Here is a 72,089-nt window from a genome sequence, read left to right on the forward strand (position 1 = left end):
TCTACTCGTAGACATTGAACATTAATTTGACTATATATGCAGACACTCAAATCTGTTGCCATGCATAGACATGATAGCAATGTATCTGTAAAAATATGACTAATAGGAAAATTCCTATTATTGAAATTGCGGACGGGCGGCTGCGCAAACTTGAAAGGGTACATTATTAATTTTGCTCGGATAACTCTTCCGACAGTTTTCAAGATAAGAACTTTTGATTTTTGATAATTTATGACTAAAATACAAGTTGTTGAACGTAGTAATTTTAATGCAAAATATCTTCATAGGGTACATTGATAATTTCGTTTGGATGTCACCTCTTACAATTTTCAGACTAGAAAGTTATATTCTATGTGAGAATACAGTACTGTACCCGATTTGCTGTCACATTGACAGCTTTCCCCCTGTTTTAAGGTATAGTAAGTCATCTGTACATGGCATTTATATTTTTGCTATTAAAAGCATGAAAAATTTGTTGTATGACAAATATTTCAAATGTTCATACCTGCTTACCCCCTCTCTCTCTCTCTGACATAACTTGAACAATATTTTTCTCTGTTTTAGGACAAACCTCCTCCGTATCAGCCATCTCAAGGTTATCCTCCGCCTCAACAGGGTTATGGCCCACCCCCACAGGGTTACGGCCAACCCCCACAAGGATATGCCCCCGGACCACAAGGATATCCACCACCCCAACAGGGATATGCCCCGCCACCCCAGCAAGGATATGCCCCACCCCCACAACACTCCCATCACAGCAGCACGACAGTTGTGGTAGGGGGAGGAGCGCCGGCCCCTGTTGTAATACAGCAAGTGCCCGAAAGGTACATCTAGTGTTTCTAAGTTAAATGGTATTACGTCTCTTCTTTTGTAAATTGAAATTTGATCATTAAAAATAAAACAGGGACATAAAAGCGAATAAAATGCCACGGCTGGACAAATATGAAAGAAAAAATATTATTACGTAATCAATACATAACTGTTAGCGAAATTTTCTTCAATATTTCGTTTGTTTGCTGTAAAATTAAAATCTTATTACTACTGAAAATGTTCATCAGTAAAATACATGCACACACCAAAGTAAATTAAATTGACAATTTCAGTTACTATAAAACATTTTTTTTCCCATATGAATAGGTTTTTGCTCTATTTTACGGAAAACATAATTCTCTTCTCTGAGTGAAAAAATAATTTTTAGAACAATGAAAATCTGTAATGAGGACACTTGCACTGTCTTGTGAAAAGCACTCCCATTTTACTTGAAACTATTCGTCAAAGTCCAGTTATGCGAGGGTTATATCGCATATGGTTTAAAAACAGGTATTTAAAAAGAAGGGGTACCGGTCGTATAATGAGCGCAAAAGGCTCAATCCTTTTGGGGATAGTGAGCCCCCCTTTCCCCCCGACTTTATTTTTTTAAGCATATTCAGGACAAAAATCATCACATGATAGATAAAAAAAATGTAATATTAAGGCGTTTTATCGTTGGTATTGGGCTTTATGTTGAAAAGTGATTTAAAAAACTGTTTCCGGTTTCATATACTAGTAATAAACCTTCCCCCATTGTAAATCCTTCCTGGGAAGATTTACTGTATAGTAAACATTCACAAATGGTGCATGTATATATGTAGTATTTACATTGTAATATATCAGACCATTTTTAAGATGACAGTGTTTTATTAATTAGGCTATACCTATTATTACATTTCGATGAATTTTAAGTTCCTAATTATACATAATAAAATTCACATTTCCGGGGAATGACTTTACTAGAAGCTCTATTTATTGCGTATCTATTTCAGTGTTAAAGAAATTTCACTGCATGTATTCAAGATATACATATTTTTATGTTACATATTACTAATAACCATGGACATTTCTAGTTTTGTACTCATTCATACATGTACTTCACTTCAATTAATACATAAATTGTTATGAATTGTTTGTCTTAGTGGTTTGCAAAAGCGTTGCTTTCACTTAAGGAAAGTCGGAAACTGATATTTAAGAGTTTTATTTATCTATGTGCAAACTACTAACACATTTCCTTTTTCATATAAGATATAGAAGATATAGACAGTCTTTGTTATATATAGAAAACGCCATATGTTTTATACTACCTTAGTGCAGATGATGTTATTTTACTCGATGGGTCGAGTGTTTGAATGTATAGAACACATCGCTATAATAAATCATTTACTTGCTATGATAGTATATTTCTGTCCCTCACATGCAAGATAAATTATGTCAATATGCAAGATAATTATGTTTTCAGAGAGTCTGATTTTAATATTGATAAATTTACTTACTGATGCTAGTATATCTGACATTATTCATCCAAGATGCAAAATTATGTAGAAAAACAGTGATTACCGGGGTATATTGACATGCGACTTAATTTATGTCGACATGCAAGATAATATTGACATGCTAGTTTATATGTTGACATGCAACTTATTATCTTTTCATGTTCACATAAATAGGTCGCATATCAACATAATTATCTCGCATGCTGACATAAATATGTCAACATAAATATGTTGCATGTTTACTTAATTAACTCACATGTTGACATAGATAAGTAGCATGTCAACATAATTATATTGCATGTCAACATAAGTTGCATGTCTACAAAATTATATCCCATGTCAACAAAAAATATGTTGCATCTTGGGTGTATGATATCAGATACTAGCTTCAGTAAGTAAATTTACCCACACTAAAATCAGGTTCTCTAAAAAGATTGGTAACTTACATAATTATCTTGCATGTTGACATACTTTTCTTGCATGTTGACAAAGCTTATCTTGCATGTAGGGGACAGAAATATGCTACCATACCTTACTTAAGCAGACAGATAATAATTTTGTGATTATGAATTGTTGATTTCAGGTTTGCAGACAAGATCTGTTTGAACTTGGTGATCAGCCTCTTCTTCTGGCCCTGGCTTATTGTTTGGCTTTGTTTGGTAAGGACAGCAGTTGAAAGTGGCTTAGTAAATATGTAATTGATAAGTCAATCAATCAAGCTCCAAAATAAGATCCCCTATCTGTCTCAGGTCAATTGAGCTTTTTCCCATGACAGTCTATAGCACAAGGATTGAAATTTAAAAAAGAGATGATATAAAATGAAAATTTCCAGGCAAGCTGATGAAATACTAGACAGAGATTTTGTTTATGTGTATTTCCTCAAATATCAGATGACTTATGTAACTCGCTACTTTAAATTAGATTTATACCACGTGATTGATATTTTTGATTTATTTGGATTCTATTTAATTTATAATTAATTTTGTCCATATTGTATGGAAATTGCACGGAATAATATCTGTAACAAATTTCTTTTCAGTGTATCTTTGAGAAGTAGGAAAAAGGCTTTGATCAAAATGAGCATCCATGGCAGTCAAGAAGATCAAGCACATAATCCATACTGCAAGGAAAAAAAAAAGAACTGTTATGATCTCCATATCACTTGACAATTATAATCATAGACATTAATCATATCTTAGTTGGTAACTTCCGGTAGATCTTTATGATGTAAATCACTAATATTTTGTTTAATTTTCAAATCATTTTGTTTTGTTTCACAGAAAGACAACAAATAAATCATTTGTAATTATGCTACATGTATGTAAAAGTCTAATGTTTCATATAATTTTGTTATGATTAACAGGAGATTTTGTAATTATAAAAAAGTCTGACTTCAGTGTCAGAGCATATACATTTGTATCTTCTTTAAGGTACAGAACACGGGAGATTTTGTATTCTGAAGAATTTCTCCAATACTAATAATATGTTGGAGATATTGAATGTTTTGAGTATATTTTCAGTTTCCTTTAATTTTTACATCCTTATAATATTAATGGTTTTGAATCTAATATTTGGACAGCTACAAAGGTTCAGTTGTTCTCTAAGGTCAATATTTTTCTCATAAATATATTGTGTAGCTTATTTTCTTCTGTAATTATGTCCCCCCAAATGATGTCACAGGGATATATTGCTATGTTCCACCTAATTTTTAGCTCACCACAATAAAGTCATGTCAGATGAGCGTCGGCGTTTCCCAGTTATACTGGTTTAGGAGCAAAACATATTAATACCTATTAACCCTACCTGAACCAAACTTGGATGGATGATGCATCTATGGATGCACACTACCAGACTTGTTTCAGATGCTGGATCTGATCTATATTTTCTGGATAAGTAATCACATTAAAGTTTTTGGACCTGGTCCATTCCAAAGTAACTCAGAAAGCCCTTGGGTGACCAAAGTGTTTTGTTGTGTTTTTGTTGTTTAACTTGTTGTTTAACTTGTTCAACAGTTGTTTTGTTGTGTTTTTGTTGTTTAACTTTCTGCACAGAAGATAAAGGAGGCAGAGCAACATGTGAGAGTGTGCCAGCTCATTTTTTATGCATTTATATGCATGCATGTATATAGATGTACATGTAAATCATGTAAGCCCCATTGTTTTGACTTTTCCTACTCCCTCCATTTTTTTCTTTAAAAAACCACATGCACTGACTGAAGGAGTATTCAACAGTGGCCAACTGCAAAGAAAATATAATAGGAGCGTTCAACAGTGGTCAACTGCAAAGAAAAAAGAGGAGTGTTCAACAGTGGTCAACTGCAAAGGAAATAGAGAATCGAAAATTCAACAATGGTCAACTGCAAAGAAAATAGAGGTGTATTCAACAGTGGTCAACTGCAAAGAAAATAGAGGTGTATTCAACACTGGTCAACTGCAAAGGAAATAGAGGAGTATTCAACAATGGTCAACTGCAAAGAAAATAGAGGAACATTCAACAGTGGTCAACTATATGCAAATAAGTTGAACGCTCCCTCATTTGCATGTCAAAAGTTCAACTAATGGTCAATTGACGGTCAATTGATCATCAACAAACTGTCAATTAATTTCTCCGATTGAATTCAAATATTCTTTTTTCGTAAAGGGGTCCTATATCAGTACTCTGATTATCTTGCGTTCATGAGATTCACCAATTAAGTTTCTTGACGTTAGGTAACATGACAATCTTTTCCTTTTCAAAGTTTAAAAATATCTCAGTTCTACATATTTTCCATATCTTTTTCCCACTTAAAAATTGTATTACTTAGCAAGACTTGTTGCTTAGCCTTTTTTTATCATCGTGGCTCAGTTTTACCTTTGTTATGAATGCTGTTATCAATAGGAAATTTACATATTCCTTGACTTTTTGACTTCAGTGATAACTTCAGTGATAACAAATGGAGGTAGCATAATACTCAACGCCGTCAGCGATACAACATCTTGAAACTGGAATGTTTGGCCCTTATATCATATTATCATATTATTAAAATCTAACCGTGCTATTCGTCATTTATCTAAATATCTAACTTCAGAGTGAACTGAAAGTAGAAGAAACAGAAACAGGACAATGCCAGTTGGATAATGTCAAAGATAACAGTATCGTTCTGAGTATCAGCGAGATCTCATACACATTAAGGTAGTCCGATCCTCAGGTTCTGAAAATCAGCTTTTTAAGTAATTGAAAATACTCGCAAAAAAGTCTCCGATTTTACAGAGTAACATGAATTTACCCATGGTATTTCTTCAAAGTTCATCATTATATTTAATCATATTACATAGGGAAAATTATCAAATCTCAAATATATTTTCAGGAAATGTGGGGTAAAACCACCAGCTATGCATTTTCTAATCGAAAATTAATCAACAAATGTATTTTAGGATAAGAAAATATAGGTATCCAGGCATTTTGAGAAAATTGCATCTTTTTTATGCTTATACAGTATTTTACTTGACTGTTCTATTTACTTCAATTGTTATATAATACATAGTGTAAAAAGCTTGTGCTATCATTGCTAGACATCACAGATCACGTCTAATTTCATATCATGCTAATAAGCATTTGTATCTAATGCTAGATGAAAGGAAATTTGATTTCTCTAAAAATGAATTTATTTTTTTTTTCTTTTAAGGGGTACAAATGTAAACTTTTTACAAGACCGTTTCTTAGACTTCAAAGAACTTTGAATCATATTGAGATGATAAAATGAAAATTGTTGCACGAAAAGATTTCAATTTCAAGCTTCATTTTGAGACTTTAAAAAAATATATTAAAAAAATTAAGACTTATCATTCCTTCACTCCTGGCTGAGGATCGGATATTCTTAAGTAAACAGAAATTTGAAAACTTAATTAGTCTTTTTTTTTTTTTTTTTTTTTTTTTTTTTTTTTCCTACTGGTCAGGGACCACTCTTGCTTGTGCATTGGTAAGTATTTATATTTGAACTCCAAGGTAGCCTCCGTTTTTATACCTCCCTAAATACATTTGGTAGTCATACTTGAAGAACAAAAAAAATCTAAATTGCGAATTCGCTATGTATATTTTAACGAATTCGTTATACGGATATAACGAATTACAGATATTCGCAGGTCCCTAGTACTTCTCTATAACAAAGTTCTACTGTACTGATTATTCAAAGGTCTCCACCACTAAACTCTGTTACGACAAACTAGGGTAATTTTAGGACTATTATCTCTCTTAGCAGAGAGTGCCCCCCCCCCTTTTAAGATACATAATTCGATTTATCGCTTTTTGATTTCGACAAACGATGTTGGTCCAATTTCAAAATGTAGACTATATATACTAACTAAAGAAACATAACTCTGTGTATCAGTTTTTGATTTTGTCAAACGGTGTTGCCATGGTTACTAAAAAAAGACATTTCTTTGCAATTCTTTCAAAACCCCATTCTTCCTACAGTTTTGATCCATTTTCAATAAGACTTGGTACACAATGGACTTCAATAAGTTAGGTAATTCTATTTAACGGTTTTTGATTTCGACAAACGGTTCATTGATTGTTTGTATGTTGTTTAGCGTCACATTCAGATTTTCTTTCACTCATATAGGGCCATCTTTAAAAAAAAAAATGTTTGCTTGCCTTCTCCCGATTAAGGATAAAAAATTTGGTAAATAAATAGTGTGGATTTTTTTTTAAAATTCAGAAACACTTGTGAATGTTAAGTTAAAATATTTATTAATGGGATGAGAAAACTTCGAAATGAATTTAAAAAAAAAAACCTGTTTCCTAGAGGTTGAATATTTTTTTTTGAGTCGGTCCGTTTTAGTCAGTCGATCGGAAGAGGGCAAACAAACAATTTCTTAAAGATGGCCTAGAGGTGACACCTTATGCCAGTGAAGGGCTATACTCGGCACTCAGGTCCATTGAGCAGTGAGGGCTCTTTTTCGTGCCAATGCCTATTGTGATACGGGACCTCGATTTTTAAGGTCTCACCCGAAAGACCCGTGACTTTCACTTCTAATCACACGCGCCTGAAGTGTGGATCGATATCCCCCCCCCCCCCCCCCACACACACACGCTTTAATTTAAAAAAATGTAAATACTTATAATTTCTCAAAAATGTATAATTTCCCCGTCAATAACATCCATATGCATAGAAGAACATAGATGTCCTTCTATGCAAGAAGATTGTACTTTTTCTTATTTTCAGAGAATTGCCTTGTATACGGTATAATAAAAATACACAAGGTAAGAAACAAAATTTGTAAACAAACGGGGAGGGGGGTTCCATATTTCCAAGGTAATAACAGTGTTACCTGTCATAATTTTGCAAGTACTCTGTCAGGGAGATGTTCTTCTACTAATCTCTTTAATCTAAACCCCATCATTAGTGTTTTATATGCCGTAATCGGACGATTTTTTAATCGGATACATAAAATTTTCTCCACTGACTGCTTTGAAGGAGGTTTTGTATGGAGGGTAATCGTGTTCAAAATCCAGACTTGTAAGTTTGTAAATCCAAACTTGTAAGTTTGTAAATCCAAACTTGTAATCGTATCAGTCTCATAGTATACATATGTAAGTAGGTAATTCCGACATCCTAGCATGTAGTTCCGAACATACAACTGTGTTGACTTTGAGTTTATACTATGAATGTGTGTAATTTTGATGTTGTAAACTTTGTTTTCCGGAATATATATTTCCGCGCTCTGAATAAAACACAAAGACAATTAACAAGTCTACAAATGTAAAGTCTACATGATTGTCGAATTTTGATTATGAGAAACTATGGAGGGGCATCAGTGCCACATTTTTTCTCATTTTTTATTCTAACTTCTTTTACCAACTGAAATAAATTATTTAGATTTTATTTCTTTTTTATTCTAACTTCCAATTTTATATTAATATTTTCATTTGAATTTGTTATTTAATATTGATTCTAACTTTTTGTTTATATGTTCCAATTTTATTTTATCTTCTTAATTTTATTTGACGACGTGACATAAATCATTACCCGAGGCTTGCGCGGATCTAAGGGCTTCGGTTTTTAAGGTCTCAACCAAAAAATTATTAAATTTGACTTTCAATGCCGAAGGAATAGTCATTACCAACACGTATGTTAAACGTCTTACATTTTGCCGGCCGGCACTAGGAACTTAGGACAAGCGAACTCTTACCCTCCAATGGCCTACGAAGCTAGCGCCCAACCACTAGGCTACTGTGATCAGTGCCCCAGTTTATTAAGAACCAATGTAACTGCAATGATATCATATTAAAAAAAAACAACAACTACTCAGTAGATGAAGATCCGTATCAATGTTTATCGGGGGGGGGGGGGGGGGGGCTCCAAAAAAATTGACGATGAAAAAAAATAAATAAACTGCCCAAACTCCTCCTTCGTGGGAGGCGATGTTTAGGATATCTTTAACTTTTCAGTAACTTTTTTTTTCAACGCAAGAATTTGCCAGAGTTTAATGATACTGCAAAATAAGGGGGATGGGGGGGGCATACATCCTATAAATGAATTTTCATATTAAAACAGCTGCAAAATATTATTCTCCACACAAAAAAGTTGAGAGCCCAACCTTTCGATCCCTCCTACTTCGGACTTGAGATTTGTTAGTGAAAAAAATTTCTCTGTCCTACTTTAAAAAAATAATGTGATGACAATATCAATTTAAAGATACCTGATATTTGTGTACCATAAGCGGGCAATCAAAAATGGCGGTCATATTTATCATATTTCAAACATCTTGCACCAGGGCCATAAAACTTAGACGGGCTCATTTTTGATCAAAGTCTCACATTTACCAAAGGAATTAATAGTATGTAGAAAAGAGAGACTGGGATCAAAAGTGAGCTCATCTAAGTTTGATGGCCCCGAACCAGGTCCGTAGGTAGCAAGTGGGGTGAGGGTGCCAGTATTTACTATACCAATAAAAAAAAAGCAATTTCTGATTGTGCCCCCTCAATAATTTTGTCGGTAAATACATAAGAAAAGGAATAAGGCTAATTCATCGCTGTGCCCCCTCAACAGGAATGTTTCATTTGGGGGGGGGGCTTATCAAGGCGTTTTTGTTTTGTGCCCACTGCTCCACCCCAACCCAATGAAAATGCTTCCTACGGGCCTGAAAACGAGAGAAAACACGCAAGAATGATATATGGTTTTTAAAATGAAAGAAAAATATGCTCCATGGAAATGTTTCTACGTTTCGTAACTAGACTGTTCGCCAAGATCTCTGTGTACCTGTACATAAAAGGCCGTAGCGCCCCTTTTCGTTTAAATTTTATTCGGATTTCTTAGTGTAACTCTGTAACTTCTACTTTCTTAAATTCGATTTTGCTTATAGTTGTTACCAAAAAAATTTAAGTATTAAGTTAGGTGAAGTGAAGTCAAATTTAATAATAAATTCCGGAAAACAAAGTTTACAACATCAAAAATACACACATTCATAGTATAAACTCAAAGTCAACACAGTTGTATGTTCGGAACTACATGCTAGGATGTCGGAATTACCTACTTACATATGTATACTATGAAACTGATACGATTACAAGTTTGGATTTACAAACTTACAAGTTTGGATTTACAAACTTACAAGTCTGGATTTTTGAACACGATTACCCTCCATAGTTTTGGAGTTCGCAGATCTATTTCGCTTTATCTGATTGGTTAACAATTGTAATATTGGTGTACGTCAAGGAGAAAAGATATTGCCTCTCATGTTTACTATGTATATTAATGATTTAGAAGAATTCCTCACCAGCAAAAATGTACAAGGACTTTCATTTAATTCAGATATCCCATGTACTATAGGAAATCAGTTCTTACACATGTACTTCATATGAAGTTATTTATTTTGTTCTATGCAGACGATACAGTTTATATGTCTGAGTCTGCAGAAAGTTTGCAGCATGCTCTTAATGAGTTCCATGCCTACTGTATGCAATGGAAATTAAATGATAATGTATACGTAGTTAAAACAAAAATGCTATTTTTTTCAAAAGGTTCATCTGTTAAAATCTATTTTACTATATAATAATTTCGTTATTAAAAAATTGTGAAGGAATTTAAATACCTAGGTATGTTATTTTCCAGGTCAGGATCGTTTTGTAAGACTAAAAAATATTTATGTGAGCAAGCCCAGAAAGCTATGTATGGTATTATACGAAAAACTAGACAGTTTAATTTACCAGTAGATTATCAGCTTGATTTGTTTGATAAGGTTGTTATATCAGTACGTTTCTATGGATGTGAGATATGGGGCTTTGAAAATCTTGAAATAATTGAACGTTTTCATCTAAAATTTTTGAAATAGGACTACATTTTAAATCTGAAAAGTAGTATACCACAAGCTATATGGTTTATGGAGAAACAGGCCGCTTCCCTTTGTATGTAACAGTGTATTTAAGAATAATATCCTTATTGGGCAAAATTACTGGTAAGTCCTGAAAAAAAAGATTGTATGTGTTTTATATAAATACTTATTTGAGCAATTTCGTAGAAGAAGTCATAAGAACCCTTGGATTTCAGGTATTAAGAATATTCTTGATCTTTGTGGCCACTTAAACGTATGGAATGAACACGCTTTTGTAAATATTAAATGGTTAAAATTTATAATGAAGAACGTCTTAAAGATCAGTACATCCAGAAATGGCAAAGCGATATACGCGATTCGTCCAAAGTTCAGATATATGGTATTTTCAAAACAGAATTTGGATATGAAAAATATTTGAATATACTACCTAATTTTTTTTAAAATCAAATTCAGAACAACAAATCATCGTCTCCCAGTTGAGACTGGGAGATGGTGTGGGATTCCCCAAAATGATAGACTTTGTCATGTGTAAAAAGGGACAAATAGACGAGTATCACTATATTCTAGAATGTCATTTTTTTCAGAATATCGGAAAAAGTATCTTCCTAAAAATATTGTTATGGACCAAATTTTTACAAATTCTCAGAATTATTGTCAAATGCTGACTCCAGTGTATTAGTTAAATTGTTGCAATTACATATCTTAAGTATATGAACAAGTCTGTCTCCCATAATTACTTATGTTTTTTTTTAACTTGTATTTTTCCCACATTTGACGTGTATATTGTATATAATGTCTTTGTTTGTATATATTGTGTATAGAACCCATGTGCCATTGAGTGGTTTGAGTGAATAAATTAAACTTGAACTTGTCTGTCAACATAAGTGTTGCCATGGTTATAAAAAATTGAATTTCTTTTAATTCTTTCAAAACACTACTCCTCCTACAGTTTTGGTCCAACTTCAGTAAGCTTGGTACACAGACTCTACTTATATACATAATTCTGTTCATCGGTCTTTGATTTCGACAAATGGTGTTGCCATGGTTACTAAAATAGAAATTTCTGTGAAATTCTTTCAAAGCGCTACTCTTTCTACAGTTCTGGTCCAATTTCAATACGACTTGGCACACTAGTACACTATACTCTGGTCCAAAAAGTGCATGTAACAATTGTGTATTTTTGATTATTTTTAAATATTTTTTCCCTTGAGGTGAATAGCCACCAGGCCTATGATATAATGCTTTCCAATATCCGTTACAATGTTTGAAGTCCGTTATGTACCAACATTTGGTTGATACTTTTAATGTACAATATTACTTGCGCAAACCTATAAATTCATTATATACAAATACAGATTGCTAGAATTAGGCTTTCTGCTCATAATCAAAGCATCTCTGCTTCTCAGCAGGAACTGATGACTCTTAAAATAATTATTTAATCAAAAAAGTCTCAAAATGAAGCTTGAAATTGAAATCTTTTTGTGCAACAATTTTCATTTCATTCATCTCAATATGATTCAAGGTTCTTTGAAGTCTTAGAAACGGTCTCGTAAAATATTGACATTTGTACCTAATAAAAGTACAAAAATAAATACATTTTTTAAGAAATCAAATTTCCTTTAATCTAACTTTGGTTACAAATGTTTTAGCATGATATGAAATTAGAAGTGATCTGTAATGTCTTGCGATGATAGCACAAGCTTTGTGCACTATGTATTATATAACAATTACAGTAAATAGAAGAACAAAAGTACCGTATAACTAAAAAAAAAAAAAAAAATGCAATTCTCTCCAAATGTCTGGATAACAAAAGTATTTTTAATTCTAAAATATATTTGTGGAGCAATTTTCAATTAGAAAAGTTAAATGCATTGCAGGTGCTTTTTTTTGCATTTCTTGAAAATATATTTGAGATTTGATAATTTTCCCTATATATATAATATGATTAACTATAATGGTGAACTTTGAAGAAATACCATGGGTAAATACACATTACTTTGAGAATTCAGAGACATTTTTGTGAGCATTTTCGATTACTTACCTCCTGATTATAGAACCTGAGGACCGGATTATGGAGGGTAATCGTGTTCAAAAATCCAGACGTGTAAATTCACAATTTGTTAGCTTGAAAATTGTATACCTGTATCTCTACAATTGTGATTTGTTGATACTCTTAATTCGAACATTGTACCGTGTAACTCTTGACGTTTCGGATTTACCTTAAGGAGGTTGGATCCTGCCATCAAAAGTAATGAGAATTTTTTATCAAGTATATTTTTAGAATTTATACACATAGCTTAATTAAAAATCAAAACAAAAAATTGGGGTCAATGCGCTTCTTTTGGCGCTAGAGAGCATTTAGTTTGACCTCTCTGCACTGTAAATACGTCTTACACATAAATCAATTTTTAAAGTTTTTACTCCAATATTTTTTATTCAAATAAATTATGGGAACAAACACAGCCTTATTTCATCTTGAATAGACACATTAAAATTTGTGACAACGGAAAAATTTTCAAATTACTCCGCATGTTCAATTATTTGACCTTTTTGCACTCAAAAAATTTCATTTCTCTGGCATTAAAAATTTAACAAGCAAAAAAAATAATTTGAAAGTAATGACATTTTAGTGAATTTAAGAAGAATGGTTAAAAGTATCTTATATATTCAGAAACTAAAATAAAAAGTGTGGGTCTGTGATGTTAATTTTTAGATATTACTAAAATAGTGCTAATTTTAAGCTTAAAATAGGGATATTTTTTTCTTGATTTTCACAATATATTTGATATATTTATGAAATATGATGACAGAATTCATGACAGTTTATTTGAAATATAATTTAGGACCAGTATAAAACAGTTCACTACACAAAATAACCCTGTGTTCAGTGCTGCATGGAAAAATAGGAATCCAAACTTAACATACCTTAAATACTTCGAAAGAGAAAAAATGATCATTTTCTTCTTAAAAAAAAACCTTCCGCCACAAAATATAGATCCTCACTTAATGCTTTTGGTATGGAATTTAATCATGGAATTTTAACTGAATATAGTTTAATTGGCATTGTAGAATCCAAATTTATTGTAAAAATCAAAACTTTATATAGAATTTTTGAAATACAGGTTAAGATATAAATTTGCTCAAAAGCTCAGGAGCGAACCTCGTTAAGGGCTTAATTAAATGTTGAAACCGCGGGTAGATATATATGTTAATGAGATTAAGAAGAAGTACTTTTCGAATTGTTACTCCATCTGAGCTTGTTCCAAAGCTGTCAGTTTACGAGATAGATCTACATATATCATCCTTTTATAATAATTCCATGCATGACAGTGACGTACATGTAGCATCGTTTTTGAAAGTGGTGGTGGGGGGGGGGGGCAACCCAAGGAAACGTTTTCAACTTACCTGAAAAAACTTGACAAGCAAAAAAAAAAAAAAAAAAATTGTGCAAACTCGAAAATCCTATTTCGGGGGGGGGGGAGGGGGGGGGGAGGTTCCAACTTCTTCTAGTACCATTTTTTTACTCAAATACTGCATTCCCCTTACATTACCCTTATTCCCTTATTTGACAACACTGCAAGCCAAAGTGGGGGGGGGGGCAACCGGACTTTCAATGAATATTTCCTATAGAAAAACTTATGTCTGGAAATAAGCTGATAAGTGGGGGGGGGGGGGGAGGCCCCCCTGATACTACGTGCCTGCATGATGCATTTCATTATTTTGCACGTATACATAAGCAACAGTTAGCGTTTTCCGGGACTTTGATTCCTTAACTGAGGTTTTGTGTGTTATAGAGCGAACATTATTTCCTGCTTTTTTAACAAGCTACGAAACCTTGAGAAGTGATTAAACGGTGATAGAAAAAAAATTGTCACATGACTAACTCACATATTCTTGAAAACTGAAGAAGATGTCGAATGCATACCCACCTTTTAGACTTGGAAAACCTCGTTATGACCAGGTTAGTCAACTGTCTTTGCTTAAAAATAAAAGTAAAATAGATTTATTTTGGCGATTATTAAACGAAATACCGTGCTCATGCATCAGTCACGTTCGCAGTTAGAAACGTGCAGCAAGGTTTTGGTTAACTTTTGAAACCTTAGGGGCCATGTGGGCTCCTAACTTTTCAAATTTTATGTGCCCACAATGTGATCAACGGGCCCACATTATATGTAAATTAAAAATAAGAACACAAAAACTAAATTTTTCTAACTTTTTTTTATTCGTAGTATCTGTATGTTCGCAGTATATGGATGTTTGTCACTTTTTCTCTTTTCTAAAAACTTCGATCCAATAATATGTTCATTACATTTTGTAGTATTTAACCTTAACTTATACAGCTGAAGTGTCTATGGATTAACAAGGGGGCATATTAAATAATAAATTACAACCTGTGATTAAGTTTGATCCCGATCTTTTATTGTGTGCATTTGACACGGTAATTCAAATTCTATCTGTGAATAACTAGTCGAATGGCATGTGTGACAACCATAGCCAATTGTTACAATATTTCCATTAGAACAATCTCAAACATTTGCCCTCATATCATCAGATTTAATGGAGATTTAACCGCTTCGATAAATCACCATTTTGGGTCTCAGTCACATACATGTTTGAGTAATATGCTTGACGCAGCACAAATAATCTAAGTTAGTAGAGTGTTTTCTTAAAAACTGAAAGTGCATAAAATAAAACTGAAATGTGATTATTCCAGTAAAAAATTGTTCGCCATGTGGGTGACCAGATTTTTAATATCTAGTCGCCCACTGCAAATTTTACTCGCATTTGCGAGTGGGCGAGTGGTTATCCACAACCCTGTGCAGTAATATCCTTTCTGAATAACAACAGCCTTTTTTAAAAATTTCAGTTTATAAATACAAATTTTTCAAATTTTTAATCTCTCAAAGTTGAGGGTCCTCCCAAACTTTTGTTTTTTTAACATTTAACTTTCATGTATTTTGACTCCCCTTTGCCAAATCTGTTCTGCTATATATAAAACAAAGAAAACAAGGATGATTAATGAAACAATTATATATATTAATCTGACCTCGTTGACACAATAAAACAAATTAATACTTTTTTTTCTTGAAAATAAAAAAAAAATTATAGTTCTTTACTTGTAACAAGAGGCCATAGGGCCAACATCGCTCACCTGAGCACACTGGCTAGCAGATGTCAGTTCAGTATTGAAAAGTTTTAAGGGGAGGGGAGGGGGCAAACTTAGAGTTATACTATCTCAGGATGCTTCTATATCAATATTACTAATCATGGCTTTGCTGTTCTTAAACAAAAGAAGTTTAAAGATTTTTTTTCTATGTATTCCTATGTAAAACTCTGATTGCTCATTGTGGCCCACCCTACCCACAGTAAATTTGAACAAATTTGAATCTACACTACCTGAGGATGCTTCTATAATAATATGACTAATCATGGCTTTGCTGTTCTCGAGCAAAAGATTTTTTTCAAGATGATTCCTATATATTCTTTTGCAAAACTTTGACCCTCTGTTGTGCTTCCAACCCCTGGGGGGTCAAAATTTGAACAAACTTGTTTCTACAATATCTAAGGTTGCTTCTGTATAAATATGACTAATAATGGCTTAGTTGTCCTTGCAAAGAAAATTTCAAAGATATTTCCTATGTAATGGTATGATCATGTTCTTACGAAGGTTTTCCTTTTACTCTGTCTGAGTTATTAATGGGAATGATTATAAAGACAGCTCTGTCTGAGGGTATATCACACAGTACTTAAATTTTCTCTTATCTAGAGATGGGGACTGGGTAAGGTACTACCTGCACCATGTTTCTCCCCTAGGTTCCAATTGATAGATAAGAACCAGTTGTCTTAATCTTCTTCAGATTAACTACACCCAGAGCAAAACATCAATTCCCTAGAATACTTGCCACTGGTGTTTATAACTTTAAATTTATACTTTTTTTTGCTCTTACCCTTAAAGTTTTCTATCCTCTATCCTTTAATGTCCATCACATACATAATACTCAGATATTAATTCAAAGCATATTACAGTAGAAAAGGATTTACCAAGAGAAAGTTTCAAAAATGTAACTAACAAAGCAGTAAGTACTTAACAAAGATTGCATTGAAGTCTGTGGAGCAATTTTTTAAAAATAAAAATTCAAATAATAATATCAATAAATACTCTAGTGGAAAAATGCACTAAAAACAATAGAAACAGAATGACAAATAAATCAATTTTTTTAACCGATAAGTTTCTTAAAATTGATTTTTATTATTAATTTAAAACAGAGGGAGATAATGCTTGCCAAATTCCAAGGTCATGAATTAAGACACATCCCAACCTTAATAAATGGGAATTATGTCTAAATATACTGAGTATTCAACACCTATCATCTGTTATGTATTCAATTTTGTTGAATCTTTTACAATTAGGATTGAATGCCTTAACTTCTTTATTACTTACTCATCATCATACTTCTACAGCTGCCTTCTAAATGCCTGACTTTCCCAAAGCTTTGCGTTATATATCCTTAGGCTAGTCCATTCCTGTTCTCAGTTTCTGTCACATTTTTTGCTCTTCCCATATAAATGTGTAGCTGTGGTTAAAAATGATCTGTTGACTCTCTGTCCCCTAAACATAGTGTTCAACAAATCCATCACTGCTTTCCTTTCTTGCTGTTTAGAGATGAATCTACTCTTTGAAGGAAGTGCACTTGCTTCTTGTTTACCTCAGTATTGACTCAGTAACATACACTGAATTCTGCATTGAAGATCACTCTCAGTGACTGTTTTATAAGTGAAAATTCCTATGTACTAAACCTTTTTTGTCTGGAAAAATGTGCTTTGTCAATGTCCTTAACACACTGACATATTGTTACTATATGTGACCATTCAAAATGATAATTTTGATGAATATATTATGTAGAGTCCCACAAAATTCATTGAAATTATAGGATTCATGGTAAATTTAAACACGTTACAGTTTGATTGTGACTACTAATTGCCCAGATGATATATCACAGTATTCAAAGATAATGCAGTACAAATGTAGTATGAGTTTGAGGTTCACACAGGTTAACTCACCATTTCTAACATACAAAATACACAAAAGTATACTGATGAATGCAAAACTTATATAAATGTGGTGCAAATATAATATACAATCTAATACATAATGATAAAGAATGCGATTGCTTTGGTCATGATTTACCTATACAGGTGTCTGTGGTTAAATGTAGATTACAATTGTGCCCCATTATTAGCAGACCTATTTTTGTATTCATATGAAGCAGAATTTATTCAAAAAACTTCTACATAAAAGGAAGGTCTCTTGCTGTGGCCTTCAATTCAACATTCGGAAATATCAATGTTTTATCAATCAATAATATTTATTTTCATTCCTGTGTTGATTCGATATATCCCTTAATTTGAACTCAAAATAAAAGACACCACAGAGTCTGATAAGTCTAGCTGCTTCATATTTGGATATTTTACAAGAAAAGGATTTTAATGGTAACTTAACAACAAAACTTTATGATAAATGTGATGACTTCAACTTTTTTATCATCAACTTCCCTTATTTATGTAGCAATATACATGTACCATTATCACCTGCATGTGGAATTAATGTCTCCAAGTTGATTCAATACACAAAAGCATGCTCTACGTACAAACAATTTCTAAAATGAGACAAGCTATTGACAAATGAGTTGATGATACAAGGATATCAAGAGTCTTATTTAAAGTCAACATTTCGCAATTTCGATGGTCAATACAATGACCTTATCAGCAAAAATAATCTATCATTAAGTCAAATGTTGACTGACATATTTTATACAATTGTTAGGCCACTATTTTCAAACTGAATTGTCTATGGATTTTTCCATTTTGCCTGACCATGACAAGGAGCACACGGCAGGTGTGACCAGTAGACAGGGGATGCTCACTCCTCCATGGCACCTGATCCCACCTCTGATGTTTTTATAGGTCTATGTTTGCTCTGCTTCCAATTTGTGTTGTTTAAATGGACATTTGAGCTTGAATATTGTTTATTATTGTCACTTCATTCCTACACATTCCTCTTTATTGCAAAGGAGTATGATAGGTGCTGGATTTCCTCAGATTCTGAATTTTCCTGTCCATAGAATTTTCTGAGATATAAGTTAATGTGTAAATGATGAACTTGTGAAATTGCAATATTTCAAATTTATATTTTGATAATTTGATTAATAATTACTATTTCAGTCGACATTTGATGGCAGATTGCGACATTTTTTTGATGTCATAGATCCTAGAACTCTATTTACTTCAAAGGTCAGTAGCTTTGTAGAAAAGTCTGCATTTTAATACCAGGTACCTCCAATTCTTGTAATTTTTTGCTTATTTTTTTTTTTTTAGCTCTAATGGTCAGATATATATTTATATATATTTGTATGCTAAATATATAAAACAAAATACTAATTTAGGAAGAGTTATTGTTTTACCCTAAACTCAGCCATTTCATTTTGGTTATAATCTTCAGTTCTGGCTCCAGGGCCATAAAACTTTGATGAGCTTACTTTTGGTCTCAATCTCACTTTTCCACTATTAATTCCTTATGTAAAAGTGAGACTGCTATCAAAATTGAGTGTGTCTAAGTTTTTTGGCCCTGGATGCTGGAGTTAATGGTGTTGAAGATTTAAGTCTGACTTAGCTACCCTAAACAAGCATACATGATAGTGAATGTATGGCAGGCTGAATACTACATATATCTACTTTGTGCATGTAATTTTATTATCTGCTCAAAGAAAAATAAAGAATACAATTAGTACATGTTTTTATATAGGTTTTATTTATCTTGTCTGAGAAGTGAATATTGGGATGATCTGTTGTTTAAGTGATATGTGTTTCAGATTGAGACTGACTTTATTATTTTATAAGTTAGCATTTACTTAGATTACAAAGGACACTAATGTGTTTGTACTTCATCAACATTAATGCACTCGCACATATCAAAAATTATATACATGTATAATTAATGTTTTGAATGAATTTTTTTATTCACAGAAAGTGATGAAAAATTACATTTTTTTATATTCTTTTTTTTCCATAGGAAGAATTACAGAAAAGTATTAAACTCTTAGATGATTTTGCAAAGGACAAATTGCCCCCAAATGTTACAGACAAAGAGTTATGGGAAGCTCAAAAAATAAAACAGGTAGAAGTATATATTGTGGGTGTCAATTTCTATGGAACTGTTCCATGTTTGTTGGAATATTTGTAGGATAGTGGATTTATACATGATTTACATGTATCTTGTACAGCTCTAGTCATAAAAACATCATTGCAAAGAATAAATAACATGAGTGACATACAACACCAATTTTAAAAAAAATTATTTATTAATTTTTAAAGAAAAAAAAATCATGCCAATTATTTAAATTTTTTATGATGATATTCATGTACATGTAAATATTTTTAATATCTTACAGGCAATAATACACCCAGACACAGGAGAAAAAATATTTATGCCCTTCCGAATGTCAGGTAACTAATCATTATTTTGAAGAAGGCATTTTAAAAATATTGTTAGATTTGTTTTGAATTTTGAAGTAAGAAGCCATTCCAAGATTTTCCATGTTTGGCATGCCCCTCTGTTTTAGACCTATTTATAAAAAAAACAGTAAAATATTGATCCTTTGTTTGGAAAATTTTGATGTCATTTCTTTCTATAAATTTGATAATCTGATCAAAACTGTAAAATTAACTTTTACTTCATATCTTTATATATATAGTTTAAATTGAGTTCAAAACTAAAAAAAATATGAAACCATTAAAATCTGCAAGTATTATCAGGGGTGCGTTCAACAGTGTAGATGCTACGAAGCATTCTACATAAAGCTACGTTCTTGAACGAAGAGCTAGCCTAGCTGCTACGTAGGGAGAGCTAGCATAAATTAATGCTAAGTACCAAATCCAAGATGGCCTACTTAGTTACAACTTTGCAGCACATATGATTTTAAGTAAATGGGGAATTATTTTGTACATCTTAGCATATTTAATGTATATTTACATATATATTTTCGCTTGAAATAAACTTTTTTGCTCCAAAAATAAGTTTATACTGATATATTCATATTCAAAATTTAACACTTAGTGGCTAGGTTAGCTGTGCGTTCAATAGAGATAGATATCTACAACCTCGCTGCTAGGTTAGCCACTACGATATGGAACGCAGCCCAGAAATGCATATAATTTAAGGATATCCTATCCTCAGCTATGAACGATAACTCTTAAAATTATCAATTTATTTAAAACGTCTATAAATGAAGATTGAAATTGAAATCTTTTCATGCAACAATTTTCATGTTATCAATGTCAATATGATTCAAGGTTCTTTAAAGTCTTAGAAATGGTCTTGTACAAAATTGACATTTGTACCCCATAAAAGTACAAAAATAAATACATTTTTTGAGAAATTGAATTTCCTTTAATCTTGCCTCAGAAATCCAATGCTGATTAGCATGATATGAAATAAGGAGTGATCTGTGATGTCTTGCAATGAAAGCACAAGCTTTTTACATTATATTATTATATAACAATTGAAGTAAAAAGAACGAAAATACCATACAAGTATGAACACATTCTCCAAAAGCCTGGATACCTATAGTTTATTGTCCTAAAATATATTTATTGACCAATTTTCAATTTGAAAATGCATAGCTGGTGACTTTATTCATGTTTCCTTAAAATATATTTGAGATTTGATAATTTTCTCTGTATAATATGATTATAACTATAATGATGATCGAACTCTGAAGAAATACCATCGGTAAATACATATTACTGAATTCAGAGACATTTTTGTCAGTATTTTCAAATAATTTAATTTTGTTTGTATTCTAGCCTGTGATTGGTTAATATCCAAAAGGAACACAAATTGTTTCTGTATAACCTGGTTTGGTATGGAACCCCCCCCCCCCCCCAGCTGAATCATCTGTATCCATACAATCCTCTTATTTGCAGTCCTGGGGATTCATGGAAAATTCCAGATTTAATAAATGTACCTTTAACTTCAAACAATAATTTGATCTTATCACATGTAAACAGACAACATGGCTGCTAGGCCTATGTATCAGTTTTTACCTCCCCTTGCTTCCCATCACTTCTGTTACTAAGGTTGTATTATTGAGTGGCAAATTTGAACTAATAAAAATCAACAAAATTTTACACCCATAATTATTTAATGAATTTAAAATTAAATTATAAGGAATGACTCTAATTCTTGGCCAGATTATTTGAGTATAACCTGGTTTGGGTCAGTTTATCCGCTTCGTGGATAATAAAGTGTAAACTGACCCAAACCAGGTTATACTCCAATAATTTGGCCAAGAATTATAGTCATTCCTAAATTACCAAACTGCTGATTTTTGGAACCTGAGGATCAGACAAACTTAAAAGTGCACAAAATCTACATTAATAAGAGAGATGAATGAAAAATATTCTATACACTGTATTTTGAAAACTGTTCCATAATATATTTCATTTTTAAGGATTTTGTAAGCACTAGTTCACATGCATCAGGAATTTAAATCTGCATGGTCTACTTTAAATCTAACATGACCTTACATAGAAAACCACAACAAATTGTCTGATTAAAAAAAATATATATTATTGTGTATTTCAGGATTTGTGCCTTTTGGATCTCCTGTTGTAAGTTATTTTTTTAAATGAGTTTAAATTGATTTTCAAATTTTATATATTGAGATATGTTTTACATATTTTTATCTTCATTTGCTTAAAATGTTTTATTAACAGGTTGTTGGACTGTTATTACCAAATCAAACTATTGCCAGCACCATATTTTGGCAGTGGATAAATCAAAGCCATAATGCATGTGTAAACTACGCCAACAGAAATGCTACCTCAGTAAGTAACCTATCAACAATTAAATTAATTATTTTATCCACTCATATTTGCAGAATTTTTTTATATATATATTTGTTTATGTATGCAAATTTTCATCACTATACAAACATGAAATAAACATGTCAGATTTATTTCATATAATCCTATTGTGTAACGTACTTTTTAATGTTTCATTTAAATTGTGAAAAATAACTTATTCCGACTCTGGTTTGATCATAATATATATATGTATATATGTATGCTTTGCATATTTGTGTCAAAAATGTCTGTTGCAGATGTATGTTTATCACAAGTGGTATGGGTCTCTTTGTATAGTGTTTTCCTTGTTCCTCTTTTTCTTTAATCAACCAAGAAAACCAATGTCATAAACTTAGATTACCTTTTTAACAGTTCCTGTATTTCTGTACATATGTACAAAATGCAAAGCATGATTTATTGTGTGTACTATCACCAACTCATATGGGTGAATTTTGAAAAAAAAATTAATAGACTCATATTTATCAACCTGCACTAAAAATACAGGCAATGTGAATAAATTGCTATGACTCAGCATATGTGTTTTGATAGTGTCTTTAAAAAATGCCAAATTTCTCATTGATATCTCAAGTAAAAAAAAAAGTTCTGCCCAAAAATGATGCTAAAATGTCAGGAGTGCCACACCTTTTTGTGACATTTTGAAAATTTAATATGGTATAAAGATCTGTGAAATAATTAATAATGGTTAATGTGGAAAATAAAGACTTTCATGATAATATTCAATATACTGAGCTTTAGCAACTTTTGTTTGAGGAAGTTGTGGTCATGACTGATGCTGACAAAAATATTATACCATGTAAGGAGTGCTACAGAAAAAAATGTAGTGTTGCAGACAAACATTGATTATAAATATCTCTATGACAATTAAGTCGAAAAAGAATGTTTTAAAGCATAAAACAATAACTGATATACCACTTAAAAGTTGAAAATGTTATATGAATCACAAGCAGCATTAATAAGAGTCAAGTATCTCTGCATACCCAATAATGTCAAGAGTGCAATATTTGATGTTTTGCTTTCCAACATGGAAAAACTTTTATCAGTATATGATTCTCTGCTTTCTATTTTGGAAAATAAAGACACAAAGAACATTTTTACCAAATAGATTTATCAATTACAGGATCTGTCTGTGTTTCAGATCCATATTTCTATGGTCAGGAGTGCAATGCATTTTTTTCAAAGATCAAGGGTCAATGATGAAAAGCTTTTATTCATACTACATGTAATAAGTATTCTTTGATCAATAATGATCTATTTGGATAAGTTAGTTCTACATTATTGACAGTTTTATGATCGAAATCTGTCTCTTTTTCAATTTTATCAGTCCAGATGTAATTTTACTTTAAATTTTTTTATGACTGTAAAAAAATAAACCCACACTGAATTTATTTTTTTTTTTATAAAATTCAAGTAATTCCACCACAACTTCACTTAAACAACAGAACACTTCCTGATGTAATTTATGCTTCACAATTCTACTTTAAAGACTCACTAGCTCTTGGTCAGGAGTGCATTGAAAATGAAAGAATTATTGCTGATCAATTATGAATAAAAATATAAAGAAAAAAAAATATGAGTAGAATGTTTCTGGCTGACCGCGATTGCTTACAAGGTGTCATGTGAAGGAAAATGTCCTATAAAATATTATTTTATCTTTTAAATATATTTTTTGCTAGTTTTTTTTTCTTCTTCTTTTTTTTTTTTTACATTAATTGAGTATACTCTTAAGATATATACATGTAGCAAAATTTAAATACTTTTATGTGTTTTCACCATGAAGTTTTGGACTGTAAAATTTGCACAATTTTGTTACAACTTGATATTGCCAACACTTTATGAATTTTGTGTTCTATAGGTTTGATTTTGAATTTTTAAGTAACTTTTGGGATATTTATTGTATCATATTTCTTTCAAATTAAATCTTTTCAAACCAGAGTTAAAACAATGTAAAATAAAAATAGAAAAATTTCTTTTACATATACAAGAGAAATAATCAAGTTTTAAATCTAATCATTTATATCCCTGACACAATTTTGAAGGACAAAAAAACTAATTTATTTTGACTGTGTATTTTAGAAAATCTTTCAGGATAAAGTAATATATTTTTTTTAATTTTTCAATTAAAGTTCTAATAATAAAAGTTCTGCAACTCTTTTATGCATTTGTCTATTATATTGCCACTTCAGAAATATTAACTAGAACGTATGTACAGTATGATCCTTTGAATGAAAAAAATGTGTTATGGTAAGCTAAATTTTTCAAAAAAAAAAAAATCAAATTTTCCAGTCATTATTTTTTAATTCACACATACATAAATGCCTTAAACTATTGAATATTTACCATCTTTGTTTTAAAATTTAATTCAGATCAGGAAATTTTCACACTTCAGCTTTGGATATGTATGATTAACCATGTTAACTATTCATGCAAGTCATATCTTTAGAGTACCAAAAAGAGAAGAGTTTTTAGACAGAAAACAAAATCAAATTAATGAAATAAATCTTTTAACTTGACATAATAGGCTTCCAATTAAAATATAAACGTGTATTTCGAATGGCATACTTTTTTCAAGCCATAATAGGATTATCCTTTTCAAAGACCAGTCCTGACAAATAATAGTTAACTAAAGAATTGATTCATATCAATTTTAGCAGCGGTCGCTCCGTGATCGGAAGGTAATGTGTTCGAATCACGGCCGCGACTGACCTGAGTCGATAAAAAATAGGCAGTAACTGTTCCTTTGCCAAGCGCTCTGTACTTTGAAGTGAAATTTGCTGGTCCTTCGGATGAAACCTTAAAAACTGAGGCCCCATATCATGGTAGGCGTTGGCACGATAAAGAGCCTTCACTGCTCAATGGCCCTGAGTGCGAGTAAAGGTCTAAATCTGAAGCCCTTCGCCGGTGTATGGTGACTTCTTTGTATGGGTGAAAAATTCTCGAACGTGAAATAAAACAACAATCAATCAATTTTTAGCTTACCTGAGCTAAAAACTGAAGTGGGCTTTTCTGATCACTCATCCTGTGTCCAGCTGTTTAGATGTCTGTCCAACTGTGAAATTTTTGGTGACTTTTTTTTACTTTTTCTTGAAACACATTGGGCAAATTTTAACCAAAGTTGGCTCAAAGCAATTTTGAGTAAAATAGTTTCTAAATTATTCAAATGAAGGACCAAGTCCTCTTTGGGGGGAAAATAATAATAATTAAAAAAATAGGTTGGTGACGTTAAAAAATCTCGTCAAAATCCACTGGTTCAGAATAATTGAAACATAAGTGGAAAATTCCTGAGGTAGTGTAGATTCGAAATTGTTCAAATTAAGGCCCATGGGGTAGTATGGGGTCAAAATAGGGGGTCAAGTTTTACATTGTAATGAATAGGAAAAACTCTTTAAAAATCTTCTCAACAACTGATGAAACTGAAATATAAGCCTCATGACACTGTGTCAAGTCTATTGGTCAAATCATCCCCCCCCCGGGGGGTAGGTAGGAGATATAAGAGGGGATCAAGAGTTTTACATTGGAATGTTGAAATAGGAAAATTCTTTCAAAGTCTTTTGAAGAACCAATAGAGTGGAACTAAAGGAATGAAACTTAAGTGAAAGCTTCCTTCTATAAACTGAGTATAAGATTCTAAATTGTTCAAAATAATGCCCACTCCCCCAATGATATGGTAGGGCCAGAATAGGGGATCAAAGTTTTACTTTGGAGTATAGTGAAACAAATCTTTGAAAATCTTTTCAAGTACAACTAGACCAAAAAAAAAATTATGCAAAAGCTTCTTGACATAATATAAATTCTTAATTGTTCAAAGATAGGGCGGGTTCATGTTAGGGGATCAACGTAATTAATATTCTTAATTGTTCAAATAATGACCCAGAAGATAGGTTGGTGTCACAAGACAAAATAACAAAGACCTTATCAAGAACCACAACGGAACCATTAATTTTCAAACTTATTAGAGTTAGGTTGAGGCCATAATATGGAATCACCATTTTTCTTGGGAATACAAAGGAGAAAAAACTTTTTATTATCTAATGAGTTACTCAGGTAAGCGGTGTGGCCCATGGGTCTCTTGTTAAAATCGGCATGTCTAGATATAGCAGGATTTTCAATTTCAAAATGTTATTTCTTAGTAAAGAGGAATGTAGGCCAGCATGTGCATTTTAAAATACATAATATACAGCCGTAGATGTACCACGATTGATGTCGTAGATGTATAATCACTTCATTTAAAGTCTCCTCGATTTTTTGTCTTGGAGAATTTTGCCAGCATTATGTATCCGGTTGAAGCCCTTATGTTACATTGGGTTTTATAATGTCACAAGTTGTAAAATCAAGATATCATTACATTTTGTAAGAAAAATGAAATAAAGACAGCCTCAATGACGAACACATTAACCAAGTCCATTCTCTTCCAGCCTACACCAATGAGTCGGTTTCTTCTAGGATACGCAGGGGCAGTAACCACGGCTGTGTCAATCGCTGTTAGTATTACATGTACACCTAAAGCTTGTATGACTTGTGCTAAAAAAATTAATTATACTTTTAAACGATATTCAAACATTTAAGATCGTTGTTTTCAGAAATTACTCTATTTTTAAGAACATCTTTATTTCAAAATTTCAAGTGAAAAAAAGTATTAACAGAACTGAATTTTCTTCACGAAAATGTTTATTTTTTATTTCCAGGTAGGTTTGAATGTATTGATTCAGAAGGCAAATAGATTTAACCCAGCTACAAAACTTCTGATTCAGAAATTTGTACCTTTTCCAGCAGTAGGTATGTAAATCTATGTACCACAGTTACATACGAAAATTTGAACGAATTTTTAAAGATCGTATATTTCTGATATTTTTTTTTTAAAAATGAACTTTTCTTATGAACCCACAAGCTTGCGCTAGCACCTGCAATTTACTGTTGATGAGGAACTCTGAGCTGTCTACGGGCATACAAGTAGAAGATCATAATGGAAACGTAATTGGAAAGTCCAAAATAGCTGCTGAAAAGGTAACTCATTCTTTCTTGATTCCTGAAAGAAAACACACCTGGTAGGTTTTATGTGGATTTTAATCATGGGTATTTTTCTTATCTAAGGCATTAATGGAGACAGCAATTACTCGAATGTTCCTTCCTGCCCCAATACTTGTGATACCTCCTATCATTATGTCTGTGCTTGAAAAGTAAGTTTACAAATCATGTTAATATCTCTACAAATGTAAATGCATTTGTTGATTATTCTATGTATTTGTGATTTATGTTGAATTCCCCCTTGTTTGGTGAAAATGAAGAAAACATTAGCATTGGAGAAATGAAATACAGTTTTATGCATTGGTTAGGAGTTGCCCCTCTTTGACTGTTGTGGATCTTTTAATATGAAGAGTACACGTATAAAAGAGTTTTCTTCTTTTACAGGACGACGTTATTCAAAAAATATCCTCGTATTAACTTGCCAGTCCATGCTGCAGTTGTGACCATTTGTTTTGGTCTTGCTCTTCCTGTTGCTATAGCAATTTTCCCTCAGTATTCTAAGGTACAGTTGGTTTGGCTTAGTTCCATAAGTCAGGGAAAGTGGGGATATCATCATGTTTTAAATTTATTTGGAGACAAAAGTAAATTTACAACATAATGCAAAATTTACAACATAATAGTAAAAGTATTCCTTCAACATAAGTGTATATAGTTTTGGGGGATAGTTTCATTCCCAACCAGTTAAAATATAAATCCTGTTCACTCAAATTTGCATTGAAGTATACTATCAGTTTTACCTCGGATTACAAAGCAAGTTGATTTTTTGTAGATACAATGCTAATTTTCTTTCTTGACTAACTACAAAATGTATATTATGTTAACCAGTGATGAGGAATTGAATAGACTTACATTAGAATCATGCTCCAAGTTCTGCATTTGGCCTTCATATATTGCACGTTTGTTGTGGTGTAACACAGGTTGTGAAAGTTTGCTCATGAGATATGATGTTTGTACTCACCCAAACTTGCATAAATTGTGTTATTAAGATCTTGCACGTGACTTTGATTAAAAAAAAATTATCAAAATTTTGAATTTTGCTGGAATTTACGCTGAATACCACAATCGGAATTGTCTTCTTTTACATGTACGTCGCTCTGTATAGAATTAATGTACATGTAATATGTAATACAATATGTGTGCGATCGATATCTTATAACTTCTTGTACTAAAATGCTCATCCATTTCTTGAAAGTAGGAAACCTTATAGAAAAAAAGTTTTATGTTTCAAGCTCTGATTAAAGCTCAAAACGTATTCAACATTTTTTTTTTTTCTACTGTTAAAATGAAATATTTCATAATAGAAACATTTTAAATAAGTAAGTATAAAGTTTGAATGAAAAGACTTACGTTTCCGACTTGTATAAACATGGCTTTGCAATATTTGAATATAAGTAGTCATAAATTTGATTTTAATGCTAGCCTACTTGGGTGATTCACCGCAGGTTACTTGCCTTACAAAAAATTAAATAATAAATCATTTGATAAAATAAAATTTGCGGGAAAGAGAAACATCGTGAAAATTATCTTCGGAATGCAGAGAGAACTATTCTTGGAAAATTATTCATTAATCTTTAGACAAATTGTGGGTTATTGTCTAGATAAGATAAAAACAAGAATTTGAAGATTGATGACAAAAATAACAACATGAGATGATAACATATATGGTTGACTTTAAGCCTGTAGAGATACTAAATTTAACCTACATAAAATTGACAGCTAAATAGCTTATCAGGCTGTTAACTATGTTTTCACAAGTGCAAGAGACAAACATTTACGAAGAAACATGTGTATTTTCATCAGATAAAGACAAGATCATTTCACTTTTGATTAAGAAAGACAAACTTCTGACACCTTTGAAGGAGCCAATTTACTCGCTGAAACTATAACTGTCTCTTCCAATCGGTATAATGAGGCCTACCGTTGGGCGATGGATAAACAATTAGCAATATTGCTGGGTCGTCCCTCGTAAAACTCCGTGCCCGACTGTAGATAGGGTTCGTCTTATCATACGCTTCAGTTGAAACACCAAGACGGTCAACATCTGCTGGAACCAATCGCCCCCCTAAGAAGTGATTATGATTTATTAAGCGTTTTGTAATTGGCAAATTAGCTAGAGCATGATGTGTGTCAAAGATTGGATGAAGCAGAAGAAAAATGAAAGGAATACAATTGTCTCGGTTTGAACTCTATTATTGTTCGTCGTCTGTCGCCCCGTTCCATGGCGATTGTAAATCATTGTTTTCTTGAGATGCTCGTTAGTTGTTGCTTTTGGCAGAATGATTCTCAATTTGGACCGAGGTACAGAGACGAATAAGCAAAAACCCGGCGTAATGTGGTGTACTTCTACCACTAATTGTTATTTATCCTCCGTGGTTTGCACGTGATGAACGTGTAATTGGTCTGAAGTTCTAGGACGCTTAATTGTTGGGTGGAGAGATCTAATTAATGGGTCTTTCTACACGATATATATACTTTTGCAATTAATTAGAGAGACAAAATTATTCAATTAAGAACAATGTATTGTCATATGATTTCGTTTTTGTTTGGTATTTGGTGATTATTGATGTTAGTTGTTGATATAACATGCAAGTAATTTGGAAAGTTTGGAAAGAAACTTCTTTACTGCAATATGCCACGATTCTGCCCAATACGTCTGATTACAGTTTATCATCTATAAAGAAAGAGCATGAATCTAAAGTTTCAAATTTTGTCATCAAACTACTCAGACGAAATTCTACGAAACATCTCAGTCATCGAATGAATGATAATTATACAGTTTGTAAAACATCGTAGTTAATTTGCAATAAATTGACAGATTTCTCATGCCACAAATGAATTGTAGATTTCTACCAGTAGCTTGGAACCAGAGATCCAAAAGCTGACGAATGAGACAACATTAATATATAACAAAGGTCTCTAGGCTTGATGACAGGACCAGTCACCGTAACAGTTTCTCGGATATTCCTAACTTCTGCAATTTGATATCAACTTCGTAGTACGTGTAATATGAATATTTTAATGTATATTGGAATAAAAAGTATATGTTTAATTGGATGAAATATATTTGTATTATATATATTTTTATATGTTATGTAAACGTGTTTTGACGCAATTATTACAGATTTATTTATTAAATGTGCATATGGTATGTACATATTGTTTTTGTAGTTGTTGTTTTTGTAAGCAGGTTATACAATTGCTAAATTCTTTTTTCAACACAAGAAATTACACTTTTATATACAATAAAACTACAATAAAACTTGGTCTCGAGATACATGTATTCCTTGAGAGCCAGGGCTCAGTTTTACTAAAGAACTTAGGACTAAGACCAAAATATAATTTTGCGAATAATTTTTTTCTCTATAATAATTGAAAATCAGAGTAAAATTTTTTCAAATAATTTTGAAATATATATTTGCAACAGACATATTAATTTTGCAAGACTTTACAATCAAATTAAGTTTTTGTCTTAGTCTTAACTTCCTCTGTAAAACGAGTCCCGCTACCTGATGAGCGATGTTCTTTATGAAAAATACTTCTGTTTACAATCACCATACACTGTTTCTTCTATTCAAGAATATATGTGACAGCATACTAACTATTAAACTGTGAGTATAAAATTGATGCCCAAAGCACAAAGAGAAATCTGTCTTTAAAAATGTACAATTAATTCTCAAAAATTGATATTGCGAAATAATTTCCACTATTGTTACCAAACTGTGTATATGGTAGGCGGGGAATTATAATTTTATTTCATAGTATATGGTAGAATTCTTTAGAACTGTCTTCTTAGCAGTTTATTTTAATGCAAAACATGTTATACATGTCTAAAGGATGCAATTTAAATGAACTTGTCAATATTAGTATTTCGACAGGGAAAAATAGCAAGTATTCAAGTGTATTTTCGATCTTGACAAAAATTATGCTGGTGTTGTAACTTGTAAAATTTAAAAACTTCAGATCTTGGGGGGGGGGGGGGTTAATGAATTAAAATGCAGTATGGTTAACCTAGTAGTCATTTATGGAAGTAAAGCAATGTGAGCATAAGGACAGTATCCTTTATTGAAAAAAAAAACTTAGACATGAGTAGATTAAAAACAGGTTTCATGCTATTCGTCCACCCTTTATTTTAAAGGGTGTTCGAGTGGATATTGGTGATGTTTAGATAATGAATATTAATGAATTCTTTGATTTCTGATATGTTCGTGTTTATTAGTGAGAACTTTCTTGTGAACTTAATTTGTAAACGAAACTCAACCTTTACCTTATATTTTACTTGTATCACATCAAAATAACCAAAATTGCAGACCAACTCACTTTCATAGTTTTCTGTAGAGTATTATTTCAAGTTTGGTGTTAAACTATTTCTGGGGTTATGTGAGGAAACAGCTTCCCTACAAAAAGATCAATGCTTTTTTTTCTAAGGGCAATTTGTCAAGTAACTAGTCATGACACTTACAATTGTTGTATGACAGAGCTACAATCACTAGTACTAGCGAAGTGTATCTATATTTTCAATTAAAAACGTAAAGATATTTAAAAAGGGGGCTTGTCATTAGAATAAAAAATACTCTTTTGTAGGGACACGTAAAAGATCGTTTACTTAAGGTTTGAAGACAGATGAAAACCCGAGAAATCAGCCCTTATCGGAGAGGATCGGGTACTGGTAGAGATAAGAAACACACCAGTCAAGTCACGTAAAAAAAAAAAAACTACAGGGTTTGCCACCAATTTCATTTAAAACATTTTCATTGAATACCTCTCTTGTGTGATTGAATTTCAATTTAGAATAATCAACACTGAATTATTTGCAGAGTTAAAAGATTCACGCAAGATTCGTTGAAATATTGAAATGTTAATTTGGCAATTAAAATAATTTTGTCCGTTAACGTGCCAGAATATCACACACGATGCGCCAAACCAACGAATTATCTTAAAAACATATTTTGAAAAATCTTCTATTATCAAATCATTTTCTTGTGAAATAATATGTACTAAATGCTTTGAGTTATAGGTTTGCTGTGAAAAACCAACGCATTATTTCAAAATCATTTCTTTCTGAAATCTACAATTATAAAATCATTTTCTTTTGAAATAATATTACAGATACCAAATGCTTTAAGTTATAGATTCGCATACACACACACACACACACATACAAACCAAAAAAAAAACAACAACAAACAAACAAAAACCAAAAAAAAAACAAAAAAAAAAAAACGAATACTGCTTTAAGGTTAAAGGATACGTTCCTCAAAAATGTATGATTTTTCCCAAGAATTGATGCTTGAAGTATTCCTACTTAAACAAGTTTCCTAAAAAAAAAAAAATTAAGGTACGTTACCAGGTATTTGTGCACGATACCAGAGGATGGTGTTTCCCATGTATTCCTCTTGGAAATCACTTGGATTGCTTATTTGACAGTTTTTGATATATCTATTTTTTCCGTTTTAGTTTATTGGCAACACCATCATACATTGGAATATAGTCATGAATACAACAACAACAACAAAATAAACAACATACATAAAACTCCCAGTGAGCATATTATGTTGGAGTTTTTCTTTTCTAATATCAAAGCATGCACTTTTTCAGAAAGTTACGTACCTTTTTAGCAATTTTTAGAACATTTTGGAAATAGCTTAGAAATCACAAGACAATAATGATTAGAAATATTTTTGTTATAGATTTTTTACAAAGAGATATAAAAACAGATAATCGAGGAACGTGTCGTTATACCTTAAAAAGATCAGTTGTTATTTTTTGAACATTAATATGATTTCATATTCATAGGGAAAAGTGCCACATATGATCTTTGTGTACCATACGACTCTCACATGACTTCATGTGAGATTCATACGTATAAACATGTATATATTCTCAAATGAGAATCATAAAAGAATGCCTGAGAACATCCAGTCAAGAAGAAAATATTAGCAATGCATTTTCTGCTCTATCGCATTCCAAAAGTTAATACATATCATGTTATGTATATTAAATTTGATTAAAGTCAAAACTTGCAATAAAACAAACCATTAAATAATATGTTAATATAGTTTTTTGACCACTTCACTGCAATGAGTTTCATCTTTACCTGTGAGATATGGTATTGACAGTGTTTTCTTAGATTTCCTTATATTAGATACGATTTATATGGTTTACATCAAGTTCATTATCATATATTTTCTATTCCTCTTCATATGCAATAACAAAGTACATGTATTGTGGCGTATAGTACAAGGTGACAATCAAAGATATAAAAAAGCACTTTATTTGAAAAAGACAACAAAATTAAATTTTACGTCATTTTTACTTCTTACATTAAGTGTTTTTCCCCATAAGATTTAAGTGACAATCCTGGTAATTTTACGCATTCAACAGATAATCCCTCTTTTTCGATCCTCTCAAAAGATAGGCTGAAGAGTTTGTCTTGCACTGGAAAAAGGGTCAGCGGCTCCACATGTTTAGTGATTAATTAATAAATAAAATGGCAAAACTTGATCTTCACATGATATTTTTTTTCTTCATCAATAGAATTACGGCTGCAATTAGCTTGTACTTTGTTCATGCCTTGCTTGGTAATAACTATCTCTTGATACAGTACACATCACATTCTAGCAATAAAGAGATATGGCTAATTTGAATTTTCTTTATATGTGTTTCCCAGTTGTTTTATTATTAGATAATGGTTTCCATACCTACAACCCGTAAGAGGATGGTCAGTGATCAAAGATGTCCTGTGTATGATGTCCAGAAATCAGTCGAGTCTGCTGGACAGGGGGGCGTTCCCAATAACCGTTTGGGAATTAACGATAAAAGTCACGGTATTCTAGAACACAATGCCTCCATCAATATAGCTCAGCAGTGTTTACGTTAACTTTCATTTTACAATTTACTGAATTGCAGTGGTTTTATCCAAATGTTATGTTCATTTTTTTAAATGTTAAACATTTGAAAAAAAAATCCTCTTAAAAATACAGTTTTGCATGATTACAAAGTAAAAAGAAAACTGTGTTACCTCTTAGTGCCTCTAGGAGTTCAGTAACATTGCTCTCAAAATAAAATTATAATTTCAGTTTAATTAGAATGTTGTTTTCTTTTCTCTGTGTTTATTCTTTGATAGAGGGACCGAGTATCCTGTCAATTTACATTTTAATTCAAAGGGTAATTCCCTTAAACAAATCTCCATATCGCTCCGCACAAAAACACGTGAGTTACTGCTGGCTAATCCTTTCAGTCGGATTTGCCATTAAATATGATTTTCATTGAGCAGAATGAAATATTGTGAGAAATATTGATGTTTTTATTTTTGATCGAGAGTTTAATGTGATTTGGTGACCCGCCATCTGACGGCAGGTAGCGCAGTGACCCGGATAGACACGTAAGTGATAAATCCTCCAATCACTGTCCACAATTTAACGACCCATTGAATGCCTTTTGAAAAAGCAGAAAAAGCAAGATGACGGAATTACACCCCTTGTCACCTTTAAATGGTTTCCAAAAGGCGAAAATTGCAAATGCACCGAAAGCTCAGTGGTTTACTATTATTTACCATACTCTTGAAACAATTAATTTTAGTTTAGTTCGACTCCATAAATTTGAAGTGAAACTTCGTAATAATGATTTGTCGATAGCTTTCTTTTATTGTAGCAATGACAACAATATTCTGAAGGAAAAGTTATCGAAGAACAATACAGGAAATTTACATATTTTGAAATTTTAAAATTGCAAATGTTGCCAATATCTAAACAGACTTCAAATGGATTTTCAATTGATTCAATTATCAATACAAATAAAAGTGATTCCTTGAGGGGAAACTCAACCGAATCTCGGAATGAAGCCGAATATCTACGACCGAGTTCGGGATCTCGGAGCGAACTTTTCGCCATTAATGGCAGAATTCCACCTTTACATCCAGCTGTTCCTCTCCATATCCGAAATTTATTATTAGCAGGAGACACTGTGGGGACCCTTCACCCGGAATTATTACACTTTGGCCAATCTCCTTGGCCACTACCCAGTTCCACGCTGTCTTCAATATCCACCCTGTCCCGCAATTTACCACAACATGGCGGACCTCATATGAATTCCAGTTTTCCAGGACTCTGGACCCCGATATCAGACCAAATGACCTTAATGAACCCTTGGCTAGCAAACAGAGGCGCACAATCGAATGTCCTTGGATTTCCTTTTGGTAAGATTTCATTTTTTGTAGTGTTCTTTTAGCACAAAGATAATCTTTTATGTCAATGTTTTGAAAAGGAAATAATAATATATTTACATCTCATATTGGTTCATTTATATCAGAGTTGTAATTTGGAAATTTGATAAAGAATGAAAATAAATATTTTTCTTTTCTATGCAATTAAATATAATGAATTTGTATTCTGCAATTAAGGGAAGATGATATTTACAGACTTAAAATTAATAACAATTTGAATTTTTTTTTTTAAAGAAAAAGAATTATTTTACATATGAATAAACTGTAGAACGTCTGAAAAATACGCCATGTGTAAAAATTATATTACAAATGAAAACTATACTTTTTTCCTTTATTGTAAAAATGAGCGTAGTCAAAATGAAAAAAAGAAAGAATTTTTTTAACACCAGAAAAGCTTTTGTATTCTCATCTCACACTATGTATAAATGTCTTATAATTTGCTGTAAAAGAAAATAATTTTTTTTTCTGATTCACCAAGAAAAACGTAAATTATTTGCGTCTGCAAAGGTCTTCACTGTTTATTTGCAGTGGCAACCAACTGTAGTGTTAGCATACATTTTGTCCAACAAAAACACAGAGTTTACACCAGGTTTGGCGGAAATGAAATATAAAATACAAATATTTTGTTTTGCCAGACTTCAATTCTAGATGTCAAGAATTTGAAGTTCATTAGCTTGTGTGTCCAGAATATTTACTGAAGTATTTTCCCAACCTCGAAAAAATCTCTGCACAAATATTTACACCTTCTGTGATTCTATTTTCATATATCATGTTAATCCTTTGTGGCGTTTTTTTCGTTTTATTAGTGTTTTATTTAAAGATTTGTAATTATCATTCTTTTGCAAAAATCTTAGAGAGAGAGATTCCAATATTAAGGGAAAAGTTAAACATTTTGGACGTAAATAATTTTGTGGAAGATATATAAATGTACTGTTTGTTATAGAACTTTCATAGCATATATCTGGCTTAGTTCCCGTCAATGGCTGCGTGATCAAAGTCGTAATATTTGCTTGAACATTTGTCTGTTTTGTTGTTTCTGGAATCTCAAAACTCCATTGTTTTCAAGACGCATTTATGCAATGCAAATGAGGCCTATTATTTTGATATTCTACTTGTTTATGATCATTGCTTTTGTCTTTTAAAAATGATGATATACAAGCGGCTATTTCTGTTGAAGTATTTTATAAGGACAGACAGAATATTCCCTGTGTCTTGACAGTAAATTAATGGGGGAGCCATTTAAGTTGAACTCGATACCCAAACACTCTCTTAAGTGAAATTTTATAGGACTGATCTGGAGAGTTAACATGACTGTAGACAATGCGAGGTGGTATTTACTAAAACAATTAGATTGAAAATGATGTGCTAAACCGGCTAATGTATTTCAAACTTTTGAAAATGTATTTATTTTCTTCGTCTCTTCGTGTGTGGCTGTCGTCGATCTGAAATATTACCAGCATTATCTGTCCATTGTCTCTGTAGAAAACTTATATTGGCACCACTTAGGGCCAAACGTTGATAGAATCTTGGTAGAATGGCACCAGAGAAAGACTCCCAGAACAAAAAGCCTCACACCGTCCGAGACAAAATGACCAGCATGTAGATCATCTAATTGTGGGTGGCTTTTACTGATTTTTCCCTTTCCTCTATGAAATATAATCAAAGACGGCAATTTCTGTAATTCCTGTCTATGTTTGGAATTATATTTACAATGGTAAGCGCCTGACCGATTCGTATCGATATTCATGCATTTTTCACTGTTGGGGACATGAATTGTGAACGTTTGGATGGTAACCCCTCATGTAATACATTGTATGGTTCTAATTATCTAGATATTTCGTAAATATCTACTTTTTACATTTTAAATGAAAACTTCAAAGTGATCTTTTAGTTGCTCAAATTGAAGTTTACTTAATGAACTCACTAATTTTATATAATTTGCTTTAATTATACTTTAAAACGGCTAGACTTCTTTACAATAACATCACTAAAACCAAGAAAAGAATTGTTGAAAATATATTTTTTATGAACACAGATTTTCTGAAATAGCAGAATATAAAGAACAAATTGTTGAATTAACTTAGTGAGCATTCTTACAAAACCTTCAATCTCATTTCATTGTTAAATATATCAATCTCTATAGCATGCTTGAGAGGGAAAAAAAACAAGCTGAAATTTTTTTCTGAATTCCTAAGCATTCTTAAATTAATAAATACTTTGGTCAAAATAACGTATGCCATGTAATCATGATAATTTGAAAAAGAATCCATTTGTGATATGTCGTTAATTGAATAATATCATGTCAGTTGACCGATTCGGTAACACATATATATGCTGCTCTAGGGTTCTTACAAGGAATATTATATTGTGTCCTAACAATTATCAAAAATACTTTGTGGTGGTAACATGGTTTAAATTTTGTGTTTACCTCTAATTAGTAAATTCAAAATTAACAAAATGACATTAATACATGAACATTGATATTAATTATATTGTATACCTATACATAATTGTCTTTTTGATAATGATCTCTATAGATGCAATATAATTTCAAGCCCTTTGTGCTCTTGTGGTAAGATATAAGATACTTTTCATTATTTTTATTTTTCCAAACTATTGTGAAGCCAGAAAAGATCTGAAATGTATTTACGATTTGTTAAAATTCATATTTTAGATACACATGTTTTATTGAGGATGATTCATTTAGTGCTACAGAGAATGAACGGCTTTTCTATTATTCAAAATTTTATCAAACATTCTGGTAAATTTATATTTATGGTTAATTTTAATATACATGTATAAAATGCATCGATCTGTATAACATTAGTTTATTTCATATATGTAATTAGCTGTGACTTTAGTAATTTAGACTTGTCAAATAATTGTAGGGAGAGGGCGGTATATGTTTTAAGAACTTGTGCCTAATCCCTTTGTATTTACAATTACTATAAAATATGTTCATACTGTAATTGAAAAGTAGAAATATGTTTGATTGAAGGCAATGATTTGAACATATTTTATTGTTTATTTTTTTTTTATTAATTGGGATTGAGCAAACGTTCTAAAACTTGATACGCCCTTTCCCTACGTTAAATGTGGCAAACATTTTTACACATATGAGTCTCAGTTCGAAAACTATACAAATGAGCACAATAATCAGTGAATCAATTATTTCTGTGAGCTATAAACGTTTTATATTACACATCAATTAAATAACAATCATTTAATATTAATACTACATCAATGAAATCGACGTGACTTTTAAATAAATATTTTACAATTGAAAAAAAAGGTATTCAATCTCAACAGCAGTTAACGATTCGTCTCCCCAGAGTAAAGTGTGAGTATCGAAAATATATAATTTCTCAATTGGCAGAAATTTGTCGAATATTTTTTACTTATGCTTTTTGTATATATATATATATATATGTTTATTTTTTTGTAAGAAAAGAAATAATGATGAGTATCTTAATTCCACTCTTCGGCAAGAGCACAGGGGACTCAAAATAATATTATATTAAAGACAATCGTGGTATCTTTTTTGTAGATTTAGAATTACTGGGTGGAGGTAAATGCAAAATTTAATATCATGTTGTAAATTTGGCATTTACCTCCACCAATTAAATTCAAAATTTATAACAGTATAGTAGGTAAAAAAGGAAAAGAAGAAGAAATTTAAATTTCTCTTGTTAAAAATCATAGGATAAATATCATTTTGCATGCTGGATGGTAAAATATGAGTTGATTGAAATAAACGGAATGATATTGTATTGAATCATACATTTATAATCTGTTTTTCCTTCACAGACAAAATGTTTGCATTACGTAAAATAGTTGTATATTAGATTTCTATGTTCTGTGAAGTAGCCGAGACCGTTCTTCGTCCTTCAACAAATACATTGTTGAAATTAAGAATTACCAAGCCTAAAATTAAGTTACTCTAACCCTGAAGACATTTTTTCTCTCTTTTTTAAAAAATAACTTTATTATTTATTTATTTATTCAATGAAAACTTGTCATATTAAATGATTAAAGGTAGTTCTGTTGGAATAAAGGGAATGCAGTAAAACAAAATCATCTGATTCTTAATGAAGAACATTTCTTAATGTCTAAATATTAAAAACAAAAATAATTCATTATTATATCCTTCGTTCATCTTTATCAGAATTCTTCATCTTCCGTCCATGTATGGCACCGTGCCTCAAGAGCCATTACGAGGTCTTATCAAACATTAAAATAATAGTTATAGTGTCCTATCATGTAAACATCGTATCAATTACCCTTGTTGTCAATTAACACAGGGTAATTAACATAAAAACAAGTTAAGCTCTGTCTCATGTTAACCGTTTGGATGTGCAAGGGCGACGGTATGCTGCGATTTACAGAGATAATACAATCACACAGATTCGTCATTTTCAAGAAACCAAATACATGTAATAGATGTTAGGATTACTGTCAATATTGTAATTTGTTTAACTATTGTGCATAATTTATTTTTAATGCTAACATTTTAGAGTTGTCATTTTTTTTAAATGCTGATACATGTGTAAGATAATATTGAATGTTGTAGATGAAATAGATTTATTATGCAGTTAGGGGGAGGGGGAGGAACTTTATTGCTTGCTAATTTTTTTTTAGGATTAAGTATAAATTAGATTTTTATCATTATTATTATTTTTTACCAATGAACATTTGAACGATAAAAAGAGTACATTTTGAACTTTTAAAACATAATTTCAGTTTGGAGTATCATCGAAATAAAATTCATTTTCAAATAAAAATGTCAAAAAATTGCATACTTAAAAAAATCTTGATATGCTGAGGCATTGAAAGACGAGAGAAGTTTAAAAAAAAAAAAAGGACTGGTCAATTAACTAGTGAAACAAAATTCTACAACACTTGATTTGCCTTGCCAAAGTACATTTTAAAAATATATTTAATGCATCTGAATAAAAATATTTTGATTGTTTTGCGGCATAGCAGCATGCAAAGTATTATCTAAATAAAATAGATATTCCTTTAATTTGAACTACTATATTGTTTTCTCAGAAAAAAAATCAGCAAATTCTTGCCTGCAACACACAATTTTTGATTAATAAAACCGCAAGTAGGATTATTATAAAATCAATACGGAGGTTAGAAGTGTGTGGTTTAGCAACCCATAGAATATCATTTTTCTACTTCTACTTACTACTACTTCTAATAATAATAACATATTATTATTATTATTATTATTATTATTATTATTATTGTCATCATCATTATTATTCAATAATAATGACAATGGTGTTAATGATGGTGATGATGATGATTTATTTTAAGAAGGCTACTCAATTAGTGTAAACACTATTTTCCCTTCAAGCCTTGTTTGTAATTCACACTACATTATTTTATCATAATATACCTGTAAATAATAAATAACCTATAACAGTTTAATAAACACACAAATACAGTTAAAGAAGCACCAGTAACAGAGATATACACTATTTAATGAAATAAGAATGAATGAAATAAAATAAATAAAAAAATAAGCATTTTTACAATATGTTTACCATACTGATTGAATTCGATTTCTTCTTTTACATGTTGTTGCTTTAGACAATTAGTATTTGAAGTTTAACGGACGCTAAAAATAAAACTTCACGGAACAATAATCATTTATATAAGCTTATTTGCATACTGCCAATGCCCTTTCTGTAAATAGATTTTTCATCACCTCACATTTTAAATAAAATACAATCCCTGAATCTACTCCGTATTATTTCTTGTCACGTGCACATACCAGATTTATCAGGTTCCATATATACTGCGTATAACCGGCTCAGTAGCAGAAAGATAAATTTATCTTTAACAAAAAGAAATAAAATCATAAAAACAAGATTAAGACGAGAGAACGAAAATCAACATACATTGTATATCTATTTATTTTGCACATTTATCCTCAATCCGTCAGAATTGATCGTCTCTGCCATGTTTATTCTTTACTACCCAATAAGGATCTGTTATTTACAACATCAACTGGTAACAAGGAGACGATTTGATATAAGTTTTTGAAGTTGTTTCCGAATCCTGTTTGATCTTCATCAACTGTATGTATGTAATTTATCCTTGTTATTTTCAAATTTAATATGTTTTAAACAAGTATTAGTTCTCACTATGAATTTAGAAGATATACACGTCCTTTCTTTGTATTTATAAATTCTACTCATCTTTTAGGTGAATACATTTCAGAATACAGTATGGAAAAACCTAAATATTATTCACAGCCCTAGCTCATCTATTTTCTGTGCAAGGTGCCGAAGGTCAATACGATTACTTTTCAAATGGCCTGCATAATTGACTTGCATTGATTATTAACGCATATTACGTATTATACCATATAAATCTGGCAAACCAGTGCCATTCTTCAACTCATACCATTTAGTCTCACCTTTCGATCTTGCAAATATAAAAACGTCTTAAATGACATTATTTCAATTCATAGAAAAAGAAATGGTTAAGCCCAATAACTTGGTATCAACTCTTTCTCTTGTACAAAGGAAATTGAATATAGCCTCAAAGAATGGAGGGGTGGGTATTTCTTGATCCTCGTTCTCCAAGCTCTTTCTATTCAACGACTCATTTTTTAAGTGTCAACAGCCTCACAATCCGCTACCTCACAAATCGTCATTTATTATTCTCAATCCGAACTGTAAATAATATTTTATTTCAGAAATTTAAACCCATTAGAATCAAAAGAAGAATATTTCGTACCTAAATCGTATTTGCTTACAGCAAACATAAGCACAGTTTTGTACTCCGACAAATGCCTGTAAGCCAATTAAGTCGTCTCCTTCTATCCAACTTCGATTATTCTTTCAGGAGATTTGGGATTTTAAGGGGGTCATTGAATTACGGAATAAATATGTAAAGAGAACAGCTTAATTCATTTGCATTCGAGTTTAAGTTCAGAAATACAATTGTAGAGATTTGTCAAAAAAATCTTTTCGTTTGAAGTCTTTGACGGATGCAGGGTGTCATTGAGTAAGAATTAATGTCATTAAAGTTGCTATCTGTATTCAGTATTAGTCTTACTAATTACCAGATGTGTCATGGACCTCTAGGGGCCTTTATTTCTTGTATCCACAGCTGTACAAGAGGACATACATTTCATCAGGAGTGCCACACTAAACAAGTGATTAATATTTTCTTAGCTGATAATCAGTATTTTTATGATATTGAATAAAGATGATAAGAAATACGCTTTCCCCTTTTCCCTGCAATCCCTAACAAACATTTACATAACAACTATTTACCATAGTAAACCCTAATTTATTAAAGAACATACCTCTTAAAAATCTTTACTTTGATTTACTCTGATAGTGAAACTTTACTCTGGAAGTTTATGAACCTTTACTCTAGAGCTTTACTGAGATCTGGAGCATTTTAATATCTCCCTATTTCCAAATCAGTGATGAAAATGTAGAAAATTGTAATTTACTTTTCAAGTAATCTTTCCTTTTGATATCAAAAAATCTCTTTTGAGAATTGGATTAATAAAATATATAATAATATGAATTTCACACTAAAAATACCCTGATTTACTGTGGTAAAAACTTTGATTTACTATCTAACAAAACTTTCATACTTTGATTTGATTTACTATTATATATACTTATAGGGATAACAGAATTGCCAATCGGTTAACAAGACGTTCCGATCGATTAACTGGTTAATCGTATCAAAATAGTTACACATTTTCTTGACATTTTTTTTTTCAATCTATTCATACCCAGCTAGAGGACTAAAAAGTCGTCAGTAATATTCTGTGTATGTTTGATCAGAACACTATATTGATTTTATTTTAATTTCATTAAGCGAGAAAAATTAAGAAAACCATGAAACATATCAGAGACATAATTTTTAAGACCAGATGTCACACAAGTTCACTCGGCATTGTAATCAGATCGAAGTCTGAACTATCACTTAATTTACAAAGCTTGTTCAATAATATTATTTGATAGATAACTCCAAAGGATAGACAGGGTAAGGTACCTATTATAATCAGTTCCCAGTACTCGACGATGATTTAATTAATAATCATTAAAGAAGTAACAGGACTTTTGGGTAATAACATGGTGTTTATACAGTAATTTACACTTGAAAAGCTGACCAGTAACCATGGTAACCCCCAAGATCTCAATCCGAAGAGCCTTAATTACCTCCAAATCAGCTTAAATAGATATTTGAAAGATAAACATATCAACGTTTAGAATTTTTTAAAATTGAATTTTAAGGCGTTACAATTAACACATATTTCAAATTTTCTTTCGACAAACCGATTACAGATTTTCTATTACTATCCTTCCGACCGATTAACAGGTTAACCGGTTACGAATTGCCAACCCTGAATTACTTTGATATCTTGATTAACTATTATTAAATAACGTTTACTTTTAGTTTTTTAATTGTTAGTAATTATCTGAATTCGGTGCTTTCTTACGTTATACTTATGATATATTATTATATTATTATTATTATTATTATTATTATTATTATTATTATTATTATTATTATTATTATTATTAATTTTATTTATTTATTTATGTATTTATTTATTTATTTATTTATTTATTTATTTATTATTATTATTATTATTATCATCATCATCATCATCATCATCATCATCATATTGCTATGATATTTGAAAAATAAAGCAGTGCTAGAACTTGATTAATTGATCTTATCAAAAGAAATTGCTTTTATTTAAATACAACCTAAATACTTCACAAAAGTAGTATGTAAATAACTACAATAAGATGCACAAATTTGGTTCATTTCTTAAGCATAAATCTATTTTTTTTTTCTTCAAAATTTCATCTGAGAGACATTATATTAGAAAGAGAAATTTACTAATATAATGTCTATCAGATGAAATTTGAAAAAAAAAAAATTAGAAAAATTTGAAAATGAAAATTATTCATTTCCACGGATCAAACACTACGCCATGCAAATAAGAACAATAAAAATAATAATAATTAGAATATTAATACTATACATGAACATATGAAAATGAATCGAAACTCAGGTAATTGTACTGTCTATTTTAATAAAAGAATCAAAGGTTGTATTCGTGCAGTGTGTTCTAGTGGTAAATATCAGTGAAATATGAAGATAACGAACAGTATTCAATCTCGAAAGTCCAATGAAACGATACAAATTTGGAGCAGAGCAAACACAAACCTCAAAATTTAGAGGTGGGATCAGCTGCCATGGAGGAGTGAGCATCCCCTGCAGACCGGCCACACCCGTCGTGTGCTCCTTGTCGTGATCGGGAAAAAAAACCGGAAAAATCCGTAGACAGTTCAGTGTATAAGTTATGGTCTAACAATTAGTATGAAAAACATCAGTCAGCATTGGACTTAATGATAGGTCGTATGTGCTGACAAGGTCATTGTATCGACCATAAAACTTGCGAAATGATGACTTCAAACGAGACTGTTGATATCCTTGTTTCATCAACTTGTTTGTCAATAGTTTTCTTCTATTAGTTAGTCTCAATGTAAAATATATAAATATCCCTTAAACCTTAAACCATTTCGTTATTCTAAGATTGCAAAGCAGTGATTTGTCGCAAGACCTTGCATTTGTTTCATGCAATGTATCTCACTTTGATAGATTGTTTTTTTTATATCATGATATACAATACTTGTAACATACCTTCAAGTATGACTTACGCAATTTTAATAAAACTTGATTATCTATTTTACTACGTTTAAAATTTAAAAGTTTTAACATGATTTGCAATCTACCATCTATTGAAATCCAGTAGAAGGTTAGCCATCATTAGTACTAGATTTACACGGATCTTAGGAGAGGTTTACAAAGTCATGGAGTGTACTTGAAGGCTCCAGAGTCCTCCTTACTGGGTATCAAATGGCCTTTATCAGGAGTAGGTGGGTTCCCCAGCATTGTTTAAATCAATTTACAGTTTTGTTTTTCCTTGCTAATTGATTTGTTAAAGACTTGTTGGTTACTGTACCGTAAGGTGATTCCATTCGCTTTGTTATTAATTACACCCTAAAGTGACACGCTGATCTCTCGATCGGATATCGTGTCTTTGGCTTAAAAATGACTTCTTTATGAAAAGCAACGTTCTTTCTTTCCTACAGCTAATTCACTTTGCAATTCTGAACTTGGGGAGACATAATGGTTTCCGATCGCGCGTACTGATTAGTTCTGATTTACTCCCACCAGTCAATGGTAACTCACGCCAAACAAACCAATGGGTACTGAGTTTTATCATGGTTGATCTTTTTTACCTTTGAGATTTTATTTTACAGAAACATGTTCCCTAGAAAAAATAAGATGATATACCTCATTAACTACATTTAGGAAACTGACTCTCATGTTATAAAAGGAATGTGATTACGAAAATTTACGTATTTCAATATAATATCACAAGCATACCTGTATTGGATAATGTTTGAGATGGAAGACAAAATAACATGGTCCAATTTACAACATACATCTGTATAAGAATTTTAAATCATCCTATTTTTTTCCAGGCCATTCTGCACCAGGTCTGTTTTTTCATCCTTATCGAAAACCCAAAAGGATAAGAACGGCCTTCTCCCCTTCCCAGTTACTGAAGTTAGAGAACGCATTTGAAAAGAATCATTATGTTGTTGGCCAGGAGAGGAAGGATTTGGCATCAAGACTCAATCTATCAGAAACTCAGGTAAATTCAGTCTTCATTCAAATGGCTTAGCTTAAAAAATCCTAATCTGATCTGAGTCAATCTGAAGCTTTAATAAATATCATTTGAGCTGAATCTATCTGAAACACAGTAAATGTTATCCAACTTCATCTTTCTGAGGCTCAGATAAATGTCTTATCCTCATCTATGCAAAACACAGTTTAATGTCCACAAAGTACAGTTCTATCAGAAGGTCAGATAAATGCCTTCTTCACCCAATCTGTGTGAAACACAGTTTAATGTAACCAAAGCCCAATCTATCTGAAGCTCAGATAAATGTCTGTTTAACCTAATCTATATGAAACACATTTTGATGTAATCTAATCATCTTTTTTCAAGCTCAGTTAAATGTCTTCTTCATCTATATTAAGCTGCATTAAACATATTTTAATGTCATCTAACCATCTTTTTTTTCAAGTTTAGTTAAATGTCTTCTTCATCTACATTAATCTGCATTAAACATATTTTAATGTCATCAAAACTCGTTCTATCTGAAGTTCTGATAAAATATCGGAATCAAAGTTGAATGAAAAAGGTGAAGATAACGAACAGCGATCTCAAAAAAAAAAAAAAAACTATTAAACAATACAAATATGTGAAGAGGGCATACAGTACAAACCCTGGAAATTCCAGAGGTGGGATCAGGTGCCAAAGAGGAGTAAGCATCCCCTGTTGATCAGTTACAGCCGCTGTGAGCCCTATGTATTGATCAGGTAGACGGGAACATTCCGTAGTCAAATTCAGTGTAAAATCAAAGATCTAAGAATTGGTATGAAACACGTCTGCCAAAATACGACCCAGTGATAGGATACATTTTTGCTAATATGGTTATTATATAACGACCATAGAATTTACAAAGTCCTGACTTTAAACGAGGTTGCTGAAATCCCTGTAACATCAACTTATCTGTCAGTGTCATCACCATTCCATATGACGTTCTTATAAAGTCATCTTATCCAAATCTATCTGAATCACTGTTTAATATCACCTAAACTCAATCCTTCTAAAGCTTTAATGTCATTTGAAACTACTCAGTAATGTATCTGAAACACAACATATTTTCATCTAAACTCAGTATGCCCTATTTGTACTCTATCCATGTTAAGCATTGGTGAATGCTACTGAAACTCAATCTATCTGAAATACTAAGTAGGTTAATAAAAATGATTCTCATTCTATCCGAATTATTCTAAGTGCAAGTGAGCATTTTTTGATTAATAAAAAAAATCAATTATGTGTGTCTAGTTCAAATTTTAAAACGACCGGCCGTTATCTGACAAAATGTGCTAATAAAATGATAAATTCAGTCATAAATATTTTCAAAAAAATTGTAGATTTCTTAAATGTGAATATTCTGTATTGGTTTCAAATTGCGCAAATGCTAAGTGAATTGCTAAATCTATTTGAATGTTCATGACATTGAAGTTCAATTTATCTTAAGTTATTTTGATTACATCGATGCTCAATCTTTTTAGATCATCGAGACTTAATCTATGTCTAAGACATCGAAGTCCAATCTATCGGAATTGTGTTAACTACATTGATGCTCAATCTATGTGAATTATGTATATGGCATCTAAACTCAATCTCTCTGAAACAGACTGAATACCTTCACATTTAATGTGTCTGAAACAGCTATGTAAAATTATGTTTAAAAAAAAACCGAGGAATATTCTTCTTAACACTTGAAATTTCATTAAAAAAATAACTTCAATTACAAATTCCCTTTTAAAGAGTTGATTTCCGTACCATTTGTTCAAATGCAAAAGACAATAAAAATATATATTTACACTGAATGTCAAATAAGCTTTCAAAAAGTTTCCAATAATTCATCCAAACATAATGAATCATATAGGACGTTTTTCCCGTTTAATGTACCGTTTGCCCGAAGCATGGGGAATACTGTCCTATCCATATGGTAAATTCTAACTCATTCAAAAAATTGTTTTTTAATAATATTTTCTTAATAATATTTTTTCAATAAATAGTACCACCGAATTATGGCTGAAATATTGCCGACTCGGCGTTAAGCACTAATCAATCAATCAATAGCATAAATATGTATCACAAATTCATATTTGATATGCATACTACATGTTAAGCTCAATTTTGAAAATATTCGGTCGATAGCGATATCGCTAGATTTTGTTCAAGTACATTTTTTTTAATTTAAACAATATTTTATTATGATTAAAAATAACTGGATTGGACAGCAGGCACTGCCTATATAAGTCCTCTCCACAATATGGGTCAAGTCATACATGTTACAATTAAATATTAATTACATAACATTGAAAAAATATATACATGTGTATATTCTAAAGAGACAAGTACATGTTCAAGTACATGAGTGTCCAATGCATAGTGAACTCCCCCTATAATGAAATATTTTTAATTAACTGAGAGTCAAAAACTTTGTTTCCGATAGAATAAAACATCACTTGCTTTAAGTCTCAAATTGAATAAAGTTTCTTTGTTTAAATAAATTCTAGTAACATTTAATTTTACACGTATCCAATTATATATATATATATATAGAGAGAGAGAGAGAGAGAGAGGCACATTCTTAAAGTATTTTAAGTCTGCTTTGAAAACAAAATACTAAAAGAAAAACATTTTGACATTTAGAAAAACTATTTTTCTTTTAAAATTACCATGAATAGCCTCATATTCTTCTAAAAGATTTCGATAAGCGTTGTTTCTTTGATGTTTGATTCGAAGAGCAACCTGGTCCATATATTGAGCAATACGTCATTAATAATGCCCCCTGAAACAACGCATATGACGCAATTACACAACCATAGCACGAACAAATCACCCTTAATTGAAATGTTTGCCAGTAAATCGGAAACAACATTATTTGGTAATAGTTAGGGTAGATGGCTGACTAAATCTATCAATTGGTTAAGTAGCTGCTGATGATTTCTTAATTTGAGTTGCCATTCTTAAGAGGTGACAACAATGTCTAACAAACACTGATTGCACCTTGAAGCACGCGACAATTTGCGCAAATTGAAACCAATACAAAATGATTACTAAACATTTTCACATTTAAGAGATCTACAATCTTTCTGAAAATATTTATTACTGAATTTATCATTTCATCAGGACATTTTGCCAGGTAAAGGCCGACCGTTTTAAATTTGATCTAGACGCATATATCACTGATTTTTTATTTATCATGAGTGCTATCATGAAATGCACATATGTTGTGTTTGATTTAGTGAATTAGTTATGTAGACATTTGCTTTTTATAATCAGAAAAACAAACATTAAATAACATGGCCTCAGAGATTTTATTCAGCAATTCATTTTTACATTTTTGTTTTCTAAATTTTGAATTTTTAACAAAAAAGAATTCATGTTTGTGGTACTTTATCTCTGTTTTTTTTTTTTTTTTTTTTTTTTTTTTTTTTTTTTTTTGTGAAGAAAACTAATATTTCCTCTATCTTAATTAAATCGCTTGTCAATGCTATATGACTTTGCTATTAATGACATTTACAATATCATGGTTTATAAAACATATGGATTAAATATATTTTAATCAACAGTTACAAGGTCATTGATTGAACAAAATTCGTAATATTATTAAAAATATCTCATTGAACAACATACTGAAGTCTGAATTAATCCATTCAAAGCAAGATGTTTAGATATTTTGACATCTGAAATATGACTCTGAGTTATCGTGTCATTCGCAACAACATACTTATCCACACATGTAGGATTCAGAGTTATAGCCTGAACAGACAGACAAACAATCATTCAACAACACGCTTGTTTTTTTCTCGTCGGGAAACATTTTTATTTTCGAAAATTATATATGGTAGTGGATATATTTAATTTAATTAAAAGGAAGAAAACTTTCTTTTTCGAGATCTTATTGATGATTTCTATGCATTTCATAAAAAATAAAATATGAATATTATGTGTTTTGATTAATACCTAAATTGATTACATCACCGTAGTATTTTACAAGATACCTTTAAATATTTGGAAAGTGTGCCTTGTCGTAAATCCCATAGTCCCTCGCAAGAAGACGAACAATTTACATTCGTACTTTACATGCTTTTCATAATGAAAAGATTGTTTGATAAGAGAAATTTGAACTCGAGTTTGTTCATTTTCAAGCCTATTGCAGCGCATTCAATACCCATATTAGTCTTATCATCCATTTGGATCACATGGTCGCTTTGAGTTTGTGCAGAGCGGAAGTGATGATCATAAAAAGGGTTATCTGCAGACTAAAGGTTCTTGGTGGAAATTACAGAAAACAATTAAATTAGTGGCAATGTTGAATAAATTAAGCCGTCTAATTTGTTCAATGAGATGTGAATCCTATGTGTGTTTTTCTGCTGTACTGTAAATGAATTCAGAGACCCTTCTTATCAACGCAGTTCTGCAGTCAGTAGTCATAACGTTTCATTTATTTCGTCCATATTCTTCTTGTCCGTTAACAGTTAAGCACAGTGTTCACGGTCATTTAAACTGTCATTTTATGTATTAGATAACAAAAGATTTTTCAATTATCATTTGCTAGTTCCGTTAATGTTTCCAAATGGTTTTGGAGCTGGAAATAATTTGTTTATCAGTTTATGGTTGTGATGAAGATCATGATAGTGGGGGTCATGATTCCAATGTGTGTGGCTTGGTAGCTTAACCCTAAATAAGACAGGAATGACACAAAGAGAGTGTCCTGCTCCAACTGTCCAACAGGATAATATGCACATACACCCAAACATACTATGATGTATATAATTCCATGTCGTTTGTATATGTATAAATTTTGGTAGTACGCATGCTGTAATGTGATCAAAATCAGTTTCATTTCTTGAACGTCCGCTATATAGTCCACCAATAGTTCGCTACTATTATTTTTAATTTTACGTAAAAATAGGAGATGACATATGATTTATATAGCCTTGAAAAGTCATTACCTAAGATTTATATATATGTAAATATATTTTCAATATTTATACTATATTCTAAGTGTTATTTAATAAATAAAAATTGAAATAAAGCTAAAACATATTTTCATTTCGACGACAACAGACATGCAATCATGTGTTCAATATTTATGGTTTATTGCTTGAAGAAAAAAAAACACTATATATTTGAGTTTTGTATTTTCTAACATCAGTACAAAGACTTAATGCGCACCATTGAGTAAACACATCTATAATATACCCAGTAAAACTTTTAATTTCTCATGAAGGATTGGTTATTTCGCAATTGTAAAATCATATAAACGATAATGACTTATTTTGATCCACTACATAAAGTTGTATTAGTGTGGTAAATTTTTCTTCTATCAAGTATGCCAGATTGATCAACTGTAAGAAATGTTAATCTGTAATTCAGAATATCATATTCAACTCCCTATGATTATTAAATACATGTCAAGTATATCAGCAAGTCCCAGAAGAAACTTATGAAATGAAATGTCGAGATAATGTCCATGTTTAGTATTTATTAGATAAATTTTATGAAGGGTAATTGAAAGGGAGCAGTCAGTAATTCCTTTCTGCCCAGGGATCCGTCATATTGAATGAAAATCTTCTAACCAGCAGATAACGTTATTGTGTTGCATGAAATCTTATTCACATGAGGCCGGCGTTTTTGGCAAATGATGGACTGCCAACATCTACATTAAGGATTCGGTATAATATAATTCTTTCTAATTTCATTTTAAACACCAGAGGGAGTCTTTGTTCGGTTGGTTTATCCCAGTCTGGTTCCAATGATTCTCGTGAACAGAATTATAATTTGTTTTGGACCAGCGTATCATATTGCGATGATTTATTGCAGCAATTACATTCTGAGCAAAATTTTTAAACAACTTTAAATTTGTTGAACAAAAATATGCCTTAAATTTTGGATTTGAACGATTTTAAATATAAATTGATACCCTTATATAATCATACTAGCTTCACTTTTAATAAATTAAACAACTAATGCTTATAGTTAAATAGATACCGTAAAGAAAATTAATGTATCTTAAATATCTTTGCTACGAATTTGTATTCTAAGTAACAATAATATATGTCTGCCAATTAATTGAATTTAGTAACGATGTAACTAAATAAGTGTTTCATAAACATTTTGTTAAGTTAGTAAATCCACGAACAAATGTCCTGCATCGTTTTTTCAATGCATGAAATCATTCATCAATCATCGGTTAGCAATTTCAATTAATTTTTATTGTAAATAAATGCTTAATCTGAGTTGATAGTTGAATCATATCCATGTACAATCTAAAAATGAATGAAAAATTTATTTTTCAGGTGAAAGTTTGGTTCCAAAACAGAAGAACAAAGTTCAAAAGAGTAAAACATGATGGCGAATTAGAACAGGAAGACCAGCCCGGAAGTTCTCAGAATGGATATGAGGAGGATTATGGGATACTAAATGTTACAGAAAACTCTGATGACGAAAGTGACGACGATGATATTTCTTAGAAATAAACCGGAAACGAAACACCTCAGGGATATTAGTAATATAAGATTTTTTTTATTAAAAAATATTCATGGTGCTGTCTCATGTAACATTGAGTCATACAAAATCTGCGGGAAAAATACCGACATATAAGTATTGTAATTCCTGGAAGAATCTCGTTGAAGCACTATTTATCTTAATATGATTTTGTTTAAAAAGCTTAAAAATATAACAAAAATATTTTATTTTTCACCATAAAGGACTTGTATAAAGAAAATGAATACAAATGTGATTACAGTGAGTTTTTTATTTACAATTATTAAATATTTCCAAATGTATCTTCATTTTTTTTTTAAATTTCTGATTTGATATATCATGATGACAATGAACAATTATATCTCTTCCAATATTATGTATATTTCTGTGTAACATAATTCTTTTATTCTATATACAATGCTATAACCATATTAATCAATCCACTATCATATTATAAACATAAATCAAATAAATGTATACGTTCATTTGTATTTTTATGAAGAAAGGGTATATAAATTCTTATTTTTCTTGACCTGTTACTTGATTTTAAATCTTATAATACGCATTGCTCGGTGGCCTCTTGCTTTGTTTACCAATAAATCTATATCTATTACAAAATCTCTCTTTTTTTCAAATTGAACATAATTGTTCTTTTGTTATATGTTCGTATAAATGAAGCAGTGATCATGCTTTAGTTCATTACTTCATTGTTCTTATTCTTTGTCAGTAAATTAAGCTAAAGACAAGACTTTTTGTTTCTTGCTTAGATTTAAAAAAAAAAAAAATCAAAAGAGAGAGTTTAATTTATGTTTTCTACCTCTTACAGCACAGTCATTAAAAATGAATATCTTCGCCATTTTCCAGAAATTCTTCTGAGGTCTGACATGTTCCAAAAATTGAAGATGTTTAAAGTTGGATGCTGTTTTTTTTTTTTTTTTATTTCAACATATTTTATTGCATAGTACATACAAAAGGATTGGATACAAGTATTTTCAACTTAATAGATCTTCTCCTTGTTATACAAACAATAAATACAATATGATTGTCATAACAAATAAATTGAGATAATTTACAAAAAAAAATATGTTATACATGTTATATATATGAAAAGTATAAAGACACATACTCTGAGTAATCTATCAGACTTCTAATGTTACAAATACACTGATTACAATGTTCATTGATCAAGAAGCTTGCATGTTTATTAAATATTTTTAAAATTTTCATTCTACATATATCAAAGACATTGTTTTGAATTAGATTGTATTTGATTCTCGAATAAATTTCTGGACACTAGAAAAAAATTTGAATATTTGCATCGGTATACAAAGATTCTCGTTTCCACATAATAAAAAATGACTGTCTATTATATTTTGCTTGTTAAGTTGAAGAATAGTGCTTATTAATATAAGTCATTTCGTGGACATTCATATTTCTTGCATACAAAGAAAAAGTGATAAATGTCTTCAGTTTGGCCACAAGTACATTTGGGTGAGGAAATTACATTTCTCCGATATAGTTGGCTATTTAGGATACAATCATGTCTTAATTTAGTGTGAATAATATTCCAAAAAAAAGTTTTTCATATGAAAAATAAGAAGGTGGTTAAGAGGAGTGTGTAGAAATACTTTTTTAAATTGATTGATGAACTTTAATTCCCTTACTCCCAGATTGAGAAAATTCCAGTTGTTAATTACTTCTGGGACAAAGGATTTTTTTTTTTTAAGATTTCAAGTCTACATTTTGGAATTGTGTAGTTTTCTGTACTACGAATTTGCATAATGAAATGTTCCCTCGAGTATTCGGAAAAATCTGTTTTAAGTAATCAGGAACAGTGTTGTTATGTATTTTAAACATTGTACATGTAGTTAATTTTGCTTTTTTTCCTTCTCTCTAAAAGAGGTTCCCATCTCGTTTCTGAATAGAGCGATTCGCTAGAAACAAAAATTTGAAGACCCGTAATGATTCGTGTGGCAGTAAGCTGAACTTTTTCTAATTTTTCAATATCATACTGTGTACATCCATCCCAGACAACGGACCGGAACATATTCAAGATGAGGTCTAACAAAAGCTGTGTACATTTTAGAAAGTGTGTTACGTCCATGAATTTGAGTTTTTTTTCCCCGAAAGATCAAGTTTTTTATAAGCACTAAATACTATGCTATTAATATATTCAGACCAACTTAAGTCTTGTGAAAAAAGTAGTCCAAGATGTTATGCGTGGATATACACTCTATTTGATATTGTTGAAAATATATTTTTTGGAAGCTCAATTTTTTTTAGTGTGAAGAATATAGCTTTAGTTTTTGAAAGGTTAAATTTTAGTAACCATTTTTTAGACCATTCATCTAAAACTTCTAGATCATGATTAGTATTGTAATGCAGTATTTATCCATTTGTTGTTTGAAACATCGACGAATGTGCATAATGTATTCTTTGCTATCCACTCGTTGATTATATGGAAAGTTTAATTGTATTGTTAGAGGCCTGTTCGATAGTAATTACAAATTTGTATCTAAGTATCATTTGAGTAAACCTTATAATTATAATAAACCCTCCTGCAGTTATAAGTAACATCTATAATTAAAATTACATGAAGTACAGTCACAGCGTACCCAGGATTTAATCGTAAGTCATTCCTATTTTCCGTGAATGACAGTTTATATATATGTTTGGTGCTCTTTTTAATTATATTCAAAAACCTTATTCGTTAAAGTACATGTAATTCATCAACTGCTCAATAGCTGATCCGATATTTTTTTTAAAGAATTAAATGCTGATTTGCTTATGTACTGAAATCTTAATGCGTTAGCCAAAGATTTCTTTTCGTCTATTGTAATGGTGTTTTTATATTTTATTTGACTTGGGTGGCAGTGATGGGGGTGCATGTCTGACATCAGTATTGTGAATCTTCTCAAATGATCTGTGATTTATTACTTGAAAGCACAAATAATGTTTTCAGAAAATTCACAAACTGAAATCATTTGGAAATCAATTACAGGCAATCAGAGCCCATTTGACGCTCTCTCGCTCGATCTTCATTGCGATTTCAGAGAAAAGTCTATTGTTCAGATGAAATCATTTTTTTTGTACAAATGTTTAGTTAACGTTGGATACATAAATCACATATTAGTGTCATTCATTAAGGTATTTAGATAAGTAAGTTTATTGATATAATATTCGCAATTATATATTTTAAGCACATTGATGAAATTAGTCAATAAAGTAATTTAGGTTCTTTCGTAAAAATGTTTAAAAACGGTTTTAATTCACATGCAAAACAAGCTTAATTAGATTTATTTAAAAATTAAACTGACAAGAAATATACATCAGTGTTCGTTGATTCATTATATGTGTCTTTCTTAGCAGTTGGATAGACATGGACCGATTTGAAATCATGCTTAAAACACACTGAAATTACCACGTGTTTTTTCGTAGAATTACGTTAGAAAACATGTCTTTCTCTGCACCTGATTCTTTTAATTTTTTCTTTCCAAAGGTTACTATTTCACGTGGTCCCGAACACCTGATAGCTTTGGTGGATTTAGGAACTTTGAACAGGCAGAAAACTAATACAAGTAAAACCCACCGAGAACAAATCTGACATCCTTAGAAATTGGCAAATGGATATTCCATTCCAAACCTAACATGTGTGCAAAATATTAAGTACAAGCCACTGGACAAAAACATTCTCATCAATGATATTAAACCTTAATCCTTTTTCTTTAATTGCATTTTAAGAATAATTTTCATATAAAGATTGAAAATAAACTTTGCAGTCTGTTCTATTTGACACTAATACCTATTCATGGCTTTGTACGACATGCTCTACGGCTAAACGATACAAATTTCAATTTTCTGTGAAAGGTGGTGTAATGAAACTCTGTTATAGGTCAAAAATACCTCCATGTGGTGTGTTCTTTTGACACTGAGCCAATTATTATTCATAATTGTGCTGAATTCTATTTCACAACCACTGGGAAAGCAATTTCTCTCGATGTTTTCTTCTTCGGGTGTACAAATTTCACAGTTTTAGGAAAATTCGAAATGTTAATATGTAAAAACGGACAGTTAATGATATAAGTTTATGGAATTGATCTATGTTTATCTCGATGCAATCTATATATGTCTGTATAAAACCCCTTTCAAAGGCTTTACACATTCCTTTTCTATAGATAAATTTATATTAACTCCCCATAATTTTCAATATACTTATAACTATAAAAACATCCTAAACAATTATGAAGAACTGTCATGTCTTGCACTTGATTTATTACATTTAATTAATATCTATTAACTTGTATTTCTATGGTACAATGTACAATTACTTTGATGAAAAATTCTTACCAGCAGGAAACATGTGGTCCACAGTCCATTATTGTCACTGAATAAAATTCTACGTCTCGCGTCTTTCACAGACTATGAAAATTTTCTCCTTTTTTTGAAAAGAAAACTTTTTTTCTTTATTCACAATAAAATATCACTAATACTTTATTTTAGGTGTCAAAATATCTGACGATATATACCTGCATCAGGTGTATCTTAGGCTTCCTTTGACAGTTCTAAGATATAAATTTTCTACAACTATCACTGCTTCCTTTGTGTATGAGATGCAAACACCTGATGATACAATTTATTCAAAACACTGTAAAATCAGTTAAGACTCACCGTTTAAAAAGATTTTGTTTTCAATTTTCAGATGCAAACAAATGTATCCAATACACATTGAACTGCTTTCTTGATAAATAAATGCTGCTTTATTAATTACGAATATTCCTTTGAGGTTTTTACTGAGGCTAAATTGTTTTTACTTTTGCATCTACATGTATTTTCTTATCGACAATGTTCGTGCTTTAATTTCATTTATCAATATAGTTTTCTTTTTTTATTTTGTCACATTTGCTTTTCACTTAAAATGAAAGGCTTCTCAACTTTTATGAATCCTTAAAAGGAAAATATTTACAATGCAACTTCAGGTACTGAACCCTCATCAAGGCAGTACTAAAATTGCCTTTTTGGTGATTTCACTTTGTTCTAAACAATATTATCAGTAATCCTCATTGTTTTTGTGGTAAGTCCGAAGATGTGCATAATTTCTTTCTTGCTTGACGATCACTGTTCGTACAAATCTGTTATTATGGGGTGATGTAATTTTACCTTTATAGATTACTGAAAATAATTTTGCTGCTGTCCATACATTATATATTGATGAAACCTGCAGGTTCAATTGCTATGTCATCTAACAAAATTTATAACTTGTATCACTTGTATTTCAGTGAATTATATTTCATGATATATTGTAAAATTTAAATCGTTTGTTACATTCACATTTTTATGATATTATGTAATATGTGAATCATTTGTAGCATTCATATTATTATGACATACTGTAATATTTAAATCACTTGTAACATGCATATTTTCATGAATATTGTAAAATTTAAGGAAAGAAACAAGCAAGTTGTAAGTACTTTTCCCCAGTCCTGACGTTTTTCATACTAATTGTTAGGCCATTATTTACACAGTCACTGAATTGTCGACGGATTTTCCGTTGTTTCCCGATCATGACAAGGGGCACAAGGCGGGTGTGACCAGTCGGCAGGGGATGCTCACTCCTCCATGGCACCTGATCCCAATATGATGTTTTAGAGGCCCGTGTTTGCTCTACTCCAAAATTTGTATTGTTTAATGGACTTTTGGTCTTGAATACTGTTCGTTATCTCCATACATTTCACAGGTCAATATAACATAGGAATGCACTTTATCTAGATTTTAAAAAAAACATTCTGCTTTATTTTAATTCCAGTTTTATTGATGTTTTTAATTAGTTTTTCTTATTTGAAAATGTCGGCTTCAAAATTACAACTTTATATTCAATGTGTTTTGAGACAATTTTTAACAAATATAATATATATATATCATTCATGCACAGGTCACTGAATCTTATCTACAAATATTCCATACAAGAGAACGTTCACTGGACCCTCATGCATATTGTATGAAAGTGTGTAAGTATATTAATTTTCAATTAGATTGAATTAATTTTCAGAAAGTTATTCTTAAGAGCGGAAATAGCGAGGGGAAACATCCACTCAATGCCACATTAGCGACATTAGCGCCACATTTTTGTCGACCCTCTTCAAACATGCCAAGGATTTTTAACATTTAACTGCTTCTGTCCGTGTGTACGAAGAGATTATTGTGTTTAAAGTGTGACATTGATCAAACGTTGTATTCATGTATATTGCGATATAATTTGGGAAAATGCAAACATCAAAGACCGATAACCGGCCACTGTTTAAAACCTAATTGATAAAATATTGTATCGAAAAAAGAGCAGCCAGGTTCATGTTTCTAGTCGTAATTAAGAGTCTCTTTAAATGGTTTCACGGCAGAAAATGGACAAAACGATAGCAGAATAAACAAAAAAGTTGCATTTGGTACCGACATAGACAGATATCTTACACGATTGAACTTGATGAACAAACAAAGAACGTGAGAAATCTCCATTATTCTAAATGTCAATTTGAGAAAAAATGGGGGTTTATTTACTCATTTTTCCATAATCTCTAAAATGAATTTATTTATGTACTCTCTAAAGCACACATTACACCACTAATGCATTGTTCAATATACCCATGAAAGCAACAATTAAAACGAAATAATTATTTCTTGTTTGTATTCCAGCTTATGGCATGTTTGTCTAAATGAAAATTACAGAAAATTAAATGTTTCATATTAATAAGCAATATTGATTAAGTTCTGAAAATATATTTCCTTAAAAAGTACGTCGACCCGCAATACTGATAATAAACATTCCGTCAGTTTGACATTCTTTTTTTTAGAAGTTAAGTAGTACATTCATTTGATTTGAATGCATGTACTTGCATGAGGGGTTGAATAGTAAGGTTAAAAATCCCTTTTTGATGCAAATATTTTGAAGTTTAGACATCAGTTACATGTATTTACATTGTTATATTTCCAAAAATGACCACTGATAGCTTAGAGTTGATAATTCAATCAGATTGAGATTCACTACATGTAGTTACATATGAAGTGCCATGCAATGCAGGGAGGTGCCTTATCTTTCCGAAAACTATCGCGACACGGGCTTTTTTAAATGTTTCATCCAAAAGTTTTGTCTCTTTCATATCTTATGCCTAGTGGCTAACGACTGAACAATGGGATAACAGGTGAATATAACGATTACTGATCAATCTCTTAAATCCAGAAAAGAACACAGCAAACACATGGACCGCTAGAAACATCAGAGGTGGGATCAGGTGCCTAGGAGGAGTAAGCATCCCCTGTTGACTGGTACCGGTCAAGTCCACCATGAACCCTCTGTTTTTGATCGGATAAACAGATCAATCCGTAGTCAAAATGGTATAACAATGGCCTTACAATTGGTGGGAAATACGACCCAACGACAGGTTGTATTTGCAAACAAGGTCATTATAATGACCACAGAATTTTCTATATGCTGACTTTTAACGAGGAAAAATAAAATGTGAAGATAACTAACAGTGATCATAGTCAAAATTCCAGTTGAACAATATACATAATGAGCATAGCCAACATGGAGACAGAGTAGGATCAGGTGACATGGAGGAGTAAGCATCCCCCGTCGACCGGCACACTCGCTGTGTTCTCCTTGTAATGATCGGGTTAATGGAAAAATCCGTAGACAATTCAGTGTGAAAATAACGACCTGACAATTTATATGAAAAACATCAGTCAACATTCAACAGATTGTATTTGCACATAAGGTCATTGTGTTGACCATGAAATTGCAAAATGTTTACTTTAAGCCAGATTATTGATATCCTTGTGTCATCAGTTTATTTTCTCAATAGCCTGCCTCGTTGTATAAATTGTTTGTATGTAGAACATCTCTTTTATCGAATCAACTGAGGCATATACTCCACATGCAGGTGATAACGGTATATTGCATAATAATATCACATTGATAATAGAATAGATGAAGATAACGAACAGCGATCGATCTAAAAAAAAACAAAAACATACAAGCAATACTAATCTGTGAACAGGCCGTAAAACGCGGACATCTGGAAATTCCAAAGATGGGATAAGGTGCCAAGGAGGATTAAGCATCCCCTGTCGACCGGTTTCACATGCCATAAGTCCTGTGTATTGATCAGATAGACGGAGTAATCTGTATTCAAATTTAGTACACAAACAACGGCCTAACAATTGATATAAAACATGTCAGTCAAAATTCGAACCCAATGATAAGAGGAGATGACGATAGAAAAATTGAAGTCATCAAAATTATCACAAATTTTAGTCGTCATTTTACCATCAATGCTTTCTCTAGTAAAAAAATCCAAATATCAAACGGAGGTGTCAGACTCTGTGGTGTCGTTTATTTCGTATTCAGTGGGATATATTGAATCAACATAGGAATGAAACTGAATTTTGTTAATTCATAAAAAGCCGTCGATATATCTAAATGTTGAATTGAAGACCACAACAAGAAGTTCCTGAATAAATTATACTTCATATGAATACAAAAACAGGTCTGTTATGGGGCACAATTGGAACCATGGGAATTCCAACAGATTATTGGTAGACGTGGACTCGATCCGAAAACTACAGAGATCTTGTCAATGAGACACTCGAGCATCTTTTTACATCAACCTCTGAGTACTTGTGTTTAGAATCAGAATTTTTTTTAAAAACAAAATAAGTTTGTAGATGACCAATCCATTTTTACTGAAAAGCAGTTGTCTATCGAAAATCTGGTTCCCGTCTTTAATTTATCGTAGGGATTAGTTGTATAAAGTGTTGAAAAGTCGTACGTTTTGATACTACTGATTTTTGTAAAATTTTGTGATTTCAAATTTTCTAAAAGTTCCTTGGAGATTTTAATCATCTGAAAAATTTGATAAACTTATCTGATAAACACTACTTCTCGAATATTTGTTGTACAGTACTCCTCAAGTTTCTCCTTCACTGCTGTTAATAATGTCGTTAAGATAGTGGTTTGGTAGAGCATCTATCAGAACCCACTATGTATCTTTGTTTGTAAAGATTTTTATGACGTTTAGGAATCCAGTATAGGTATGGTGATTCAAATTCAATTTGATTGTTGGGAATATTAAGAAAAAAATTAATGAGTATAAATTGGATTAGCACTTGTAGAATTAAATCCAAGATAGTTGGAAAGCTTGGACTACCGATATATTTGTTAGGAGCCTGCCTTTGTTCACAAATTGACCGTACTCAGAAAATGAGTATCAAATCAGTTGGGAGACATAAGCAAACGGCGGGTGTGACCGGTCTGCAGGGGATGCTCACTCCTCTATGGTGCCTCTAAATTTTGAGGTCCGTGTTTGCTCTGCTCCAATTTTGTATCGTTTCATTGGACTTTCGAGATTGAATACTGTTCGTTATTTTCATATTTCATGCAAGTGATTGTGGAATATTATTGCATAAGTAGGGAAAATTGAGAATAACTAAGTATTTATAAGTAGGTCTGACCGGGCCAGGAGAATCTTACCTACCTGGCGAAGACTCTACCACTTGACAACCGAGGTGGTCAGTGACCATCAGTCACCAACAATGAAAAGATATAGATATCTTTCTAGAACCATCTAGTTATGACTCAATATATAGTATTTCAGTGAAAACGCAAATAAAACAAACATGTAAACAACAGTAATGTATAAATAACAAACAGAAGAGTAAAGATTTGAGGTTTCTCTTGAAATTAATTATGATGAAATATATCATATTTCACGCTGAAGGGCAGTGTCTGACAGATCCACAGCTGTGAAAATGTTGGAATCCTCAGCAAGTGTCAATGTCCAGGAAAAAAGCAGCATTGAGGATAAAGTTCGGAGAAGCAACAGACATTAAACCACTTCATTTTGCAATGTTTCCTAATTACATGAAACGAAAAGTTATGAATATATTTTCATTGGAAATTATATATGAAATAAATCATTTTGTTAAATTTTTTTACGTGAATATTGTCTTCTTTTTAAAAGAAGCAAGGAAACAAAATGCACAAAAAATCGGAAAAATTGTACATTAACTTTCTTTAAAAAATTGATATATATATATATATATATATATATATATATATATATATATATATATATATATATATATATATATATATATATATATACAACTATGGTTTAATGCAGTCTGTAGCCATTTCTTCTTCATTTTTAGTTATTTCAAAGCTGCTATTCCTGTTGGTTTAAATACATCCATAGGTAAAATATTTCCAAATTTTACAGCTTTTGAAAAAATTCACTGTTTCTGAATTCATGCTAAGAAATATGTTTGTTTATTTTCTAACATGTCTTACTATAAGCTTACCTCTTTTCTGGAATACGTAACAATGTTAACAATTTGTACATGCGTTTTCTTTGTAAGTAAAATGAAAATTATTTCTTGCAAATAAGCTAAAAAGCACTGAATATGTTTTACTGTGGAGCCATCATTGTGCGGGGGGGGGGGGGGGGGGGGGCACGCTCACACACGAATTTGCAACCACGCTAACAATTTTTTTCAAAGTATTGACTCATTGTGTCTTCAGAATACTCCTATGCATGTACGATACACACACAAATGGTTCGATTCCACAGTAATCCATATTTCATTTTTTAAGTTTACTGTTATAGTTTTATTTGTCAATAGAATATGGGCGAAGTAAACAGACACCGAGAGCACATCAATCGAGGGCTCGTTAATAGGTACTGTGAATAGGTAACATCTGTAGATAAGGTTACACTTCAATGGCTACCAAACGATTAGTGCGTTAATAACACAGATTAAAATAATATTTATTTGAATTATGATCTTTTAGGGCCTTGGGAAACCCTTTTATGTCTTATTATTGAATGTGACATCTTGGTTTATATGATTTTGTGGGCTTTTTCAGATAACAAAGGAAAAATACATAACTTCATAAATTACTACCACAAATGCTGTTGCAAGTATTACAAAACCCACGGCTTTTTTAAATAACATTCTGCCTGGCTTGTTTTATTACTGAAACATATTTACTTTGTATTGAAAGTAGGCAATTTATTGTATTGTAACGATTAATTTTATGGTTTCTTTTCATTTTTGAAAAAAAAAAACATTACTTATTGATTATATTATTCTAATAATTATAATTATTTCAATAAGGAAATTAATCTTTGTTTAGTACTTAAAGATAAATTATGGCGTTTTATTTATGGTTTAATCACTTTACATTTTAATATATATATATATCTATCTATCTATATATATATATAGAGAGAGAGAGAGAAAGAGAGAGAGAGAGAGAGAGGATATTCAATGTTTTGTAGATGTATATGGAATTTATTTCACTCGTGGGACAGGATTTTTTGATATTTTCACGAGTGCGAAGCACGAGTGAAAATATCAAAAAATCCTGTCTCACGAGTGAAATAAATTCCATATTCATCTACAAAACATTGAATTTTCTGTTTATTACATATTTTCTTTGATTTTCCCTTTGCCTCTGTCTTCTTTTAACACAGTGTCATAGCTTGACGTCATAGTTGAGCGGTTGAGACGTCATAGCTTAGCAGTTGTGAGATTGAAAAACATTACTTAGCATGGATTTTAGCAACATATTTGGGATGAAATTTGCAGTTTTAGCTCTACCAAGATGGTTAGTTACTATCTCTATCTTATGACAGGCCAGAAATTATTTTTTACTTACTTTGATATCCTTTCACACTGTGAGAGAATATCATTTTGGTATCCTTTCACGCTGTGAGAGAATATCACTTTTATTCAATTAATAAATCACAGTATTTCACTGTTGAAAATGTAATATATATATATATATATATATATATATATATATATATATATATATATATATATATATATATATATATATATATATATATATATATATATATATATATATATATATATAACTATCAATATCTTATATTATTATACAATTGGTTGGTAAGATACAAATTCGCGAGAAAATTTAAGATTGTATATTAATTTCATCATATATTTGGAATAAACATTATTGAGGAATAAATTCAGCATGAGGTTGGATAAAAATAAGTATAAATTCAGATAATTTTTGAGCCAGTACTACGTTTTTAAAAAATTTAAAATTGATTGATTGATTGTATGACGTTTAACGTCCCATTCAAGAATTTTTTACTCATGTAGAGACGTTACTGTATGCCGGTGAAGAGCTTCAAATTTAGACCTGTACTCGGCACTCAGGGCCATTGAACAGTGATGGTTCTTTAATGTGCCCACGCCTTTCGTGACACGGGACCTCGGTTTTTAAGTTCTCATCCGAAAGACCCGTGACTTTCACTTCTAGTGCCGGGCGCTTGACGATGGAACATTCATTACCTATGTTTACGTCTTAGGCTTGACGCGGCGCGGCGAACGAGAATCGAACCTGGGCCTCCCGATTAGGAAGCGAGCGGCCTACCACGAGCCTACGGTGACCGTTAAAATTAAAAAGGAAAATTTCATTTACCCATCAGTAAAATAAATATAAACAAGTACCTTTTCATATGTACTTGTTTCATACCAATTGTAAGGCCTTTGTTTTTATACTAAGTTTCACTACAGAATATTCCATCTACCTAATCAGAACGCAGGGCTCACGCCGGATGTGACCGGAAGACAGGAGATGCTTACTCCTACTAGGTACTTGATCCTATTTCCGGAATTTCCGGGGGTTCATGTTTTACGCCCTCTTTGCAGATTTGTATTGTTTGTAGAATTTTTTGAGATCGATCACTCCTCGTTATCTTTACTTTTTTCATATTAAAATCAAAGTTTCAAATTCATTTTCAAGTTACGTTCCTGGACAATGATATTTTTGTTCAAATGATTAGTTCTAGATATACTTACATGTATTGTATACCAAATATTTGTCATGAAAATCCAAGTCAGAATAATTTGGTTTTTATTGTTTGAATTTAATATTTTTGTAAAAATCGCGGTTTTTTAGGATCGCAGATAGTGCGCACAGCCCAGGGTTGAAATGCAATTATTTTTTAAATAAAGTGTTCTGATTAAAATGATTATTTTCTTTATTCAACAAGTGAAAGCTTAACAAAAGTTAAATGTGTTGCAAATTAAGCGAATATTATCTGATATCTTTAGTATCATTTAATATACAAACAGTGAAAATATTCAGTTAAAACCGCAAGAAATATGTTTCAAAAATTGACATGTCCAGTCATAGAATTATATTTCAATATGGCTAAAACAACGTCAGAGACAAAATCTTTATTCAAACAACTTGAAATTATTGGAATATATTTAGTTCATTGATTTGAAATTGGTATTTACAATTTTTCAACGGTGTGTACAATTTCGGAGACACTACAAGAAGTGGAAACCACCGTTATTTGATGAAAATAGCATATCCCTATTCAGGACGTTGTTATAAATCTAGCACAACGTTGGACTAGACTGTGCAGCCTGTGTATACGAAGTGTTTATAGCGCTCGTAAATTATTGTGTATTGTTTTGAATTTCAAAAATTAAATCAATTATGGTCTAAACATAAATATTATTGCACATATTTGGCAGTGTGGCATAATAAAGAAAATGTATCGTGTGTCCATGAATATGGGATGAAAATTCAAAATCCATATTTTTGATGTTACCATCGAATTAGCTTTAGGTCAGACTAGCCCGTGCGACTTGCATATATAAAGTTTTCATACCCCGTATCTTTCTTAAAATAGTGTGCATTGTTTTAATTTTTAAATGTTTACTAAATCATGGTCTATATTAAAATGTTATGATGCACGTTTGCCATGGCGAATTTTATTAAGAAAATTATAGCATTTGTCCACGAACTTTATGGAGAAACATTTTCTTTCCTTTTTTTTCATTCATTAGTATATGTTCTCATCTCATATTTGGGAATATTGGATACATCATTATTATATCCAACTACACTTTGGATTCAAAGGGCATAACAGTCTGTAATCTTTCGTTTTTAAAATATTTTTAATTCTTTAAAAGTTAACCCCTGCCATTCCACCCATTTCTTACCTTTTCGTACTTGTTACTGCAGTTTAAACGTCGGAAGTGAATTTAATGAGAAGCACGTTGGTGCCTCGAACTGAGTGGGACCGGAATTAGCCATAAATATTCCGTAATTTGTTAGAAGCCATGATCTGCGAAAAGCGCGGTTATATATGCTTAATTTATTCAAATATTCAACACCGAAACCGCCAACAACCAACCTTTGTAATAAATCAACGTTAATGAGCATAATATTTGTTTAATTAATAGATTTAATTCACTATTTTCTCAAGTGGTATTATCATTTTCTTTTTAATTAAGCATTGTTTTTATGTTTATTCTAAAACAAATAAAATATTTCGTCAAATTTTATTTTTATCAATCTCTGTTTGATTGAATGCACACGACCTTCACTTCTACAAGATATACCATTGCTAAGTATTCAATATTAATGTACTCGCTTATTATAGCACAAAATATTCATAGCTGTTTTGAAAGGGACATAATTACTTCAAAATGAGTAATTGTAATGATTTCAAAGTCCCTCGAGGTTCCAGGCTCCAATTCTATTATGTATCTGCCCAACATATAAAAGTTAAGGTTATTTAATCCAACAGGCACCTGTTAGTTGAACGACCTCTTACAAAAACCGACAGAGAATTTGGACACTGGACAAAGGTTGCGGTTAATACACATGGTAGAAAAGTTTACTTTCGACATCAAAAATGGAACAAATTAATCCCTATTTGGGCGGAGTGGTTGGTTTTTGGTTTGTTTCTTTTGTTTTGCATGGTTTGTTGTTTCTTTCTTTTGTATTTTTTAAAGTTGCTTTTTTTAATTTGCATTTTTCATGCTGAAATTTCATATTTTTCAAACATGAAGAAAATAGAAAACCGGAAATAATATTGTAGACTATTTTTCAATGAATGTCGCTCCTTGTTACTGAAATTACACATTAACCTATGATTTTTTAATGATTTTCATAAAATCGGAAACAAATGCTATTCTGTTTACAATACATACTTCTCTACATTTATTATAGTTCTGGGGATAGATGTTGCTGCCATAACTAGAAATAGAATCATCTATTTAAATATATTCAAATTCCTCCTGTATAACTCGTTTGTTTGAAGTAAGTAAAAATGGCATTAATGTAATATCCATAAAATATATAATTTCAATGAACATAGTGTATCAAATGTACCTACAATGATAGTGTATAAATGAACAATTTTGCCAATGTTTCAAGAATATAGTGAAAATATATAAAACCCCTTAAATATATTTCAAAATGCCTTCGGCATGCTGCTCATCCTGCCTTTATTTCACAACCCAAATAAATTCAAGAAAGCTTGGGAACTTTTCATGGCAAAAATGAAAATTCAGTCAATTTAATAATAAAATTCTAAGTATAAGTATTTTCCCCTAGACTAGATTAAGCTCGCACCATAATAGCTATGGCGTCTTCATAGTCTTCCGTTTGAATTTCAATTCCACGCTTATCTTCATCATTGTTTCATAAAATTCATTAAAAATGTTTTCAAACAGAGATGAAAAATCAACAAAATATTTAATCAAATTTGTTGGTTAATTTTGCTATAATTACAATATTCCTGGTGTGAAGAATACGATTTTGAGAATCATTGATTTTTTTTAATATAATAATAAAATTTTCTTAGATTAGAATGAAAATTCAATAGTTATTTACACACTGAATAGTCTACGGATTTTTCCGTTTACCCGATCATGACAGGGAGCACACGAGCACACAGCGGCCGGTGTGACCTGTCGACAGGGGATGCTTACTCCTCCATGGCACCTGATCCCACCTCTGATGTTTTTAGAGGTCCGTGTTTGCTCTGCTCCAAATCTGTACAATGGACTTTTGAGCTTGATTACTGTTTGTTATCTCCGTATTTCATCTAAGAAATGTAATTAACAAAGAATATTATTGGACTATAAAATTGACTCCAACCGGTTTCAAATTCCGGTGCCATACATCGCCATACTACACTACTCATTAGAATATACTTAAAATCATCAGCAGACTTATTTACTATATAGTTCTGAACTTATCACTGAGAGTTTCTATATCTTCAAAGTAAAACATGCATTTATGAATAAAAGTGCATTATATACATAATATGTATAATTGTATAGATTAATATAAATTTATCTTGAGTGCATAAAATTTGTATGAATAGCCATAAGATGCTCTTGCAAAATATTATACATTGACATTATTCAAAATTAATAAGATTCGGATCTTACAAAATCTATTTCATTGATTACTTTTACAAACAGCAACCCCTACCTCTTTACATGTAATAAATCTGTCCTTAGAGTGTGTACATGTTCAGTAAGTGCGCAGACATTAAGTAAAATGAGTTTTTCCGAGTGTCCTCTGTTATATAAATAACAAAAAGTAAAAAGTATTACTAAACACGTATCTTTCCATTGTTAACAGCAATTTGAATTATGTTCATTTTAATATATATATATATATATATATATATATATATATATATATATATATATATATATATATATATATATATATATATATATAATATGGTCATTTTGATAATTAATGATATCACATATAAACCAGAAAAGAAGATAAATATAAATAAAAATTAAATAAAGAAAAATAAATGGAAAAAAAAGAATGAATCCTACCTGTTGAAGTTATTGTAAAACCTTCTTGTAATCCAGCTATGTATATTGCTTTAAATAAGACAAATAAGACAAACAAATGTGTAATGACAAATTAATATAGAAAAAGCACTTTATATCTTGCCAATAAACTTTCGTGGATGATGTCAGATTACAATCATTTGCATTTTATTGGTGCATAAAGGTACCAGGTTTAAAATGGAAAGAAAACAATTAGAATTTGTTTCAAAATTTGAGGAAGGGTGAGAAAGCATTCATTTGTTTAAAACTAGGTATGTTGCAAGTTTTCATATCCTAAAAGAGATTAACTAAGAACAAATGGGACAAATTCTTTTACTTCATATAGAACAAATTATTCATAAAAGAAATTATATAACCTCTGCATTGAAAGTACATGTAACATCAAGAAAAACTTAATTGCAAATTCAATTCACGGTTTACTTGTTTTTATGTATAAATATTTAATTCTGTATTAATTAAGCCTCATCTCATTTAAAAAATGAATTTCCACACTTGGGAGATTAATTATTTATAATTATATAGACATTCCTTATTGAACTTTTTTGTTTCTTATTTTGTACCTTGCAATTCTGTAGTATACATTTTAACAAAAGATCGAAAATCGGGGGAATGATAAAGTTTATATAAGTTACATGTATTACTGTGTTTATTGTGTTTATTAAATACTAAAACATGTAACCATCTTGCCAAAAACAGCTGCAGTAATAAATTAAAATTCATAAGATGATGGCTTTGACAAATATAATATGTTTTTCGGTGCAACCGTTGGGGCAAGAACAGTTATATACCACAAAAAACGTTTTACATAGCTTACACTTTAAACTTTGATGCTCCTCTTCAAACTTCAAACCGCACAAGACAGCCTACTCTGTGACGTCACTTGACGTCGAGTGTAAGTTGCATTTCCGTAAGCGAGCCTATGTAGGCCCTTTGCAGTTTTGTAGAGAAAGGCATTGTAGAGTAGATGCAGTTATTTTTTGTTCCAAATAAACCCTCTTCAAAACTTAATCTTTATACATGATGACTGCGGGACTGATAATACGCCATTATAGCAGGGAATCCTGGTAGCGAAGGAATTCTGAGAAGGTTTCACAGACAAATTTGCTTGACGAATGGTACATGGTATATTGTGGTGAAGAATGGTACATGGTATACTGAGCTCGCTGCGCTCTCTAGTAAAAGACAAATTTTAAATTTCATACAAAAAATTTGTCAAAACCGTTTAAAAGATTTTGTTTTAAAAGCAGTATACTTCAATAAGTTGTGTTATAACCATTAGTGATAAAAGTAGCAAATAAATGATTCACTCAAGTCTCCATGATACTTGGAGCTTATGGCCTTTGGATAGAGAGGGTTCTCTTCACAGCACACAATGACACCTGGCTGCCAGCGTGGCGCAGTGGTTGGGGCGTTTGCTTTAGAGTCGTGTACTAAGGATTTGATTCTTACGTCGCGGGATCGAATTTCACTGGGACGAGGAGACTGGTCCTTCGGAAGAGACCGTATAAACCGAGCACTCATGTCGCAGTAGCACGATAAAGATCCCTCACTGCTCAAAGGCCGTAGTTGCTGAGTACAGTTCTAAATTTTCAACCCTCCAAAATCATATGATTGCGTATCAACATGAGTAAAAAATTCTTGAAGGGACATTAAACAAGCGGACAAACAATGACCCTAATTTTAAGCATTTAACTTTAGCAAGGGTAAATTGTATCAGAGGCTAATACAAATTTTGGAGGTGTGCTTTCTTGAATTAACTTCATATAATATAATAGTATAATTCTACGTTCACATTATATTAATAATATCATTAATACATACACCTTTGCTCTGACATTGATTTAGACTTTTTCATGCTGCATCTTTTGAACAGATTTTCTGATTTAGCATATGTTATTTGTACGTGTCTGCCCTGTTGTTTTCAATCTCTAATGATATGTCAAATGACCTTGTACTTCTTTCATTGTATACAATTATCACAATATCCACCATACTAAAAATAATTATGATGAATTGAGATTTTATAAGCCCCTATCTTTATTCAACACAAAAAAAAATAACTGCTGTTAAACTCCAGACATATCGTGCTACAGCATAATCTAGAAGTGGATTATGAAAAACTCCAAAGAACTTTTAGAAAATTTAAAAGCACAAAATATATTTAACATCAAAAGCATCAAAACATATTTCTTTTCTGCGCATCCTATAATTATTCCTGGAGATAAATTAAAGAGCATGCGTTTTACCTTCATAGACAACAGCTAGCTTGGGGAGGGGACTACCTACGTTTTTTGAAACTTATGTCCAATTCCGTTGACATATATGTTCAAAGCAAAAAAAAACAAAAACAAAAACAAAAAAACAAAAAACAAAAA

The 72,089-nt window shown here is 31.2% G+C and overlaps 3 protein-coding genes across 4 annotated transcripts in view; all 3 read left to right on the forward strand.

Moving 5' to 3' along the window:
* LOC133179117 (annexin A7-like) overlaps nucleotides 1-3,616 on the forward strand; it is an 8,864-nt gene extending 5,248 nt beyond the window's left edge. For both annotated transcript variants that reach the window (XM_061313864.1, XM_061313871.1), the window contains exons 3-5: nucleotides 565-824; nucleotides 2,890-2,965; nucleotides 3,346-3,616. In XM_061313864.1, the coding sequence (XP_061169848.1) occupies nucleotides 565-824; nucleotides 2,890-2,965; nucleotides 3,346-3,363 (354 nt within the window). In that variant the 3' untranslated portion in view covers nucleotides 3,364-3,616. The remainder of the gene's footprint in view (nucleotides 1-564; nucleotides 825-2,889; nucleotides 2,966-3,345) is intronic.
* Nucleotides 3,617-14,449: 10,833 nt separating this feature from the next.
* LOC133179131 (sideroflexin-5-like) lies at nucleotides 14,450-30,722 on the forward strand. Its single transcript, XM_061313884.1, has 12 exons — nucleotides 14,450-14,579; nucleotides 18,842-18,910; nucleotides 19,689-19,793; nucleotides 20,068-20,122; nucleotides 22,263-22,288; nucleotides 22,394-22,504; nucleotides 26,956-27,021; nucleotides 27,226-27,316; nucleotides 27,429-27,544; nucleotides 27,632-27,717; nucleotides 27,950-28,067; nucleotides 30,408-30,722. The coding sequence occupies exons 1-12, from the start codon at nucleotides 14,529-14,531 to the stop codon at nucleotides 30,483-30,485; spliced, it is 972 nt and encodes a 323-aa protein (XP_061169868.1). The 5' UTR covers nucleotides 14,450-14,528; the 3' UTR covers nucleotides 30,486-30,722.
* A 4,574-nt stretch (nucleotides 30,723-35,296) lies between these two features.
* LOC133179139 (homeotic protein empty spiracles-like) lies at nucleotides 35,297-53,005 on the forward strand. Its single transcript, XM_061313897.1, has 3 exons — nucleotides 35,297-35,759; nucleotides 46,334-46,506; nucleotides 52,809-53,005. The coding sequence occupies exons 1-3, from the start codon at nucleotides 35,297-35,299 to the stop codon at nucleotides 52,980-52,982; spliced, it is 810 nt and encodes a 269-aa protein (XP_061169881.1). The 3' UTR covers nucleotides 52,983-53,005.
* Nucleotides 53,006-72,089: the final 19,084 nt, after the last annotated feature.

The sequence above is a fragment of the Saccostrea echinata genome, unplaced genomic scaffold, assembly GCF_033153115.1.
Source record: "Saccostrea echinata isolate AGI-Se365-2 ecotype Australia unplaced genomic scaffold, CSIRO_AGI_Sech_v1 ptg000001l, whole genome shotgun sequence".
Classification (NCBI taxonomy): domain Eukaryota; kingdom Metazoa; phylum Mollusca; class Bivalvia; order Ostreida; family Ostreidae; genus Saccostrea; species Saccostrea echinata.

What these genes read in the sequence shown, in the direction of transcription:
- LOC133179139 (XM_061313897.1), top strand. Translation starts at nt 35,297, where the DNA reads ATGTTGCCAATATCTAAACAGACTTCAAATGGATTTTCAATTGATTCA. An exon ending in TGTCCTTGGATTTCCTTTTG is followed by an intron (nt 35,760 to 46,333) that starts GTAAGATTTCAT and finishes ATTTTTTTCCAG; the next exon opens with GCCATTCTGCACCAGGTCTG. An exon ending in TCAATCTATCAGAAACTCAG is followed by an intron (nt 46,507 to 52,808) that starts GTAAATTCAGTC and finishes TTTATTTTTCAG; the next exon opens with GTGAAAGTTTGGTTCCAAAA.
- LOC133179131 (XM_061313884.1), top strand. Translation starts at nt 14,529, where the DNA reads ATGTCGAATGCATACCCACCTTTTAGACTTGGAAAACCTCGTTATGAC. An exon ending in GAAAACCTCGTTATGACCAG is followed by an intron (nt 14,580 to 18,841) that starts GTTAGTCAACTG and finishes TTACTATTTCAG; the next exon opens with TCGACATTTGATGGCAGATT. An exon ending in GAACTCTATTTACTTCAAAG is followed by an intron (nt 18,911 to 19,688) that starts GTCAGTAGCTTT and finishes TTTTTTCCATAG; the next exon opens with GAAGAATTACAGAAAAGTAT.